Source organism: Pipistrellus hanaki (genome assembly GCF_964339955.1).
Source record: "Pipistrellus hanaki genome assembly, chromosome: 1".
Lineage (NCBI taxonomy): Eukaryota > Metazoa > Chordata > Mammalia > Chiroptera > Vespertilionidae > Pipistrellus > Pipistrellus hanaki.
The window spans coordinates 194,202,489-194,274,577 of NC_140503.1; positions in this window are offsets into that span (position 1 = coordinate 194,202,489).

Below are 72,089 nucleotides of genomic sequence, written 5' to 3' on the forward strand. Positions count from 1 at the left end.
TATTCTATGGATATGCCAGGTGTTGTTTGTCATTCATTAGTTGGTGCACTTTGACTTGTTTCCATTTTGGGGACATTACAACCAATGTTGCTGTGAACATTTGTGTACTCGTTTTTTGACATAATTTTTAAAAACTTACTTGGACATATCCTAAAGGAGAAACCTATGGATTGTATGGTGTCTCTTGACTTAACTTTTTGAGGAAGTATCTACCTGTTTTTACAAAGTGACTTTAACATTTTACATTTCCCCCAGCAGTGTATAAGGGCTTCAGTTTCTCCACATGCTTGCCAACCTTTGTTACTATAGCCATCATAGTAGGCATGGAGTGGTATTTCAATATGAATTGCTTTAGTATTTACAAACTATGTGACATGTGGGTAGATGTGAAAGTACATTTCTGAAGACATCATTAGATAAATGATAGACGGAAAGAAGATATATATAAAAGCTTCCAAATAAATTACACACAACAAAAATGACTAACATACTCATGGATTCAGATTCTCTTTTGTAAGACTAGTGACTCCTTCAAAGTCATAGGCATTGACTGGCTTTTGAAGGATGAATACTATATCAGAGATGAAAAAGAGAGAAAAAAATATTTCAGACAGAATCTTTAATATTCTGGAAGTAAAATAGACCAAGATGTCATTGTAAACCATTGAGTAGATCAATTTTACTTGAGCAGATAGTTTAAAAAGAGATCAGACCCTTGCTGGTTTGGCTCAGTGGATAGAGCATCAGCCTGAAGACTAAAAGTGCCATTCCAGTCAAGGGCACATGCTCAGATTGTGGATGCAATCCCCAGTAGGGGGTGTGTAGGAGGTAGCCAATCAAGGATTCTCTCTCATCATTGATGTTTCAAGCTCTCTTTCCTACTTCCTTCCTCTCTAAAGTAATAAAAACATATATTTTTAAAAAAGAGATCAGACTGAGAAAACATATAACCATTGCAACTGAAATAGAGCAACAGAAATAAATGGAGTGATTACACCCAATACTTTGAAACAATGCAAGATAATTATAGGTTTAATGCCATATTGAATGATACATAATAATTAATGTGCTGCGCACTGAAACATTCATGAAAAGTGTTAGAAGGATATGGGTGTTTGATGGGACAAGGTCATATGTCATTTTGGCCCAATATCAGAGGAATAACTTGGAATTCAGAAATTGGGTGGGAAAACCTCTACCTGCTGTTTGGCTCTTTCCACAGGCCTTGTGCTCTATTATATTATGCGCTAGGGCCTTGGTTGCCTTTGGTTTATTTGTTTTTCTCTTCTTTTGAACCTATGTAGGCTCCCAGCTACACGATGCTTATATTTTAAAAAGCATTTCACATGAAGGTATTAGTTCTATCATAATCAGAAGCAAATATTATTTATTGAATGAAACGAGAAAATTGGGAAATTGGTGACACTGGAATTTCCATAGTCCTTAAGGTGATAATTGCCTGCTCTCACGGTAGGAGCACCGCATTCTCCCCTACCTTCCTTGAACACCTTTTGAGAAAGAAAATTGACCTGTTGAAACTGAGGATTCAGGAAAGTTCATCTGCCAAGGATAATGCTCTCTGTACACATGAGTACACATAATGCCCTCAGTACACATGGAAGTAGAAATCAGGAGAATGAGTAATGATGTTAGAAAGTGGCCAGTGCCAGACAAAATACTAAAAAGGGGATGAATACAAATTCATAGCAGAATGTGTGAAGCAGAAGAGAGGGTTAAACCCACTTGAACCTGGTCACTTAGGAAGCCAAGATCAGAAAAGAAAAGTTGGGAGGTGAATATTTCAGTTACCAACAGTAGGAGCTCATTCAGAAGGAATTCATGAATTAGGCTTGAAAGGTAAGGGGCATCCTCCAAGCCCCCTTAAGTGATGTGAGAAGATAAGAGCAGTGACTCTTCACAGTAATAAGGACAGCTCCTCGGTTCAGTGTCAGAAGCCACTATCTGGTGGCTGTTGAATGTGCAAGAAGGTGAGGTCTGGGACTTCCATTCTCAAAGTCTCCCAATGTACTGATTCCCCAAGCAATTGCTTATGCTTCTTGAGCAACCAAAGAGAAGAAGAGGAGAGAAGGGCACCAATATGCTTTAATATTATTCTAAAAGTACAAGGTAACACTTTTATGTTTGACTGACTACAATTTAATCATCAACTCTAGCTACAAATCATACTGGGAAATATTCCTAAAAAATATAAGTATTTCTCTACTCAGAGAGAGAACCACGGGCACAGGGTGATAGATAAGTGACAGTCTCTCACCTCCTTTGATGAAGAATAAGTGTAACTACTCTTCTAAACCTGTAGTTTTATGACTCAATTCTTTGGTTTTGTTTTCAGAATATTTTACTTGCATTTGAACTATAAGTAGGTCTACGAGACTGTTTTTCCAATTACAGTTGACCTTCAATCTTATATTATTTTCATTTATACAGCATACTGAATAGACACTTATATAACTTATGAAGTGATCCACCCAATAAGTGGATTCAACACTTTGTCTCACAGAGAAGAAACATGAGTTTCAGAAGGACTAACATGTTTGTCCCTGCCTGCCCATGCCCCACATCTCTTGCTCTCAATAAGTCAGCTCCTCCTGTAGATGAGAAAATATTTCTCAGATGCCCAAAGCAAAGCTGGTCTATTGTGAGGGGTGAGATGTGTTCTAGTGAAACCTCCAGCTCAGTCCTAGACACTGAAGGCCCTCAGGATGCTCTGTGTTGTCATAAATACTTCTGTTTTCTTTATGATAGTGTGCTTAGAGTGTGGGACATGTAGCTATGTTTGGATTTTAAATGTATTTAAATGATGCTATTTGTTGAGTAAATATTTGTTGAACTTAATGTATGTCAAGGATTGTGTAATTCCTGATAATTCAAGTAAGCAAAAGTATAGGTAAAATTAGGACATGTTTGAAACCTCTAGTTTCTCATAGTACAATGAGTAGATGACAAGTATATCAGCAACTGGTAAATATTTTCACTACACACACACACACACACACACACACACACACACACTCGCCCATATGCTATGCTATGCTACACTATGCTATGCTATGCTTTGCTATGTTATGCTGTACTATGCTATGTTGTGTGTTAGGATAGAAATAAGTAATATATTCTTCCCATTACCAGTAGAAAAATCCTTAGAAACTTGCATTATAAAGGAAAAATAGAGGAAGAACTACCTCCTTCTGTTTTGGGAAATCGACAAGATGTAAACTATTGAATCAATAAAATGTCGGTGCTGTGGATAGTTCCCCTTTGAAGCATTCCTCAGTAAGTGAACTATGTGCTTGTAGAATCATGCTGGACTTCTTTGATCGCTCACTGTTGTCCATAAAGATAATGCTGGATGGAGATGAATATTTTTCACTGGAAATGCCACTGGCTAGAATGATGGGTTTAAAATGAATGCCTAACCCTGTAATTAAGGATATTTCATTTTCCCTTTTCTGTATGACCCACTGAAGTGAAGGTTATTACATGCAGTGTGCTTACCCAGGTAAACAGGGCAGTGTGCCCATAGTATTGTATAAGTGAATCGCTGAAGGTGACACTGGGCACAGAACTCTATGGGCTGTGACATGCTAAGTTAATTATTATTTTCCATCTTAAAATGTGTACCCAAAAATGATAATATAAACTACTGGTTTCAAAACATAATATATGTCCTTAGATTTTTAGTTTAAATAAGTAAATATTTTGGAAAAACTATGCAGTGTTATAGTCTGTTAAATGACCTGGTGCTGTAGGGGAACAGAATATATATTTGACACATTTCAATACATTATATTAGTACAAAGAGGGGATTTTTAAGGTGATAAACTTCACAATTCCAAAATTTAATATTCACCTGTAAATAGCATATCTGCTTTCAAGTTTGGAAACTGCCTAAAGCTTTTGTCAGTGCAACACAATTGTGATTTCCCACTTAATGTGTTTCATCATTTTCATTTCTCATATATCTCTAATTCCATCAATTTTTCCTATTAGACTTTTCTGATTTAAAGAGGGATATAAAATTACATTTTATTGAATTACAAATGTGAATACAATCACTATTAATATTTCTTCAGGTCTGATGTCCATGTGCCAGAGTGAGATTTTATCAAATTCAATATGTTTCCATGTCTATTGCTCTCTTGACTTTGTACATTCTCTATCTTCAGTGTTATTCATAAGGTTTCTTCAGATTTTTTGCTACCACTGTCATTGTGCAAGATACTTTTTGCAATAATACATGCATTTAGTATTTTAAAATGAAATGACATGGTATATCAGATTATTATGTTTCTAACAATTTTTACTCTTCTTTAACAAGCAAAGGAAATATAATTCTGTATTTTCTAAATGTTATAGCTAACACAAATAATTTTGATATAGGAGGAACTTTGGTTTGCAATGAAACTGGCAACATAAAAATATACAATATTTTATGTTATATTTTAAAATATTCATTATTTTTGAGTAAAAGCACTTTTTTATAAACATAGTTTTGTTTAATTTTTATTACATTCTGGAGAGAGACCTATACCACATTCACATAACTTTTATTATAGCTTTTAAAATTTTTCTATTTTATTATTCATTGTTATTAATATCTTACTATGCCTAATTTATAAATTAAACCATCACAGATATATATGTATAGGAAAAGACATAGTTTATAGAGTATTGGGTCTTATGTCTTGTTTCAGGCATCCACTCTGGGGTTCCTGGACCATGTCTCCTATAGATAAGGAGGAACTAGTATAATCAATTTAAAAGAAAAATGTTTGATTTTATAGAAACAGTTGTAGAATCCTTGTAAAAGTTTTTAAAGCAACATTTCTAAATTTGAAGTGAAATGTTGACATTTTGCCATCTAGCATATTATGTCTTATCCATATATTAAGTAATTGTTGGCTGGCCTTTTATTTTCTATACATATATGTCCAGATGGTATAAATTTCTTCCATAAAGTAAGTCCACAATTCCAGGGGCATTATAGTTATATTCTTCATTTTAAGTTCTATAACTTCTTTGACCCTTATGATTTTAATAGCATTTTTGTGCTGTTTTTAGAGGATAGAGTAAACAAAAAAATATTACTTACATAATTATAAGTCATATACTGCCTTCCTTTTAATGATTTATTGAATGTAGTAAGTAAACTAATCTATTAACACTTTCACTTTTTCTTTTTTTTCTAGTCATTTCCACCATTGAATTCCCTCATTTTTAACAGAATAAGCAAAATTTCAATCAGTGACTTGTTCTTAGAAATTGGAAAATATGTTTTCTCACACTACCAGGACTTCAGTTCTTCTACATAGTCTGCCATGCTCATGCAGTCATTGAGCTGGCATCTTTTGGGAAGATTGTAATTAATTACCTAATACCTATTAATGATTGGATTAGAATGAGACGAGATAACATGGAACAGGCTTAACTATAAGAAAGACATTTATTGAATAGATATTTTTAGTCTGATAGAAGGTTTTAATTATCCTTACCTGAGACCAAAGGACACTGGTGCCAATTCTGCTACTAAGGTGATTTGGGCCTGGGTAGGTCTCTTAACTTAATGGGGCATCTGTTTTATCATTAATGAAAAGCAAGACCGAATTAGCTAACCTGTAAAGTCCTTCCAGTTCTAATGTTCTATGTTTCTATGAATATTTATAACAGCCATAAAAATCTATCAGCTTTGGTGGTGCATGTTGTCAAGAGCTAGTAATACAGACCACGATATTGATGATGAGGATGAGGATGGTTGTGGTAATGACTAATATTATTGTGTGTCATATGCCTGCAGTCATTAACTCCTTTGATTCTCTAATTGTTCTGTTAGGGGAAAGTTATTGCCTTCCATATTATAAATTAGAAAATTGAGGCCCAGATAATATAACTAATCTGCCCAATACTGTAAAGCCCTATGCCAAAATCAATTATTTAAATACTAGGCTGTATGGAAAGAATATTATCAATGCTCACCAGTATCTCATTTTTCTTGGTGCTGTGCACAATATGACTGCAGTTTTCATCTGCTTGAAAATCATTAGGGCCATGTGATTTGCTTTATTCAATGTCCATGAGCAGAATTTACATATATGATTTTTGGACCAAAGCATGGAAAAGCCAGCTATGACCCTTCAGGTGCTTCTTTCTCTGAAGCGCCCACCAAGAAGGCCGCATGCTCCAAATGCCATTGTTCCAAGATGCTAGTACTTCCCCATGTTCTGAATCACCGAGTTGCTGCTTATGGGTCAGTTCATTTTGTTTCTTATCTGGATACAGGCTTTGCTTGAATAAATTATAAATGTTGGTTGCTTAATCCACTAATATTTTGTTACCAAAAAAATAACATATCCTGTTATGACATAATCAAGAAAGTTTCCTCCTCTTCTATGCATGCCAGGGACTTATATCTTTCCATGTTTTTCATATTATCAGTTCTTTCAGTATTCTCTGACATTACCTGTCACCTGGGAGACAGCATTAGCTGTCTGTGCAGTGCATGATGGTGGCAGAGTAGGTGGATGTTACCCAACTTCTCCCATCCCCAAACTGAAAGTAATAACTAGAATATAGAGCAATCAACCTGCATAACCAACTGAAGACTCACTGAAGAGGAGTCTTACAGTGAAGAATTTATGGAAGAAGAAGACATATACAGACTGGTAAGAAGGGCAGAGACTCAAAAGGGCTGGCCCTCCATCACCAGTAGCACCTGAGCTTCCAGAGGGATATCTCAGCTGTGAGGGGATTCCCTGGATAAGCATGGGGTCTCAAGCCCAAGCCAGGCTCCCCAGCTATAGCACCAGACTAGAAGAGGTGTTCACATCTGGTATGAAAAGCAGAGAGGTTTCTGTCTGCCAGGGAGAGACAGAGAGTCTATGAGAAACTCAGACACCCTCTCAAAAGGCCAACACACAAAACCTCTTTTGCAGCTATTTCTCTGGTCTCTGGCAAAGGGAGGGTAGAGCAGACTGGAGTTGTGTGAGAAGAGACTGGGGTTTGTGGCTCTGGGGAGAGTTGTGGGGACAACTGTGAGGAGCCCTGGTGCTGAGTCACTCTACTGCAGCACAGACACCACCTTTCTTGGCTGGAACACACCCCTCTGGGAGGCATCAGACTGGGGGAAAGCAATGACCCACCCTCTGGTTTCCCTGTGGACTCACCCTGGGGGTAGCTTTGGCCCTCCTAAGGAGTCAGCCGCCTGGGCCGGAGTGAGGATGTGTGGACAGACTCAAGGCGTGTCAGTGACTGCGCTGTGTGGTTTAGGGGCGGAGACTGTTCCCCCCACTTTCTGTGATCCTGACTGGAGCCTGCCCCTCATGGTAGATCTTCTAGCTCCACTCTCCAAGCTCCCGGGGGCCCCAACCCCAGGCTCTATCCTGCTGAATTCTGGGAAGAATCCAAGGCAGACTGAGTGGTGTCTCTCTGGGGCAGGGGATATACCTACCAACTTTCCCCAAACCTGACCTGCTCCTCACATGTGTTTGTGTGTGTTGTGGGAAAAATATGTATATTTTGGGGGAGTTAACCCATTTAGCTGACACTAAAAAATGGGGCATAGACCCCATGTCACTTGGAGTTTTTACTAATTATAATTATGATATGCATAATAAAAGTGGTACAATAAATAAAAATAAAGTTATTTTTCAAAAAATTTTAATTCAATGTCCTAATAATACCAGATTTATTAAAAAAGAACTCAATCCTCAAATGTCAAACTCCTGTCGTACTTATTCATACCTCTCAGTTGATTAATGATTCTAAAATGAAAACACAAATAAAATGAATTTTTATATTATGTTTATATCATTAATGCAAATCTAATTAAGTGTCTACTAATTAGTGCAACACCTTCCAGGAAAGTTAATACATTGGAGAACATCCATGAAAGATGAGTCAATGAGCCTGAAATACATGCATATATGTTTTTGAACTGTGTGGCAAAATTCTTGGTACAAAAACTATAGCTGTTTCTTTTGTTTGAACATTATTACATTGATGACATCTGATGTGTCTTATACCATGTCACCCAGTGACCATCTATAGAATAATGCGTAGCTAGTTGTCTGCTAAAACTCAGTGATATAAAAAGCATTACCACACAGACCCTTGAGTTAAAAGTCCATTTTAAAAATTACTTACTATTATAATTCATTTAAATCTCTAATTTTAGTGGAACCTTTTGAGTGAAATTCAGAGAAGTTGGTTATTATGTGTTATGAAGTATATTAGGATGCTCTTTAGATTTCTACACGAGGAGTATTTTTTCCCTTCTCCTCATCTTTGGGTTTATAACTTACTTTTGTCTCCTGGGATAGCAGCAGATGTGATGCAAGCAGAGGCTTGAAATGTGCTGGGCTTTCTTTCTTGCATTCTGCCTCTACTCTGAAAACATGGTGAGTAGCCTGATGATTCCAGAAAAACAAAAGGCACTTAAAGCAGACCTCACCTGAGCCCACGGCGTGAAAAGAATGTAGCCAAGGCCAGGAGAGGTTGGCAGAGGTGGACCAGTAGATCAGAAGTTTAAAGCAATGACACCCCAGCTGGATGGATAAGCAAATGAATAGGAATAAATGCTTAGTCTGGTCAGCATCTCAATTGGGATGGTTTTCTAAAGAACAATAGCTGACAGACACAAAAGAATCTGTGACTTATAGTGATTCTAACCCCGGATCTATTTTTTAGATCTGTATTTTCAAGTATTTATTTACAATGTTGTAAATACATGTATCCTCTGTTCTAAGGAAACCATAAAGAGCAGTGGTATGGCTGTGGTTTGTCATCATTTAACTTTGATTTAAGAGCCAAGTGACAAAGGCAGAAACACAGTGAAGACATCAATGTATAAATGTGATAAGGTGAAGAATTCTATTCAGCAAAATTTATCCATAACAATTTCTTAAGGATTACAAAAGTGATAGACAACTTATTCTCCTCCAAGGGCTCTGTAAGTTCCCTTGTGTGGTTAGCCAGGTTACATAAACACAGAAGGCAGTGATGGAGTGGTTTTTTGATTAAAAAAAAAGTTATGTTTCTGTATTCAAAGGGTATTTATCTAGAGTTGTGCTTGTTTTTCATGTTGAGTTGACTACAAGAATTACAAATAGGCAATATGCATATAGAAGCCCAAGAGAGCAACCCATTCTCCTACAGTTAAAATTGTTAATAAGTCATTATTACCTGCTTAAACTAAAGCACACTACTAATTTTACATACATTTCATGTGTACAGCAATACCTTACACAATGTTGGTGCATCGTGCATGCACAATAGTGTCATGGGATTAAAAGAAGAATGAGCTAAAACCAGTTTGGCTCAGTGGATAGAGTGTCAGCCTGAGGACTGAAGGGTTCCTGGTTCGATTCCGGTCAAGGGCATGTACCTTGGTTGCGGGCACATCCCTAGTAGGAGGTGTGCAAGAGGCAGCTGATCGATGACTCTCTCTCATCGATGTTTCTAACTCTCTACCCTCTCTACCCCTATCTCTTCCTCTCTGTAAAAAAATCAATAAAATATATTTTAAAAATTTTATAAAAAAGAAGAATGAAACACATATATTGTGATTAAAAAGTGAAAAGTTCAGGGGTCTCCTCATCTGTCCTGACAGACAGTGACAGTGTTGCAGGAGGAATTAATGGGCCAGATTTCCCAGACTCGAGTGGGAATGAGGTTCTTGAGATATCTTCAGAAGATGCATTTTCTAAGATTCGCATGGAGGATGGATATGGAAGAAGATTGTATTGGTGTGCAGTTACATTTCTCAGTGTCCAATGTCCCATTTCCCCAAAACCAGTCCTGAAAGAGGGCAGCTGGGAGTTCAGCACAGCCAGAAGGAGGGCCAGTGTCCAGAGCTTCCATTCCATGTTGCAGAGGACCTGGCGCATGAGTGAGAGAGAAAAGGGGAGCTCATTTCTTTGTTTAGAAGTTTAAATATTCAGGTTTAGCATGCTTGTAATGGCCACACCCATTTGTTTCCAGGTCTAATCAGCAGACAGATAGGCACACAAGTAGACACCTTCCCATGTCACTCAGATCTTTCTGGGCATGCTTCTAAATTGCCTTTGTCCAGTCACTTCCTCCATCCATCAGCAGGTGACAGACTTGGAGAATGTTAAATGCAGCCTTTTGGAAAAGCTGATAAATGGCATGCTTATATTATTTTGTTTCCCCTTTCACTCCTTTCCTGTTACATAATAACTAGGTTATGACATTGGCCTGGATAACGCTAATAGTTAACACATTAGAATTTGCTGAGTCAATAACTTAATGGCAAATGTGTACTTCATTTCTACATGTTGAAATCACAGACCCACTTCTTGGGTTAGGATGATTTGCATGAACATGGAGAGAGTAAGTTAGAGTGAAGGGAAATAATTTGATCAATCTCAATAAATGTGAACTAATATTGTATTGGGTGAAATGTTATAAGATACTATCATCTATCTCCACAACCCAGAAAAATAGTGTACCAGGGGAAACTGTGTAAAAAAATAAAAAATTGAGTTCCAAGGTAGAAAACAGAAATTGCTGACCGTGCTTCTAGGAGATAAGACCATTGTCTGCAATTCTTTATTTCTGAGTATTAATCAAGGATCAGAGTAAAAATTTCCAGGAACCGTGTTTTTAGTGCAAATACAGTAGCTCAGATTCATTGTATCTCTGTTTTTATTGACTATAGGAAGTTGAAAAAAATCTTGTTTTGTTCAAGGGGAAATAGATCCTGTAACATATAAATGAATGTCCCTAATTGTCCTTAATTATGCTCCAATGTTAATCCCCTTAGGTGAAGCCAGGTGACTTTGTTTCCAGGTTACTAAGTGACAAAAAAAATCTTATTATTGCACTGACTGTGGTAAAGAATTATAAATAATTTATACTTTTATAGATTTCACAATATTAAAACTGACCAGAAAGTCCATCACATTAATTTATAACATGCTTAAGCCAGAATTTTCATCTGGGAATCAATTATTTCCTAAAAGGGGAATTAATTGATAGAAAATTTCCTTAACAGTCAACATCTTTTCCCTAGAATCCAAGTTTCAAGAGAGTATAGAGAGGAAACAAGGGAAAGGTGATGGGCCTTGATGAAAAAGAAATCTGGGATAAAGATTTTGAGTGAATCCCCATTGAACAGCATAATGTTGAGTTCTGGAGCTTTATATATATATATATATATATATATATATATATATATATATATATATATATATATATTATTGATTTTTTACAAAGAGGAAGGGAGAGAGATAGAGAGCTAGAAACGTCAATGAGAGAGAAACACCGACCAGCTGCCTCTTGCACACCCCCTACCGGGGATGTGCCCGCAACCAACGTACCGGAATCGAACCTGGGACCTTTCAGTCCACAGACCGACGCTCTACCACTGAGCCAACCCGGTTTCGGCGAGTTCTGGAGCTTTTTATAGAGTTTCTTCTTCTCTCTCTTTCCATGGGCAATCGTCATAGGGGGCCACATACACACACAAAAAGAAAAAACCCTCAAATGCCTCCATTCCCCATAATTTTATACCATTATGATTGTATATTTATCTAAATCCTTAGGTATCTTTGCTCTTGCTGAACAGTGCTTAAACTTAGCCTTCCTGGCTTTTGCCTCTTTTAGGGTTTTATCCACCTCATCAATGATATACTTACTTCTTTATATATATATATATATATATATATATATATATATATATATATATATATATATATATGGCTGAGGAATCTTAAGATATATAGATAGATAATGGATGATAGATGATAATAGATAGATGATAATAGATAGATAAATGATAGATAGATAGATAGATAGATAGATAGATAGATAATCTTTCTGGATGGTAGGAGATAGGAGAATAGAAGACTGATGTCACATGCATACTGGTCAATCATATAATGAGAACAGAAAAGGCAGAGAAGTAAATGCAAGTTAGGTTTGTATGTGCACACAATGGAAGTCAAGAATTTAGGGCTCATCCTAAGTATTGAAGTTTTGAAGGAAAAAAAAGGTGACAAAAGAGTCTTCAGAAACAAACTGCTATGTGTTTTAGTGCTTGAAGTTTAAAAAAGAATCCCTTATTCTAGGGAGAATGTCTCTCCTTCCACATACAACTACCTGCTTCATTGTTCATTTTAGCCCCTACCGTGATCAAGATCTTTCCTGAGACCAGCCCAAGTGAGAAAAAATGGCAAAAAGGTACAAAACATCCTGTAATATTTTGAGGTAATATTTGATGGAATCGTTTTAAGGCCTTCAAAGAAACACTCCATGATGATGTCCCTGCTATCTATCGTAGATGTAGATGGGCCCCATATAAAAAGGAGAAAATGAATCAGTACAAATGTACATTGTCAAAGTAAATAGTAGGTTACGTTTGATAATAACAACATTGAAGGGCTGGAATAGACAACTGTTTCTAATCCAAGCCTTTCATTTATCACTGTTATCCATTTATTAAGTCACTTAACATGCACTTACTGAAGTTCGCTATGTAAAAAACAGAGCGATGCGCTGAGAAGGCAGATATTAACAACAACAACAACAACAACAACAAAAACCACAAACAAATAAACATAAAAAACTAAGCCCTGTACTGACATAAGTGATATCTCAGGAAGAAAAACAGACAAGGAAGTGGTGAGTAGAGCACTGGTCCCTGAGAACGAGAGCAGAGGTGCCCAGTGTAATGTGGGGAAGGGGTAATATCAGCATGAAAGGTCAAGGGATGTCTCAGTGCAGATGAGAGTTCAGGCGGATTTTAAAGGCTGAGTTAGAGTTCAGCCAGAAGATGAGGCGAAGAGGAGCAGTGGTCAGCGGCGATGACAGCATGGATTTAAGCGGGAAGGGTTAAGCAACTCAGTATTCTCAATTATAACACAGCTATTTGGACCTCTCATGGAGTCCTAAGCCTTCTATCCTACAATTGCCTAGGGGCTGTAAACAGTGTGGGTGATTCAGGCAGATATTAAATGGATGATGAATGAATCTAGCACTATATTCATATAAATTTTTATTTCTCTCCCTGTGGTTGGGACACATAAAATATATTCTTTTGTACAATTCCTTTATTTAAATAAAAAAAATACATTTGACATACCATATTATATTAGTTCAGGTGTACAGAATAATGATTAGACATGTATGTAACTTGCTAAGTGATTATGCTGATAGATCTAGTACCTGGCACCATACATATGTTGTACATATAGTTATTATACTATAATTGACTCTATAGTGTAAATTCCCTATGCTGTATTTTATAAGCCCATAATAATTCTTTTTTTCTCTCTCTTCCTTAGACCTCCAATTCTGACAGAACCGAACCAGTTGTTTTTTTCATTGCCTTTGTGCCAGACCAGAGAGAAAGCAACATCTGACTCATCAGATATGGATAACTTAAGAGAACAAAGAAAGTATTTTTCCACACACATACACCAAAAAAACACACAAAACAAAACAGTGCATCAGATGGCACTTTGCCAGAACTGTGCATTGTTGTCTTGACCTAAAATCTGCAAAATGTACTTTTTCTTACTCATACTACGAAAATAAAGAAATGAATTATCATGTAACTAGATGACCGCTTAATTCTATCTAGATTTGAATCTAGAATTGCAACTTTTAAATGAGTACTTTGAATTAAATAACCTTATATGCTCTCACAGAAGCAGCTGTACAATTTGCTTCCTAAGGGATTCTTAATACTGTAAAGGGCACGAGCAAATCATTATCGATATACCCATAAGTTTTTTGTACATTTCCGAGATGTGTTGGCTGGTACAGGATTGGCCTTGATTATACTTGGAATGAAAGCACCAATACAGATATAGAAAGTGCTGACATGGTATCCCTGGCTTATATATCTATAACCAGTCTGTTTCCAATTTTGCAAGAAGGTCTAGCTGGCAGTGTTAGCATTTTTCAAAAGTTGAATGCAATAGGAAATAACCTTAGGTTTAATAGGCTTGTTTTGCTAACAATGAGATATTTTTCTATGAAAATTATTGATTCATTTTAAAATTTCACCCATAGATGGCCTTGTCAAAATTGTTTACTGTATGAAAATAGAATCAACACTCAACAACCGACATTAATGTAGAGGGGATATTTCTATAAGCCAAATATGCAGAGAGCTGGCATAGCTATTTACTTCCTGTTTGTAAATATACATTTTTTTTCTCTTACCTTACATATATTTTTAAACCAACCCCTTTTCAACAGCATGACCTAATTACAATAGGTCCTGACTATGTCAAAAGCTACTGCTTCTTTTTTTACACCAGTTTCAGAAGCTTTGGTCGCTAGAAATAGAAGTTCATTTGAGCTTCACCCCAATAAATTGAGGTTTGTGGGAAGTCTTCAGGGCACTAAATGGTAAGAAAACTTAGTTGGCTCTTCAAGATAAAGAACTTGACTCCAGAAAAGGATGAGCAAATGAGGCAGCTATTCTCTTGCTTTGTCTTTGGCAACAACATACCTGTCTTTCTCTATGCCTCCTCCTTTCTGCAAGCCTTGTCTGTCTAGCTCCAAGTTCATGTGGTCACAATTTCTCTTCTACCTTTTTTTTTTTTTGGGGGGGGGGGGTATCTGATTTTTCTTGTTTCCAAGATATTTTGAATTATTTACCGCAGTCTTTGCATACCCATATCTAAAAGTTTTAGCTAGAGAATAGGGATACTGGGGGATAGACATAGATACTTTTTTAGATGCTGTGCTTGGAGCAGACTGAAGGATACTGAATTGGATAATTTCCTGTGTGTGTGTGTGTGTGTGTATGTGTGTGTGTGTGTGTGTGTGTGTGTGTGTGTGTTTAATTTGACTCATAGTAACATTGTGAAAGGATTCATAATTGATTTTTAAACAAGAAAGCATTTCCCAAAGTTCAAAATAAGAGTTTACTAAAATGCTATGATTATCATGCAAGAAAAATAATATGATGTGAGAAAACGATTTAGTATGAGTAAAGCATCATATGTATTGTTCTGCCTATATAGTTTTGAACAAATATTGACTCAGATTGCTGAATTAATTTACCTTACCAATGTATAATACTAACAATTGGTATTATTGTAAAATTATTTTTACATTGTTAAGAATGATTGAAAAACTTGGGTTTTGCGTGTTGTTGTTTTTTAAGTAATAACCTTTTTAAATGCCAAACAATCACCAATATTCTGCAAATGAATCACTGAAAAATGTTTTATTGAATCTAAATATGGTAAAATTTAGATTAAGTTCCTTGATAAACTGAGAGCTCATTTTATGTTGTTATGCATAAATATATGCATATTTGTTATAAATATAGACAGATATGAGTGCATTTTCTCTGAGGGGGATTTTAATTCTTTCTAGATATTGAGCATTCTAGCATGAATTCATTCAGAATGAACAGAATGTGAGGGATCTTAGTTATCCATAAATGCTTTCTTAGATTAGATCCATCTCATATGTAATGCGAAAATTAGGATACAACTACTCCATTAGATATCACTTATGGCAATCATTTTGGGGACTCCTAGTAGGTTTGTATTTCTGAGAAACTAACACAGAAGCATAGTAATAGCAGTAATGCAGCTAATATCATAAAGGCACAGGAGAGCAACCAACATCCATTCTTGTGTATGTCTTTCACCAGCTGTATTTATCATGTTTAGCCAGAGCCAAAGTTAGTGGCTCCCTGACATAAGCACAGAAGGTCTGAAACAAAGCAAATTCTTTTGATATAATACTTCAAAGGAGGAAATTTTATACTATGCAAAGTAGCTCAGGGTGATGTCCTGAACTGTATAATTAGTCAATGAATGTTTATTTTGATAGAATAATGACTGTATCAATTTCCTGGAAAACGTGAAAGCAGTGCTCAGTGAGAAAGCTGTTGAATTATGTTGCCACGTGCACTCCATTGTCCTTGATAATGATATCTGGATTAAAACCTAGTGAGAAAGTCAGTGTGAGTGTTTTTTTGTTTTGTTTTGTTTTTTTGTTTTGTTTTTTTGTTTTTTTTAAGCCTAAGCTTCCCTTGAATTGCAAATTATTACTTTTCTCAACAAAACTATGATGGTTGCTTTTAATTTCTACTGTGAAACAGCAGTTCCCAATGCCAAATTGACAATGAAGAGCATCGTAGGAACCTTCTACAGGTCTTGTAGAAAAATAGTATAGATTTGTTCAGAAGTGATTTATAGAGATACTAGTGGCCTGGTGCATGAAATTCATGCATGGGGGGTTGGGGGGAAGGGGTGTCCCTCAGCCTGGCCTGCACCCTCTCTAATCTGAGACACCTCAGGGATGTTGGACATCCTTCTCGCAATCTGGGACCTCTGGCTCCTAACCATTCACCTGCCTGTCTGCTTGATCACCCCTAACCACTCTGCCTGCCAGCCTGCTCTCCCCAAACTGCTCATTGGGCTGGCCTTTATGCCCCCAACTGCCCTCCTCTCCTGGCCTGATTGTCCCTAACTGCCTCTGCCTCAGCCCCGCCATCATGGCTTTTGTCTGAAAGGATGTCTGGAAGGTCTTCTGGTCTAATTAGCATATTACCTTTTTATTAGTATAGATTATAAAGATCCCCTTAGAACATTCAAGACTCCTGGCAAATCTCCCTGATATGAGTTTTGACCCATTACTCTCTTGAATGGCAGGAATGCTGTCCCAATCATCTTTTTCTTTTCCTTTCTATTCTAGAAACTGGGATTGTGCAAGCATATTTGCTAGAATCAGAATAACTTGCCCTTCCATTGATAAATGCCTACACACCAACCATATCTACACTTGAATGCAATACTAATGACTAAAATTTTTCCCAAACAATTTTAATATTTTCTTTCATCCCAGTATGAAGGGATTTTGCCCCTGCCATCCTGTTTGACTTTGCACAGTTTAACCAAAGTCAGAAATTTTAATGTAGTAAACAAGTAAATTTCAAATTTTTTCCCAAGTATTTCCAGTCAAATGACTTATCCTTTCAACCAAAACCAAATAGGATTTGCTCTGAAAAATACCACCTAATCCTTAGTGAATTAAAATAACCACTGTTCTAGGGGTTAGAAACCTGGGCACAGGGAAGATGGGGGAACAGCTTTCCATTGTTTTATCTAGAGAGGCTAGAGTCCCTCAGCTTGGCCTGTGCCCTCTTGCAATCCAGAACCCCTTGGTTAGAGTCCCTAGGCCTGGCCAGCAATCAGAGCCTATCAGGGCTTTGCTTACCTTGGCAGCCAGCAGCTGTCCCAGCTCCCCATCCCCTCACTGCGACTGCTTGCCATCTGTGAGGCACTGCTCCCCACTCCCCCGCCACGGGTCACCTCTATCTGCAGGCAGCAGGCAGGGTGCAAATGCTTGGCTGGCCTGGGCCTCCCTCTACAGGGTGATCGCTGGCCGGCCCCACACATCTGCCACTGCATCACTAGCCAGTAGCCTGGGTCTCCCTCTTTGGAGTGATTGCAGAGCCTCCTCCCTCCCAACCCCCTGATCGATTGCCCCACCAGCCAGTGGCCAGGGCCTCTCTCTGCGAGGCGATTGTGGGGCAATGGTGAGGCCTCCTGATCGATAGCATCACATCCGCCTTGGCTGGCCTGGCACCAGTGCGTGTCATAGCATGGTTGTCTGGAAGGTCATCTGGACGGTCCTTCTGCTGTTTGGTCAATTTGTATATTACACTTTTATTATTAGAGATTTTTGTTGGGCTGGTGTACTGGGTGTTGGCTGGTCTAGCTTGGCCATTTCTGCTTGAAGAATACTCTCACCCACCAGCATGCTTACTCTAGTGTGTCCCCTTGGAATCTCCTTGGGTGTCCAAGATACTGAGCAGGAGCATCTCCATCCTTCTGAGTCCGAGGATGCAGCGCAACATTACTTCCTGCAAATTTAACTGCCTGAAGCACGTCAGAAGGGCAAGCCAGACCGAAGTAAAGGAGAAACAGATGATCTCATGACAGGAGGAACTTCAGAGCCACATTCTGAATGATGCTGATGTAGGGAAGAACAAAGAATTTGCACCATTCTTGTGATTTACCATGATTCTCATATCTCCAAAGGATCTTTTCAGTATAGAAAGTAGCAAAACACTCAAACTCAAAAGGGAAGTAGAAAAGCAATTTTAAAGAACAGCTTCTCAGAGGGTTAGCTCAGCATAACAACATAGAACCCCATGTGAAATCTCCCCAAATGACTATTATTAGGATGATGACTCTTTGAGTTGTGCTGGGCAACTTTGGCCAACTCACAACCTCTCAAAGATTTTGTTTTCTTCTTAACCATATTGGAAATTGGTACTTGATCCAATATGAATCTGAGCAATTTCTAGGCAAGTGAGACTATATACATGAATAATCCTATATAATAAAACCCTAATATGCAATCTACCGAAGGGAAGAATGACCAGTGGAAAGACTGGTCACTATGACACAAAATGACTGTGGGGCAGATGCTCAACACAGGGATGCAACCTGCAGTGGCAATTAGGGGTGGGGTTGGCCTGTGAGTAGCACCAGGCCACCAGACAAGGCAGGTGCCAGCAGGGGCCCAATTGCCCTTCCTGCCAGTTGCCCCACAGATTGGTCCTGATCACCGGCCAAGCCTAGAGACCCTACCCTATCTGTCGGGAACAGTCTTTTAGATTTAAAAATAAAAACTGAAAAAACATGATGATGCAGGGATGACATGTATGGACTCTGGCTTGCACATGTGGTCAGCCCTGATTCTGACACTTATAACTGGGTGACAAAGTCAATTACTTATCTTCCCTTTGCTTCACTGTTTCCACCCATAAGATAGGGAAAATGGTGCTACTGCCTCAGAAGGATCATGTAAAATACTACTTTTTTATATTCAGGGCAAAAAAAATGTAGCTGCCCACAAAATAGCAAGATGCCTTTCACCTGTATTAAAAATGTATGGTCATTGGTGCATGCAGTGTCCTGGATTGCAAGAGGGATGTCCGACTACCAGTTTAGGCCCAACATTCCTTGAGGGGTCCCGGATTGTGAGATGATGTAGGCCAAGCTGAGGGACCCCCTCCCGCCCCTATGCATGAATTTTGTGCACTGGGCCTCTAGTAGTGGTCCAGGGCAAGGACCCATTTAGTCTACATGATGAAATACAGGACGTAAAACAGAACATAAATGATTAGTGATAAATAATGCCTGATATAGAAAAGTCCTGCAAACAGCAGACGTGGAAAAATCTGCCTTTTACAAGTGAGGACCAGATTCTGAGATTTCTTGTCCTGCTGTGTTCCAATTGTGAGTGCCCTGTTTCTCACCTATCAGGCCTCATTTAGATAGTGACTAGAAAGAAGTCCATACATTCCCAGTTTGCTACCAGGAATAACTGTGACAGTGTAGAAATATTTAGTTAGTGATTTAACACTCATTCCATGGAAAAGATGATGCTGTGAAACTTAAACTTGGTTTTTGCAGGAGAGCAATATTTTACCCTTTATGATATTTTCTTAACAAGCACAATTTTTTTTTTTAAAAAAAAGTGGGACATAGCATTGGTAACACAAGTCACGATCTGAAGCTAGGGGAGTTACTCTCTAATACAATGCATACTTTCAAATGTAACTTATGCTTACACCAAACACTAATAATTGAAAAATGCATAAATACTTAGTCATACTTTTTTTTTTTACTGAGAAGGAAATAAAGATTCAGAAAAATCCCTGATTTAGAAGGATCCAGATGTTCTGAATTCCAGCACAGAGTGCCTCCTGCTATTCTATTCTGTATGATATTGTTGAATACATATAGAATTGTATGCTTTGCTCCAATTTTTTGGTGTGTGCCTGTGCTCTTTAGAGACAAAAATGGATTTATTTTTTGTTTTAATGCTCAACTAAAAACTAGTCAAAGGTTCTAAGTTCTCCACCTTAAGAAAATAAAAAAATTTGGAACATAATGATTAGTTGAAAATATCCATTGATGAAGTAAACTTATAACATAATATGAATTGTCACCAGGACCCGGAGGTGTATTAAACATCTTTATGATATTGCGTAATGCAGAGAGAAATGAAGATAAAGCTTTGTTTACTTTAAGTTACTAGGACTTTAAGGCAAGTGGGAGATGGGTCCTGGATAATCTTTAGTCTACCCTTTATTCATCTCCCTTTATTCATATAGACATCATTTCTGTGAAAAAAACTCATAATGGCACCATCTTCCATGTAATTTTTCATTTTAAAAAATATAGAATAATGTTTTTCAGCTACAAATTTCACCAGCTACACGCATTTTCCATTGTTGTCTAATACATTGATGAAAATAAATGCCCTGCGGTTCCAGCATCCATGGCTTTTTACCAAACAAGAATTTCCACTGAGAAAGTTACTTAAAAGAGATGTGTTACTTTATTTTCCCGACAATGGAAGGCCTCTACAGGTCCAAAGCCACATACAATTATATACTACAAAGACGAATAATAGAACAGTGCACTAGGATAAATTTTGTGCCCACTTAATTGAAACACTTGGCAAGAAGCTGGGCGAGAGCAATGTATTTCAATCACTCTAAACAATGGGCAAATGAGACACGTTCCTTCTAAAGGACACATTCTGGCTGTCTGGGAGCCTGTTCACAGGCAGTTGCGTACGGTAGCATAAGTTCACTGCTCTGTTTCTTATAATTGGTCCATTTCAAGCTGTGCTCTGAAGTTGTTTATTCCAAAGAGCCTTAATATTAAGAGAAGATAAAATGTTTTTTAGATGCAGCACTAAATGTTTTTAAATTTAGACCAATATTTCTTCCAATCCTTAAATATATGTATGTTTGTATGTGGGCCTTTTGCTCTATTTCCCCCTTTTTCTCTCTCTCTTTATATTTGTCTAACTATTTATCATCTAGCTAGCTAGCTATCATCATCTACCTATCTATATCTATCTATCTATCTATCTATCTATCTATCTATCTATCTATCTATATCTATCTATCTATCATCTAATGTGTCTATATTTTATTAATTTTGTACTTTAAGCCAAGTTGGTCTAAAATAAAAATTTTCATTGTAATCTTCAATTCAGTATTTATTTTGAATTTATTAAACTGACATATAATAATAGGTGTATTCCAATAATTCAAAGAACAATAAATATAATTTTTTTCAACAACAATATCTATATATATAAAATCTTAAGCGATCGGACAACCAAATGACCGGATGACTGGATGACCAGCCAGTAGCTATGACATGCACTGACCACCAGGGAGCAGATGATCAATGCAGGAGCTGCCCCCTAATGGTCAGTGTGCTCCCACAGCAGGAGGGCTGCTCAGCTGACAGATGGGGTCCAGACACCAGGCTCAAAGCTGGTGAGTGCATCTGGGGCTGCACCAGCCTCTCCCGTGGACACTCCCCCTGCGAACCTGAGTGGCGGCTGCAGGTACAGTGGAGCCAGGATGAGCAAGAGAGGTGCTGCGCCCAGCCTGGGCTTGGGTTCCACCCTGGCCACCTGGTATTTCCCACAATTTTGTGCTGTGTGGGATCTACGTGGCCAGCAGACTGGAGCCTGAGGGAGCTGGTGGGTAAGGCTGGGCTGTGATGGTGTAGATATCCACTGGTCCCTGCAGGCCAGGCTGAGGGACCCCACCAGTGCACAAATCTATGCACTGGGCCTCTAGTTCTTCAATAAATATATTTTCATACTTCTGGGGAAAAAAACTATTGAAAAAGAAATAAGAAAAAGATAATGCATTCCTAAAGAAAGCCAAAAGAAAATAAAATCAGACAGCACTTAGTTTGTGTTATAGGTAGAATGGCTATATAATTTATCACCTAAAACAAGATAATTTTGAGAATAAAGAGGAAGTTGTTAATAACTGAGCCAGAACCACAGACATATTCTTGAGTTCTCCCAGGTAAACTAGGCCTTCCTGGTATTCACCCTGGTTACTGGCAATCAATCTTACACACATTTTTTAAATGATATGTATTGTTCAATATTTCTTATTTTTTTCTTTTTTATTAATGCTCACTGAGGATATTTTCCCATTGATTTTTAGGGAAGTTGGAAGAGAGGGGGAAAGACAGAGAGAAACATGGATGTGGGAGAAACACATCTATTGGATGATTCCTGCACATGCCCCTTCCAGGGCCCAGACCTGGGAGGAGCCTGCAACCAAGGTACTTGTCCTTGACTGGGAACCCAGGGCTCTTACTCCTACAGTTCTTTTCCTTTTAAAGTGGGTTTTATTAAGCCAGAAAGTATCATCACATATATAGTCCTATTGAAATACAATGGTGATTGCAATAAAATACTCAGACCTCTAAGGTTCTTTTTTTATGAGTTCACGTTTTGAAAAATTAATGGCAAAAATGAAATTTTTCTTTATGTTTTTATACTCTTTCAAGAGATAAATCATAAGCCACATATTTGGTACAATGTGTGAATGAGCACAGTAATTTATCCATTCTGTTATTTTTTGGACTTCCCTTTGACGCAAAATAAATTAGTCCTGTCATTTTAGCTACATTTATTCATAATGGCCATATTTTTCTTCTTAAATGAGAAATCTAAATTGGAATTCCAGGAACTATGGAATTTAATGTATTGCCTAAACACGAGTTCTCTTCTAGAAATAGGAGATATAGTAGAAACACAAATATAAGTTCCTCAGGGAACGTGTAGTCTAGTGGGGAGAGACAAACAAACAAACAAAAAATACTTGCATATTGGGGAATGCTTATGCCATAGAGGAAATAAAAGGCCAGCTCAGGGAAATAAGGGGAATGGATGTTACTATAGTGTGCTACTTGGTATAGGAAGACTATGATTATGTAACACTGTGGACGAGACCCAAGGCAAGTGAGGGCTTATCTGGCCTAGAGCACTCCAGTCAAAGGAAGTAACCTAGTAAAGGCTCTGCAGTGGGAGTGTTGTTGGTGTGCAATGGGAGCGCCCTGGAGGTCAGTGCTCCCAGAGGACAGTGACAATGACAGAGTGGAAGAAAGTGCATAAGGTCAGACGAGTTGTTAGAATCCAGACCATGTCTGGTCCTTTTTAAAAAAAATTATATATATTTGATTTCAGAGAGGAAGGGAGAGGGAGAGAGAGAAACATCAATAATGAGAGAGAATCATTGGAATGATTCATCGGCTTCCCCCTACATGCCCCACACTGGGGAATGTGCCCTGACGTGGAATCAAACCATGACCTCCTAGTTCATAGATTGATTCTCAATCACTGAGCCACGCCAGTTGGGTTATGTCAAGTCTTTTTAAGGAGATTTTCTTTAATATTTCAGTGAGGTAGATGAATAATAGCCCCCTTCCATACACATACCCCTCGATCAAGATCCAAAACCCAGGAATCTATGCATGTTATCTTACATAACAAAAGAGACTTTACAGAGGTAAGTAAATGAAGGATGTTGACATGAGAGAGTATCTTGAATTATCCAGGTTGGCCCTAACTGTAACTTAAGAAAAGGGAAGCAGGAGGAATTTTGACACAGAAGAAGAAAGCAGAGTGACAATTGAAATGAGATGCTATGCTGCTGGATTTGATAAAAACAAAACAAAACAAAACAAAAAAAACAAACACACACACACACACACACACACACACACACACACACACACACAAGAAATGCAGCTCTATAAAGTGAAAAAGGCAAGATAAAGATACTAGAGCTTCCTATTAACACCTTGATATTAGCCCAATGAAAGTGATTCTGGCCGAAACCAGTTTGGCTCAATGGATAGAGCGTCGGCTTGGGGACTGAAAGGTCCCTGGTTCGATTCCGGTCAAGGGCATGTACCTTGGTTGCGGGCATATCCCCAGTAGGGGGTGTGCAAGAGGCAGCTGATCGATGACTCTCATCGATATTTCTGGCTCTCTATTTCTCTCCCTTCCTCTCTGTACAAAATCAATAGAATGTATTTAAAAAAAAAAAAAGAAAAGAAAAAGAAAATTGCTGTTTGTCTATCTATTTTTTTTCTTTATTGATTAAGGTATTATCTAACCTTATCCCCCCATTGACCCCTGACCACGCCCGCCCTATCTCCCATAATTCACAATGTATTTCTTTGCTTTAAATTTGCTGGCCATATAGTATTATTCCAAAATATATATTTAAGAAATATGTTTGTTTCATACTTTCATAAATATAGATCCATGAGAGAGAGAGAAAGAGAGAGAGAGACAGAGAGAGAGAGAGAGAGAGAGAGAGAGAGGGAGAGAGAGAAGAAGTTATTATTATAAAAATCGCCAAGCTGATTTCAAAATTGCAGGAAAATAACTTAAAATTGCCAAAATTATCAAGACAATAAAGACAATAGCTAGAGCACTCACACTAGCTGATTCTACAATTTGCTGTAAAATTACAGTTTATAAGATCATACATCATTGGCCTAATCACATGCAAATACTTCAGTGAAAGAGAATGGAGTGTCCAGAAATAGAATAACAGATATTAAAATTAAGGAAATAGAATGAAGGAAAGAAAATAGTTTTTTAACAAGTTATATTGGAAAAAACAGGTGATTCTAAAGAAAAGGTAAACCTCAATCTCTCACAGCACACATAAAATATAATTTGAGTTATTTTTAAACCTAAAGACAAAATCTTAATAAAACATCTGTAGTATGATTTACAGAATATGCAAAAAAGATTAATCACAAAAGAAAAAAGAAATTGGATTTCATCAAAATGGAAAATTCTGCTCATCAAAATCGCAATAAGAAAGTGAAAAGAAAGATACACATGGAAGGAAATATTTGTAAACATATACCTAAAATTACTTTTTTGATAAAAATACATAGAAATCTTACACTTGAAAAATAAAGATAAGCAACTTAATTGTAAAAAAATAAACAAAAGGCTTAAAGACAGAGTTTATTTAGGAAGATCATATAAATGTCAAGCAAGACAATTAATGGTGGTCAATATCTTTGTTTGTCAGGGGAATTAAAATTAAAACCACAATGTTTTAAATAATATTGTATTAGTTTCACACAATCCAAGCAACTAAAATACAACTGCAAAGGAATAGTTAATACCTCAATAGCCTGCCCAAAGACAAATATGAGGGCTTCTAAAAGAGTAAGAAAGTGTATCATAAATTTTATAAACCAATGAATTTTTTCTTTTCTTTTTTGAATTTTTTCTTTGGCATTTTTGAGGACTATAAAGAAAAAATATATAAACATTTCACCTAATGTTGTAACTATCCACTATTGTTATTTATAACTATACTGCATGTTAATTAATCATACAAATAATTATTAATCATTGACTACATGACTATGTGATACATATTGGTTTGAAAAGAAAAAAAAAACACATAAATTTTTCCTCAAGGTATTTACCATCTTATTCAGAAGATGTGTGAATAAACAGATAAATATATTAAAATATTACATGCTATTTTATAGCAATATACAGCAGGACCTTGAATAATGTTGTTTGGTTCATTATTGTTTTGTTGTAACATTGATGAAATCCCATAAGAACTTTTATTCTTGTTTATATAAATTAACCTATAATAAAATTTGTTTTATTCTATGTCTTTGGTTTAAAGTCATAGTACCTGTCAATACTGCTAAGTGAAAATTCACTGTATATGGTTTATTGTGTGTATGTGGGGCAGTGCCAGGAACATGCCATTGTTAGGGAAGCTTGCTTCATGATTACAGTATCAGCATGGGGCTCTTGATGATGAGAATATATCAGCTGATAGGATGGAGTATGTCTAGACTGAAATGATGGTGAGAATAGGGGTTCTACAGAGAAGGAACAATCTTGTCAAAATGGGTTGGCAAAAACAAGCATGAAACAGTAAGAACATGAAGTACTGTAAAAAGAGCATAAAAATAGTTGTCAGAGAATTGTTGGAAAAGCTGGTGGCAATTTGAGGATAAAAGAATCAGTTTAAGAGCTTTGGAGGGTCTTCAGGGGTCCTCAAACTTTTTAAAGTGGGGGCCAGATCACGGTCCCTCAGAGAGCTGGAGGGCCGGACTATATGAACTACTAATTCCTACTGTAACACCTTGGCTGCGCTCACTGCCCAAAAAACCTGGCGGGCAGGATCAGACTCCCCTGGGGGCTGCATGTGGCCCGCGGGCCGTAGTTTGAAGACCCCTGGCAAGCAGTGAACAGTTTGTGATACATGTCTACATGAAATTAGAACGTTAAAAACATTAAACTTTTTAATTAATGCAAAAAAAAACAGTAAAGAATAGATTATTTCCATAATAACATACTTGAAGGTATTTTTGAAATTCACAACTTCAGATTCTTGAAAGTGATATTTCTGTTGAAAGATGTATATTCTGTTATCTTTAACATATGAGTAGCCTAGTAAAATTCAAAACTGAGATTAGAGTATTAAAAAATGCCATGTTGAAGGCTTGAAATTGCCTAGTGGTTGATGGGAAAGCATTGGCAGGTTTTAAAATATTAAATACCATAATCACACTATTTTTTTTTTTTTTGATGACTCTAATGTCTGTGTGACAGATTGACATGCCTGGGGATAGACGGGCCAGTTTTATTTCTGTGATTTTCCAGCCTTGATATAATAAAACCTGAAGAATGGGAGAACCATCTGAAAAACACATTCATAGTAACTATATTTAGGGCACAGTGTTTAGATATTTTAAGGATGAAGAAGAGGAAGGCATGTATTAGAGTCTGAGTTTTGTAACTTGAATAACTTATTGGGTATTGGAGTCACTAACATTGTGTGGGATGGGAGTGGTGAAGCTGATAACTTCCACATTGCAAATGCTGTATTTAAAGTGTATATAGATACCTGCTGTTACTATGGATTTTGGAGTTATAAACGTATAGATTATTGCTAAAAACTTAGCAATAAATGAAAACACCCAGGGAGACTAAAAACACTGAAGAATTAAAAGAACAGTGAGAACACTTTTAAAAAAACCCTTTTGTAATAATATTAGGTAGGTGATTTGAAGAGTAAATATTCATAATGCTTTGAAAGATCTTTTTTATTTAATACTTATAATAGGCATGCGAGTTATGTAAAATAATTTATTATTATTACTATTATTATTACTTGGCAATATCTGTAAGCAATTAGAATTTTAAAATGGTTGTTACATGACAATGTCTAGGTCAGCGTTTTTCAACCGCTGTTCCGCGGCACACTAGTGTGCCGGGAGATGTTGCCTGGTGTGCCGTAGGTGCAGACAAGATAAGAATTTTATAATTTTTCACTATTTTGTTTACTTAATATTTCATAATAAAATAATTATAAAATACTTTCTTTGTGTTTATTTGATTCCTATTCAAGAGAATTACTTTATATATAGTCAATATAGGCACAGAGTTAAATTTTTTAACATTTTCTAATGGTGGTGTGTCTCGTGATTTTTTTCATGAAACAAGTGTGCCTTTGCCCAAAAAAGGTTGAAAACACTGGTCTAGGTCTCATTTCTACTCAGTTTAAAACTACTATTGTCTACCCTGTCCTGGAACTGCAAAAGAAAACACTAACATTCTTCACTTTATTTTATGTCTTACTTTTTAAAAATTTTTTTATACTGATACCCTTGTAATAACCTGGTTATTAATTAACAGGAAGGAACAAAGCGAAGGCCAGGTTTTATAGGCATGGCATTTGTGCAGCTTTGCCAGGAAGCTGAAATTTAACACCTCCCAGGAAGCCACTGCTGGGGGAAGGGAGTGGATAGGGAAGAACAGACACATCTGGATGATATAGGGAAGGCACCCCTGGGAACAGGTCATTGGCTAGTAGTAGGTGTTGCCACTGCAAGTGCAGGAAGATTGGAGATACTTAAGCTCCTAAACAAAGGAGTTCAATTGTTTCGTGCTCCTGGCTTGCCCACATGCCTCATGGCCAGGTGGACCCCCTACACAATGAACAAATGGACTGCAACTAGCCTGATGTTAAACTGGACCTTGTTCTACCATGAAATGGAAACTTGGACACTAGTTTTGCTCCTAGCTCTGCTGAATACCTAACTGCACATCTTCTAGGACCAGATTAAGATAAATGGGATTTTAAAACCTGAGGGATGTAATTCCACCTAAATCAAGATCACTCATATTCCCATGAGAATCTCAGAAAATTCTTTTTCTCCAGATATCTTAAGGACCTTACACCCAATAGAAAGGGAGAAAGACCATCCATGAATTTCTCTGATAACAATATAATGAGACAGAATATAAATACTGTATACATAAACTTTTGTTTTTAACAAGATATTTGGAAACCTATTTAATTAATCCCATCTGAGAATCTAGGTAAAAATGGAATGATTAATATTACAGTGAGGTTGAGGTAGATTCACAATTGGATGAATAAACAATCAAGCATGTCCATTCAACTATCAAGACTTGACCATAACATTTTTACTAGTCCCTATGTTTGTATAATTTTTGAATATAATCAAAGCACTCTTATCAAAATTTCAGCACACTAAATGGAAATGGATAGGAAGTAATTTGATTCCAGAATCAATATTTTATAAACTTACATTGACATTTGAAATTAGAGCAAATTGAGTAAGAAGAAGAAAAGCAATCAGAGGGAACTTCTGATCTCAGCTAGAGTAATTTATAAAATCAATGATAGGCAAATTATGTAGTTTTGTGTTCATAAGACCAAATGGTTTAAAATTGTCCCCAAAGCAAGGTTGAGTGGATAGAACAGTTTATAGACATTCAATCCAAAGTTTGTACTGAACTTATGATCCAACAATGTTCAGACAGCATGGGATATACCTGTCAAACTTGAGCCTGCACTCAGGTAGATACAGCTTGGATTTGGCTTTGCAACTTTTTGCTTTTGATAATTACTTATCCATTCTGTGTCTCAGTTTCTTCATAAGCAACATTCCAAAAAACAAACAACAAAAACAATAAAATCATCTTAAGCTAAAAGGAAGAAATTTGATCAATACTGTGAACTTTGCATGACAAAAGCTAAATAAAATCATCTGTTCTGAAGTATTATGTCTTCACTCAATGATGCATTTTAAGACTTTAAGACTTGCACTGAAAATAATTTTTATCCAGGTTTGCCTCAAAAGAGTGGTGAAGAGTTTAAAAATAATATGTTAATAGTTACAGTCATAGGGCAAGTACAGGAAGTACAGGGTGGGGCAAAAGTAGGTTTACAGTTGTGATTAGCAGGAACATAGTTTATTCTTGTATTTTTACTTTGTAATTATTATATTATTGTGTATGTGAAAATATAGACAATAATACAACTGTAAACCTACTTTTGCCACACTCTTCATATTAAAGAGGGTATTTAGATAAGAACTGGTAGCTAACCTTAAATATCTAAAGGATTTTCATGGTCAAATTAGAGTAGCACCATTGCACATGGTCAAATTTGGTAACCCCTAAAAGACACCAGAACCAAGGAGTTATAGGGAAGTTCATGGGAGGTTTCATCTATGGAAAAGAAATATGTACATGTATAATTTTTATAAATATAAGTGTATTAACTTTATATATTTTTATAATTGTACATGTAAATATATAAATTTAGCAATCAGATCTGTTCAAATGTATAGTGAGTTACCTTAGTTGATGGTGAAGACTCTGACATCAGTGTTTTAAGCTATGACTAGGGTTTCCTCTGAGGCCTCTCTCTTTGGCTTATAGATGACCATCTTCTTTCTTTGTCGACACATGTTTTTTTTTGTGTTTTTTTTTTTTTTTTTAATATATTTTTGATTGATTTTTTACAGAGAGAAAGGGCGGGGGGTGGGAGGAGAGAGTCAGAAACATCAATGAGAGAGAAACATGGATCAGCTGCCTCTTGCACACCCCCCACTGGGGATGTGCCCCCAACCAAGGTACATGCCCTTGACCGGAATCGAACCCGGGACCTGGGACCCTTCAGTCCGCAGGCCAATGCTCTATCCAATGAGCCAAACCGGTTTCAGCCACACATCGTTTTTAATCTGTGTTGCTTGTGGCCTAATTTCCTTTTATTGTAGTCATATTGGGTTAGGGTTTATCCATGAGACATCATGCTATCTTACTTATTCTTTTAAAGGCTCTGTCTCCAAATACAGTCCATTCATGGTTATTAGTGGTTAGGACTTCATATGGATTTCAAGTACACACAGTTCAGCTCATTAACACTAGAAGACCATTACTGCCCGACCTTGCTTCTTCTCACTCTCCAACCTGTGCTTGAGTGCTCTTATCTCATACTTCCTGATATGATAGCATATCCTGTCTCTTCTAATCCTAACAATGATGTCCTTCCCTATTTCACAAGCTGGTTGTATTTGGGCCTCATGTGAAAGAGTAGCTATTAATCAGCAAATAAAATCATTTCCACAAATTTTAGATGACTTAAAGTGGTAGTGTTATATTATAATATTCCTGCAAATTTTATTGACTTCAGCAGAAATCCAGCTCATTAGGTTTCTGTCTTTCAATTTTTTAAGATTATTTTTTTTAAAAGGAAATAAAAAATACTTTGAAAATAGACCAAATGTAGGATTACTACAAATATCTCCTTTTTGTAATGAATTATATATGTTGAGTATATAATGAAAAGCTACAGCTTGGATATTATTCTACTCTTGCTTTAACAATAACAGAAAATCAATAATTGTTAAATTGATTAGAAAAATTATTTTCATAAATCAGTCATAAGCATTGTCATTGTATTTTATTCTTCTAAACTTGAATTTTTTTAGTAAATTCATGTATTGAAGAGGAAGATAATTAGAAAAATAGAAAAATTTAATTAGAAAATATTGTATGAAGTTAAGAAAACACAAAATTATAAACATTGAAATGGGGGAAAGAAGAAATCCAGCCGTAAATGTTATTTGAGAACTAAAATCATTCTATTAGCATAGCAATTTTTATTCATCTACAAAGTTAAATAGTTACTTTTAGGAGCACAAAATGTGAAATGACTAAATGATTGTTTCTAAGTTAAATAAATCATTGTCTCATTAGCAGCAAATTTCCTGCGTACTGCTTACTAAAATTATTGTTCACTTATATCTTAACTTAATAGTTCCCAATAAAAGTAACATATTTGTATTAATAAATTCACAAATAATTTTGTGACTGCAGTGAACTCTTCATATATATATCTTAAGCTTCAATGATCATGTTATAGTTATTATTTTGGAGGGGAAATGTTTGAATAAAATTGCAGACAAAAAACAAATCAATGCCATGATTTTAAAACTTTACAAGTTCATCAATGAAAATGGCTTCTCAAATGTGTGACAATTACTATTCCTGTCTTTTCCTACATATTTAAATCATGGTTTCACATACAGTGAATCTGTCTACCTGTGAGTAGAGTATCTTGAACAACATGGGCTTGTACAATATCAGTCATATAGAAACCTAATGTTGCTTCTTCATTCAGTTAAATGATTTGGAATACCTTAGCTTAACTTCTTTTCATTGATTTTACTGGCGTGACCTTGATTAATAAAAGTACATAGGTTTCAGGTATGCAATCCTGCAACACATCATCTGTTTATTGTATTGTGTGTTTGTCATCCCAAGTCTTCTTCCATCACCATTTATCCCCCTTCCTTTACTTCCTCCCACCCCCTTCCCTATGGGAATTTCCATACTATTGTCTATGTCTATGAGTCTTTCTTCTCTCTTTTCTCTTTTTTTTCTTTGCTTAGCTACAATCTAAGCACAGTTTTTGCTGCAGCCACCGATTGGGCTCTTGAGAGCAAGTGCACTAGGGAACATTTTTAAAGACATAATTTTCTACATGTCATATAATTTTTATGTAATTTTAAAATGTGATGCTTGCCAGGAGCACATCAGGACCTATTTAGAGACATGACTAACTTAGAGGTCTGCAAATCGTGATATAACAAAAAGTTGGGCTCCTTTTACGTCTTTTATTTCCTAAACATCAGTATTTTTATGGTGATAGGAACATAAAAAAGTATGAAGACATTTAAAAAAGTATTACATTTGAGCGTTTATAGAACCATTGAGAAATATGACTCACTGATGCAGTTTAGATGGAACATTACCTGACTCCTAGGAAGTGGTTAAGAACATGCCTTAATAAATTCTTTGAAAAATATAAAAATGGGTTTATTTTCCTGAATGATGCTCTGAGATACTAAATATCCTTAGGTTATGAAATGGTGAGTCTAGACATTAGTAACAATATCCACTATGATATTTGATTCCCACCTGAGGCTGTTTTCCCACTGATTTTTTAGAGAGAGTAAGAGAGAGGGAAAGACAGCAAGAAATTCTGGTTTGAGAGAAACATATCAATTGGTTGCCTACCGTACAAACCCCAAACAGGGCCCAGGCAGGGGAGGAGTCTGCAACCAAGATACCTTCCCCTTGACTGGAATTGAATCCTGGACCCTAAAGTCTGCAGGCTGACACTATCCACTGAGCCAAACCCACTAGGGCTCCATTATGTTATTTAAAGATTATGATGTTAATATTACCATTAACAAAAAGTTGAAACTTGCAGAATCAGATTAATTGTGAAAAGTGGAACTTAAGAGGCTATAATATTAAATTAGGCCTAAGTTGACTGTATAATTTTTAATGAAAAAATTATATCCGTTTTATTTTTCAATATAGATCTAATACTAAGTTTTCACTCAGCATCATTTGGAAAATATATCAAAACACAAGGAATAAAACCCCTTTTAGCATTTTGATATGAAATTATCCAGATGTAAAAGCTTTTATGCACTCATGTGCATGAGTCTATTACATGATAAATTAAGCTATCATACTATGGCACATTTTACATGTTAACCTATTCCCTTAAGTATTTGCCTCTTTCAAGTGATGCACAGTGGGATCTTGGCTACATATCAGCAGCACTACACATATACCTGGGAAAGCTAATAGGCAGAGAAACCATACCATGGGCACAATCCCCCATGCTCCCAGCATACCCAAGGTTAGAATAGGCAGGGGGAATCTACAAGTGCATACTGCCAAATTGTCAGTTCTGTCTCTATATTGATGGTGTACAGAGGCCATCTATTTGACTGTATAATAATGGATGCAGCCCTGGCTGGTTTGGCTCTGTGGATAGAGCGTTGGTCTGCAGACTGAAGTGTTTTGGGTTCAATTCCAGTCAAGGGCACATGCCTGGGTTGCGGGCTCAGTCCCCAGTAGGGGGTGTGCAGGAGGCAACCAATCAATGATCCTCATTATTGATGTTTCTATCTTTCTATCCTTCTCCCCTCCTCTCTGAAACCAATAAAAATATATTTAAAAAAAACAATGGATGCATTGTGAATGAATAAATGTCTCTGTAAGAAAGGGGAGGTATGTGAAAACCAGTGGCAGAAATTATGTTTTGTTCTTGGACTCAGATCTGGTGAGCTAGTTCTTTGCTTTAGCTAAAGAAGAAACTATTTTTCTCCAGAGAAAACTTTTCTTTCACCACTGCATAAATAACAGTAACATCATAAGTATATATACTTAAATTTGCTGGGATATAAGATGAATTTTTCTCCATAATTTTGAATCCCATGAGCCTATATCACATGTGGAAGTTCTTGCAACATTGAACAGCTGCTGTGCCCCCTTTAATGCTACTCTGTCCTAGAAAGCTCAATGGCTGGACCACCTTCAGGGGCTTTCAGTGCAACAAGTCTGGCATCAATGATGGTAAATAGCTCCCGCACTAAGATGCCTTATGCCTTCATCAGCTTGGGCTGCTATCACAAAATACCTTTTATGGAGTACCATAAACAGAAGATTATTTCTCACAGTTCTGGAGGCTGGAAAGTCCAATTATAGAATGCTAACTTTTTATTGGGTCCTCACCTGGCAGAGAGAGGAAGCTGTGGTGTCCCTCTGTGTTCTTATGGGGCACTAATTCCATCATGGGGGCTCTCTCCTCACACCTCATCTAAATCTAATTACTTCCCAAAGTCCCAATTCCTAATATGACTATATTGAGGGGTAAGTGCTTCATCCAATGTATGAATTTGTGGAGGACTCAGACATTCAGACCACAACACCTAGGCCCAGGTGTTATGGAATATTGTGAAGGATTATAATATATCCAATGTAAGATGGGTAGTACTAGTGTTTATCTTTTTAATTAATTTATCCTGAAGTTATGATGCAAGCTCTATCAAGGTACTTTATGTGCTCAGACCTTTGTCATAGCATGGTATTTAATATACTGATAAATATGCATAAAATTTTTGATATTACTTTGAAGGTAAACATATTAGTGTATAAAAAAGGATCAGGTTGAGTAAAAAATTTGAGTCTATCTTTTTGAGGGCTCAAACTTATATGAAGAAGTTGAAACTGAGATCTGGATACCTTAAATCTTATACTGTATATAAATAAGGAGAAACTAAAAAAATAACAACAAACTGCCTAAAAGTAAATAGAAAACAGAAATATAATGAAAATATAACCAATAATAATAATACATGATACATAAAACTATAGTCAAGATATTTAATTAAAATATTGCTTTAGAAATGATGATATATATACTATGGTAGACTGTACCAAGAAAATGAATAAGTTATAGTAATAAGCAACTTTACAAAAATTAGGGGCATAAATAGAATTTTAGTAGGCTTTAAAAATAGCAAAACGATATCTGACAACTTAATGCTGACCTTTACAAACTTAGCTGTAAAGAACAAATAATTAGAAAGATATAGGCAAATCTTTTTTCAAAATATATAAAAACTGAATATTTAGATCTCTAAAAGATATAAATTACTGTTCAAAATATTCACAAACAGAAATGTAAGAACCAAATAGTGTCACATGTGAGTTCTACAGTATTTATTTATTTATTTATTTTTTTATTTTTTGAATTTTACAAAGCATTTTATTCACAATGTTCAAAGTAGATACAATTTTGGCATATCTGTAATACATTTCAATTCTATGGAAGCTCTTTCTATTCATCTTTGTTTACCTTTCATGAAATATTGAATAAATGAATTGAAGAAAAAACCTACTATATAAAGACATAGTAAAAAAAAAATTTCTCCCCTAAAAAGTACCTATTTCAAAGCTATTGAAAGTTTCTTGAAAAATACTGAAAGCAGGGTAAGAATTTCAAGTTTTCATACATCTTTCCCACCTATAACCTTGGGTTTCTGTCCTGCAGTCAGCTGCATTTGTCTACAACAACTCAGGTACTACGAGAACACTTTATTATATTTTTTTAAATATATATATATTTATTTATTTATTTATTTATTTATTTATTACATATTTTCTTGATTTTTTTTTTATTGCCCCCCTCCCTCCCTCCCACACATCCCCTCCCTCCCCATAGTTTTATGTCCATTGGTTGTACTTATATGCATTTATACAAGTCCTTCGGTTAATCTATTATCTCCCCCTGATATCCCTACCCTCCCCACTGTAATTTGACAGTCTGCCTGTTGCTTTACTTTCTCTATATCTGTCTCTTGGTTCATCAGTTTATAAAGATCTTTATCATCCACCGATGTGTGAGGTCATGTGGTGTTTCTCTTTCATTGATTGGCTTATTTCACTCAGCATGATGCTCTCCAATTCCATCCAGGTTGCTGCAAATGATGAGAATTCCTTCTTCTTTATGGCAGCATAGTATTCCATTGTGTAGATGTACCATAGTTTTTGGATCCAATCATCTGCTGACGGGCACCTAGGCTGTTTCCAAATTCTGGCTATTGTAGATTGTGCTGCTATGAACATAGGGGTGCATATATCCTTTCTGATTGGTGTTTCTAGTTTCTTGGGATATATTCCTAGAAGTAGGATTACTGGGTCAAATGGGAGTTCCATTTTCAGTTTTTTGAGGAAACTCCACACTGTTCTCCACAGTGGTTGCACCAGTCTGCATTCCCACCAGCAGTGCACGAGGGTTCCTTTTTCTCCGCAACCTCGCCAACACTTGTCGTTTGTTGATTTGTTGATGTTGGCCATTCTGACAGGTGTGAGATGGTACCACATTGTTGTTTTGATTTGCACCTCTCGGATAATTAGTGACTTTGAGCATGTTTTCATGTGCCTTTTGGCCTTCCTTCTGTCTTCTTTTGAAAATATTCTGTTTAGGTCCATTGCCCATTTTTTAATTGGATCATTCATCTTCCTTTTATTTAGTTGTATAAGCTGTCTGTAAATGTTGGAGATTAAACCTTTATCAGTGGTAATATTTGCAAATATGATCTCCCACACCGTGGGCTTTCTTGTTGTTTTATTGATGGTTTCTTTTGCTGTAAAAAAGCTTTTTATTTTGAAGTAGTCCCATTTGTTTATTTTCTCTTTAGCTTCCATTGCCCTAGGGGCAGTATCACTGAAGAAGTTATTTTGGCATACGTCTGAGATTTTGCTACCTGTGGATGCTTCTAGTATTTTTATGGTTTCCCGTTTGATGTTTAAGTCCTGTATCCATTTTGAGTTTATCCTTGTGAATGGTGTAAGTTGGTGATCTAGTTTCATTCTTTTGCATGTGTCTGTCCAATTTTCCCAACACCATTTATTGAAGAGACTGTCTTGACTCCATTGTATATTCGTGCCTCCTTTGTCAAATATTAATTGAGCATAGTGATTTGGGTTGATATCTGGGTTCTCAATTCTATTCCATTGATCTATTTGTCTGTTCTTGTGCCAGTACCAGGCTGTTTTGAGAACAGTGGCTTTGTAGTATAGTTTGAAGTCTGGTATTGAGATCCCTCCTACTTTACTCTTCTTTCTCAGAATTGCTGTGGCTATTCGGGGTCTTTTATTGTTCCAAATGAACTTTTGGAGAGTTCTTTCTAGGTCAGTGAAATATGTCGTTGGTATTTTAATGGGGAGTGCATTGAACCTATAGATTGCTTTAGGAAGTATGGACATTTTGATGATGTTGATTCTACCAATCCATGAACATGGTATGTTCTTCCATCTCCTTACATCTTCCTCTATCTCTTTTTTCAGTGTCGTGTAGTTTTCCGCAAATAGGTCCTTTATTTCTTTAGTTAAATTTATTCCTAGGTATCTTAATTTTTTTGGTGCGATGGTGAATGGAATTGCTTTTTTAGCCTCTGTTTCTGTAGTTTCACTGTTGGTGTATAGAAATGCCATGGATTTCTTGGCATTAATTTTATATCCTGCTACGTTGCCAAATTCATTTATTAAGTCAATTAGTTTTTTAATGGAGTCTTTTGGGTTTTTTATGTACAATATCATGTCATCTGCAAATAAGGATAACTTTACTTCTTCTTTTCCAATTTGGATGCCTTTTATTTCCTCCTCTTGTCTAATTGCAATGGCTAGTACTTCCAGAACTATGTCAAACAGGAGTGGCGAGAGTGGGCATCCCTGTCTTGTTCCTGTTCTTAGAGGGAATGGTTTTAGTTTTTGCCCATTGAGTATAATGTTGGCTGTGGGTTTATCATATATAGCTTTTATTATGTTGAGGTATGATCCTTGTACTCCCACCTTTTTAAGAGTTTTTAACAGGAAAGGGTGTTGGATTTTGTCAAATGCTTTTTCTGCGTCAATTGATATGACTATATGATTTTTATCTTTCAATTTGTTTATGTGATGTATCACGTTTATTGATTTGCGGATATTGTACCATCCTTGCATTCCTGGAATAAATCCTACTTGGTCATGGTGTATGATCTTTGTGATGTTCTTCTGGAGTCGATTTGCTAGAATTTTGTTGAGGATTTTGGCATCTATGTTCATGAGGGATATTGGCCTGTAATTCTCTTTCATTGAGTTGTCTTTATCTGGTTTTGGTATTAGGGTGATGCTGGCTTCATAGAAGGAGTTCGGAAGTGTTCCTTCCTCTTGGATTTTTTGGAATAGTCTGAGGAGGATAGGTTTTAGTTCTTCCTTGAATGTTTGGTAAAACTCTCCTGTGAAGCCATCTGGCCCTGGGCTTTTGTTTGCTGGAAGCTTTTTGATGACTGTTTCAATTTCTTCCCACGTCACTGGTCTATTGAGATTTTTAGATTCTTCCTGATTGAGTTTTGGCAGTTTGTATTTTTCTAGGAATATGTCCATTTCCTCCAGGTTGTTTAGTTTGTTGGAATAGAGTTGTTCGTAGTATTTTGTAACAATCTGTTGTATTTCGGTGGGGTCTGTTGTTATTTCACCTCTTTCATTTCTGATTTTGTTTATTTGGGTCCTCTCTCTTTGTTTCTTGGTTAGCCTGGCTAGAGGTCCATCAATCTTGTTTATCCTTTCGAAGAACCAGCTCTTGGTTTTGTTGATCATATGTATTGTTTCTTTGGTCTCTATGTCATTTATCTGTGCTCTGATTTTTGTTATTTCCTTCCTTCTGCTTACACTGGGCTTTTCTTGTTGCTCTTTCTCTAACTCTTTGAGTTGTAGAGTTAGTTCATCTGTTACCATTTTTTCTAGTTTTTTGCAATAGGCTTGTAAGGATATGAACTTCCCTCTCAAAACTGCTTTTGCTGTGTCCCATAGATTTTGGATTGTTGTGTTTTCATTGTCATTTGTTGCCAGGATGTTTTTAATTTCTTCCTTGATTTCTCTGGTAACCCAGTCCTTGTTTAATAGCATGTTGTTTAGTCTCCATGTATTTGATTTCTTTGGATTATTTTTATTGTAATTAATTTCCAGTTTTATGCCACTATGATCTGAGAAGATGCTTGATATGATTTCTATCTTCTTGAATTTGAAGAGACTTTGCCTATGTCCCAAAATGTGGTCTATCTTTGAGAATGTCCCATGTGCACTTGAGAAGAATGTATATTCTGTGGCTTTGGGGTGGAATGTTCTAAAGATGTCAATTAATTCCATCTGGTCTAGTGAGTCGTTTAGGATTGATATTTCTTTGCTGATTTTTTGTTTAGATGATTTGTCGAAGGGTGACAGTGGGGTATTAAAATCTCCTACTATGATTGTATTGCTATTAATCTCTCCCTTAATGTCCTCTAGCAGTTTTTTTTATGTATTTGGGTGCTCCTGTATTGGATGCATATATATTTACCAGGGTTATTTCTTCTTGTTGGATTGTACCCTTTAGTGTTATGAAGTGGCCTTCATTATCTCTTGTTATGTCCTTCACTCTGAGATCTAATTTGTCAGATATAAGTATTGCTACCCCAGCTTTTCTTTCCTTTCCATTTCCCTGGAAAACTTTTTTCCATCCCTTCACCCTCAGTCTGTGTGCATCTTTTTTTCTGAGGTGGGTTTCTTGTAGGCAACAGATGTAAGGGTCTTGTTTTCTTATCCAATCTGACACCCTATGTCTTTTGATTGGAGCATTTAATCCATTTACATTTAAGGTTATTATTGATAGGTACTCATTTGATGGCATTTTTATTCTATACCCATGTTCCTTCTTCAATTCCTATTTCTTTATTTTTACAGTAGACCCTTTAGCATTTCTTGCATTGCTGGTTTGGTGGAGATAAATTCCTTCAGTCTTTTTTTGTCTGTGAAGCTCCTGATTTCCTCTTCAATTTTGATTGATAGTCTTGCTGGGTACAGTATTCTTGGATTCAAACCCTTCCTTTGCATGACTTTGTATATTTCATCCCATTCCCTTCTGGCCTGATATGTTTCTGTTGAGAAATCAGTTGCTAGTCTGATGGGGGTTCCTTTGTAAGTAACTTTCTGTCTCTCTCTGGCTGCTTTTAAGATTCTTACTTTGTCGTTGTTGTTTGCCACTTTAATTATAATGTGCCTTGGCGTCTGTCTTCTGGGATTCATTTTGCTTGGGACTCTGCGAGCATCTTGGATTTGTGTGGGTTTTTTCTTCTCTATCTCAGGAAAGTTTTCTGTCATTATTTCTTGAAATACTTTTTCCACGTCTACCTCAGTTTCCTTTCCTTCTGGAACCCCTATTATTCGAATATTATTTTGTTTTGTAATGTCCCAAAGCTCCCGTAGGCTCTCCTCCTGCTTTTTAATCTTTTTTTCTAGAAGCTGCTCTAATTGGGTATTTTTTTCCATCTTGTCTTCTAGCTCACTGATGCGGTCCTCCGCTTCATCTAGTCTACTCTTGATGCTTTCTATTGAGTTCTTCATGGTAGCGATGTCATTTTTCATTTCTTCTTGGTTCTTCCTCAATTCCTGATGGTTCTTCCTCATTTCTTCTTGGTTATTGTCAAATTTCTCTTCCATTCTTTTTAGCCAACCTATAATCATTATTCTGAACTCTTGCTCTGGTAGGCTGCTTGCCTCTGGCTCGTTTACTTCCTTTTCTGGTGATGCCTGCTTTTCTTTCATTTGTGGGGTGTTTCTTTGTCTTCCCATGGTATCTCTTTTCAGGATGTCTGGTTATGTGGTGTTCTTTCTCTTGCGTTAATTTATAGGTGCAAAATACAACACTACCAGGTACAACACGAGAGGCACTTAACAGGAATGTATTTACAATATTAATAACCTCTAATAAAGGTAACCCCTAGCGATAGGCAAATTAGGGTATAGTAGAGAAGGAAGGAAGGAAGGTAAAAATAAAATAAAGAAAAATTAAAAAAAAAAAAGTCAAAGAAGAAATAAAGTAATGACAAAATGAAGTTAGAAAACAGGGAGAAAAAGAAGAGAGAGGGAGAGAGAGAGAGAGAGAGAGAGAGAGAGAGAGAGAGAGAGAGAGAGAAAAGAATCAAACTAAAAAAATGGGAAACAAACTATATATATGTGGAGAAAATTGCCATAGATCAACCACTGAGCCCAGCCAATGCCGGTAACAATACTTGGAGATTAATACAAACTACAATACAATATCCACTATTATTAAGTAAGGTTGTGATATACAGAAGTCAAAGAAACAAATAAAAACAGAGGATTTAAAAAAAAAATACAAAGCAATAATAACAACACAGGAATAAGCATAACAATTTCACTGAAAAGCACAAATATTCACAATAATCAACCTTCACTCAAACAATGAGAAAAGGATAGAAAGTAGAATCGTTTTTTTGTGTGTGTGTTTTTTTGTTTTTTTTTTTAACTAGTTAATATAGTGCAGAGAGTGATATTTATACACTTGTATCAGGGGTTGGAACTTAGGTCTTTGAGTATAGTGAGAGCTTTAGCAGGGGGTATACAGAAAGAATAGAGGAAAAACTAAAGCCAGAAAGGGATAGGATAAACTGGAGACTAAAAGGTTAAAGTTTAGTAAGAGAGTGATGGGGTAAAGGTCGAATTGAGATAGGGTTGAATGATGCTATAGTAGAGATTAAAATAGAATGAAGGTTACTCCCAATGTAAAATAAAGACGAAGTAAAATGGTACTGGAGAGGAAAAGAAAAAAAAAAAATTGCAAAATAGCAGTAGTAATAGTGATGATAGAGATTGAAAAATGTAATAATTGAAAAGGTAAAATCAAGTAAGGAAAAAAGAAAAAAAATCGTTTCTGAAGTAAAAGATGTAAAAAATGAAAATTAAAAAAAAAATGTAAAAAATGAAAATAAAATAAAGAATAGTATAATTAGCATAAAATTGTCCAGTAGAGTTCAATCACTTCCTCTGTTATTGTATTTGGTATGCCTGGTTCTTGGATCAGAGAGTCTTGCAGTTCCCAGCATTCCACTGCACCTCAGTTTTGTAAGGTAGTCCTTAATTTTAGGTAGGCTATATCTTAGTTATTTGTGTCCATTTATTTTTGATTAATTAAAAGAAAAAGAAAAAGAAAAAAGAAAAAAAAGAAAAAAAAAAAGGCAGTTTGTAGTTCAGCCCTTAGGTGTCAGTGTTACCAGTTTGACCTCCCAGACTTTGGTTGCTCTGGCCTTCTTTCTCTCTGGGGGCGGGCCCTCGCAGCTCTCCTGGGCTACAATATAGGCGGGGCCGCGGCGTTCCAGGCCGCACTGGGGGCGGGGCCTCGCGGCGCTCTGGTGCTACAATATATCAATAGGTGGGACCGTGGCGCTCAGGGCCGCACTGGGGGCGGGGCCTCGCGGGAGCAATGGAGCTACCGCAGCCTGAACTCTCAGCCTAGCCACTCAAACTCTGACCTTTCTGTGGGTGGTTGAAGAGCTTCCTTGAATCCACGCGCTTGGTCCGATCGGGGCGCCACAGGTGCTCGATGGACTCCTCGGCTGTGGGTTTTCCAGGCCTCAGAGAAGTTGCTCCCTTCCTGGTAGGGTGGCGCCGCCTTTTCGCCGAGCCCGGAGCTCCGGGAGAAGTGGGGAGTGCTGGCCGCTTGGTCAGGAAAACCTGTCCAGCGGACACTTCCTTACCTTCCTAGAGTGATCCGCTGCCCCTTAGCTGCTAATCAACATTCCCTGAGCGACTCAGATGTTGCTTCTATCTGTTTTGGGACCGGGGTCAGAACAAGTCCATCTGTTCGGTCGCCATCTTCAAGCTCCGCCCTGAGTTCTACAGTATTTAATTAACAGAAAATTTAAGTAATATTTTAAACAAATTGTCCAGAGAAGAAAAAAATAGATATATGACTTGTCTCATTCTATGGGACCAAAAGAATCTTGATAACAAATCCAGACAGAAAGTTAGAGTCAATACTATTTATGAATGTGTATTAAAACTTCTGAAGAACATTTTGCAGATTAAAAACTATTAGTTCATTAAAAAGGAAGACAATATATTGTGACTACATTAAGCCCATGTGAGAAGTGCAAGATGGTTTAATATTATATTAATAAGACATTGATAAAGTAATCGATAAAAGTCATTTTGCACAAACTTTCAGAAATTAATGTTATTATTGTAATAAATAAGGCAAATATATTATAAATTTCTATACATATTTATTACTATAAAATGAAATTTAAGTAATAAAAGCAAGGGGTAAATATTTTAATCTGATTAAGAATGTCTTCCCAAACAAGTGGCCAACATTATTCCTACTGTCAATCATTAAGCATTATCTTCATGAATGAAATGAAACATGGAACCCATAATAGCATATTCTATGCCAAAGGAATTTCCTAGTCCATGCAAAAAAGACATGAATGTGAGGAGAGAACCTCTGACTGACATAAAGAAAACTGTAAAAATATCCATTGATCGGATATTAGTAATTTTGCATTTCCATACTCCAGAAGCAAATTTTAAAATAATTTTGAAAAATTAATGATTTTAACAAAAGCAGAACATAAATCAAAAATATACATCGTACTCATGAAAAAATTTAAAACACACCTAAAATATTAATTATATCACTACTTTAAGGGTATTATTTCTTTGATAATTGATTGATTGCTTTAATAGAATTTTAATTAAACTTCCAGCAAAATATTTAAAGAAATTGAAATAAAATATTTCTAAATTTCTAATAGAGGCAAAAGGACTAAGTGTAACAAAGACACTCCTTACATAAGTGATTTCCTCCAGCTATTCGGGCATTTATGAAACTATATTAATTAAACTCATGTGGCAGTAAGCCAGAGATAAGCATGCTAACCAATGAGATAGAATGTGAGTGTAGAAAAAACCATGTACAGAACTTGATTTTTAATTGTAACATCATTTTTAATTGAGAAAGAAGTGATCTATAAAATAAAGGTGGTAGGACAATGGTGATGGGTTTTCAACTGAGGTGTTAATCTGAGATTTCATTTTTTTTTTTTTAACCATACCCAGTAGACATAGATAGAAATGATAAATACCAATTTCAGATGGATTAAAGATTTAAACCAGTATGAAGTTTCTCAAAACACTAAAAATGAAACTCCTGCCGAAGCCAGTTTGGCTCAGTGGTAGAGCGTCAGTCTGCGAACTAAAAGGTCCCAGGTTCAATTCCAGTAAAGGGCATGTACATTGGTTACGGGCACATCCCCGGTATGGGGTGTGCAAGAGGCAGCTGGCCGATGTTTCTCTCTCATCGACGTTTCTATTGTAGCTCTCTATATCTCTCTCTTCCTCTCTGTTAAAAATCAATTAAATATATTTAAAAAAATAAAAATGGAAATCCTATTTGATTCAGAAATCCCATTTCTAGGAATATATCCCAAGAAACTAGAAACACCAATAAGAAAGGATATATGCACCCCTATGTTCATAGCAACACAATTACCAATGGCTAAAATTTGGAAACAGCCTAAGTGCCCATCAGCTGATGAGTGGGTTAAAAACTGTGGTACATCTACACAATGGAATTCTACACTGCAGTAAAAAAGAAGGAATTCTTGCCATTTGCAACAGCATGGATAGAATTGGAGAGCATTATGCTAAGCGAAATAAGCCAGTCAGAGAAAGATAAATATCACATGATCTCACTCATTTGTGTAATAAAATGAACAGCATAAAATGATGAACAAAAACAGATTCAGAGACAGAAAAGCATGGATCAGACCTTCAAACCTCAGAGGGAAGGTAGGGGAGGGTGGGAGTAAAGGGGAGAGATCAACCAAAAGGCTCGTATGCATGCATATATGCCTAACCAATGGACACAGACACTAGGGGTGTGAGGGCACAAGTGGGGAGTTGCAGGAGGGGAAATGAGAGACACATATATAATACCTTACTTAATAAAAAAATTTAAATAAATAAACTTAAAAGCAAATTTGAATGCAGTATTAACTGCATAAATGACTGTGTTCTCATAAAGTATACTATCCAAAGCCGAAAAGGGATTGCATGAATAAACTAAAATACCAAAAGCTGCTTATTGAAATGAATTATAAAAAAATAAGACAATCCACAAACCAGAGGAAGATATTTGAAAAATATTTGTAATCACTTTTAAAAATAGTTTACCCAGTAGAAAAAAAAAAAGGAAAAATAAAATACAAAAATAGGCAAAAGACAAGTATAGACATTTTAAAGAAACAAAAGACAGATTTCTCTACAAAGAACTAAAGCCATAATTTTTGTTGATATAATGGAAGTGCATACCCATCACAATATGATACAATTTTATATTTACTAGATAAGCAAAAAGTAAGAAAGCTAACAATACCAAATTTTGGCAAGGATGTGGATCAACAGAGGCTTTTATACATTCTAGTGAGATAGAAAATTGCTAAAAGTCACTCTGGGGAAAATTTGTCTTTATCTTTTAAAATATGTGAAACCAAAATTTAGAAATTTTATTTCCAAGCATGCACATTTGTGCCAGGAAACATGGTAAAAATGTCCAAAGCAAGAATCATTTATGATAGCTAACTAGAAACAACAGAAGTGTCTCTAGACTGGAGGACAGATTAATAAATCTGGCTATATTCATGTAATGCGGGGACTGGCAAACTATGGCCCATGGGCCAAAGTGGGCAGGCCTCCTGTTTTAGTAAATCATATTTTAAAGAAACAGCCATGCTCATTTGTTTATATATTGTGTATGGCAGCTTCTCCTATATCACAGTAGAGTTTGATATGCCCTACAAAGCCAAGTAAATTTCCTATATATTTACTTACAGAAAACGATTGCTAAACCTTGGCCTAATGGAGCATTACACAAAAGTGAAAATGAAAGAACCACGAAACAGCATGAATGAATTGAAGAAACATAATGGTAACTAGAGAATGATACTATATTTTAATGAAGCTCTAATGAGGCAATATATTTTTATGAATACCGACATATCCTATCTAATAAAAGGGTAAAATGCAAATTAACCGTCACTCCGCTACACCTACAGATCATGCCCACCAACCACACCCATCAGCCAATCAGGAGTGAATATGCAAATAAACCCAACCAAGATGGCTATAGCCACAGAGAGAGCAGGAGGGAGGCTTGAGTTTCCCCAGCAATGGAGGAAGCCAAGCTTTCCACACACCCTGGCAGCCCAGGCCTTTGCTCCAGGCTACAAAGTTTCAATTATAGAAGATACATAAATTCCAACAGAAATGTCTGCTGCCATGGAGCAAGTAGAAAGTTTGGCTCCACTCCAAGATGCAAAGTTTCAATTGTAGAAGATAAATATTGATAAATTCCAGATACCAGGGACTTTGCTTGGATCACTGGGGGGTGTAGCTGGCCTTCAAACCACTACAGGCCCCTCACCCACACCACCCGACGCCCCAAGGGAACCCTCACCATCATCCAGAACATCCTTCAGAACAAACCAGCTGGTCCCCACTCATGCACCAGGACTCTAGCCTATCTAGTAAAAGAGTAATATGCAGATTAACCATCACTCCCACACATAAGATAACTGCCCCATGTGGTCAAAGATCCTGCCCCCATGTGGACACATAATGGCCACCACAAATTGGCCAGCAGGGGAGGGCAGTTAGGAGAGACCAAGCCTGCAAGGAAAGAAGTTAGGGGTGACCAGGCTGGCAGAGGAGGGACGTTGGGTCAAACAGGCTGGCTGGCAGGGGAGCACATAGACATCAATCAGGCTAGCAGGGGAGTGGTTAGGAGGTGATCAGGTTGGCAGGCAGAAGTGGTTAGGGGCAATCAGGAAGGTAGGCAGGCCTGTGGTTGGGAGCCAGCAGTCCTGGATTGTGAGAGTGATGTCTGACTGACTGTTTTGATCCAGCCTAAAGGCCTAAACAGGGAGTCGAATATCCCTCAAGGGGTCCCAGATTAGAGAGGGTGCAGGCTGGGCTGAGGGACAACCCTTCCCCATGCACAAATTTCGTGCACTGGGCCTCTAGTATTTATTATAAAATACAAAAATATTCAAATCTAGTGAATAACAATTCTAATTATTGGTTCTCTGTCTTATGGTGGCAAGCAGGTGGACAGATTAGAGAATTTGCAATATTATAATTCCTGTTGGGTGACAAGTTTAAAAGTATTTATTTTATTGTTTACATTTATATTTTACATATTCAGTACAGCTTTATATCAGTTATCCTATTACTTTAATTCTAATATAAAGTAGCCTTATTCAGAGTAGGGAAATATGGGAAGAGAAAGTAGAAAATCTCTTAGTAAATGAAAGAGAAAGATATACTCAAAGAAGAGTAATCTGTGTGTGTGTGTGTGTGTGTGTGTGTGTGTGTGTGTGTGTTCACATGTGTTTTGTTATTATCTTCATCCTAAATAGAGTATTATATTTGAATAGCAACATATAATAGTGGTTTGAAGGGAGATTTGGAAACAGACTATGTGGATTTCAATTATAATACAACCACTTCCTAGCTATTTAAACTTCAATTTAACCCATCCACAGAGATTCTACACTCTCAAATGGTAGAATAGTACTTCGTAGAGGAACTTCAAAATGGTGTCTGTTTTGTTTTATTTTTAATATATTATTGAGAAATGTTATTCTTGCAACTAGAATAACCTTTAGTTTAGAGAAATATTTAGAAAATTGGAAGGCAAACTCCAAAGTGCATAATATAAAGTAATAGCTTCCTGGTTTAAACATATTTGAGAAAAAGGAAAAATAATTCTGATCAGACGGGCTTGCCCATGTGTGTCACTCTTCTGATTTTTGTTTTAGTTATGCATGCATTAAAACAAAACAAAACAAAGAAACCTTAACATTTTGGAGTTGGGAGGAGCAAAATAATATTCTGAATCTGTTTGTACTTCAGGCATTACAAAGTATTTTCCTCCATGTAGTGAGGATGTCCTTGTTTAATTCTTTCTCTCATGTTTAATCCTTGTAACTCTTTTCAATTTGGATAGATCTCCTAGAGATCTTTTAAAGACTGGCTCTGTTGGGTTATACCCGTCTCAGATCCAAGTTCATGAACTCAGCAGCATAAGTCAAACTACCCAATTTAAATAGCTAATTAAGATATATTTCACTACTTGCGATGCCATAAGCTTCTACGCTGAAATGATATGATTTCAAAAGAAAATCTATTTTACAGTTAAGTTAGGATCTTTTTACCTTTTTCTTTATTTTTATTTTTTTAATTTTTCAAATGTAGCTGACATTCAATATTATATTCAGGTGTACTACATGATGATAGATTTTCATATAACTTACAAAGTGATCCTCCCAGGACTCTAATACCTACCTGTCATTATAACCTTTGAAAAACTCTATTGGTTTTAAGGACAAGCTTGGAAAATTAGACTCCAGTATATACTTCTCCTTTTATAGATAAATAAACTGATCCTAGACAGGTTAAGCAATTTGTCTACAATGAGACATCATAATTGTTGCAGGTATGTTGATTTATTTCTCCCATCAATCTCATGCATAATGTGGATAAGTTCATAATTATTTACTCACATCTTATGCTTTACTAAAATGATACCTATATTGGATAATGATGTGCCTGTTTTAATCCGCATTTTCCAGAGAAACCAAACCAATAGGAAATATCTAAGAGGATATTTATTATAAGAGTTGGGCCATGCAATTACAGATGACAAGAGGTCCCAACATCTGCCATATGCAATTTGAAGGACCAGGGGAACTGGTGATCTAATTCAGTCTGAATCCAACGACCTGAGAACCAACAGTAGTCCATGGTGTAAGTATGATTCTACAGGCTCTAAAATTTGGGGGCTGGTGGCATATGTCTTGGTCTGAAAGCCCGAGACCCAGAAATGCTGATGTCCCATAGCAGAAGATGAATGCCTCTGCTCAAGCAAAGAGAACACATTCACCCTTTTCTATTTGAACCCTCAAAAGATCGGATGATGCCTTCCTACATTGGTGAAAGCAATTTATTTACTCGACTGATTAAAATGCTAATCTTTTCCAGAAAACTCTTACAGACATATCCAAAGTGTGTTTTTATCAGCAATCTTGTAATTCTTTAGACCAGTCACGTTGACACATAAAAATTAACCATCACAGTGCCCAAGACCACCCACTGAGCTTGAAGTGATCTGTGACTGAAAACCATGTTTTTAGAATGGTGTTTTTATGATGTTTTCACCTTAACATTTTACCACAGTACAGGCAGATTGACAGGGTGAGAGAGAGAGGGATATTCTTATTTATTCCAACATTTGAGCTTAGTATGTCATACTTGTTACTTTTCCCTAATCAAAAGTTTTAAATGAATAGAACAGCCCTAGGCATCATTTGTTTTGCATTGACTATTACTTCTGCAACATGTGATATGAGATCCCTTCGCCCTGTAGAAAAATGTCAAGAATTCCTAAGCATTTTCAGGTTCTTGACACCTTTGTTATCCAGCAACTGAGGCATTGTCATCATGTCAGCAACGCTGATCCTTTTCTTTCCTAACAACACTGCAATTGTCACTTTCCTGAAAGACATCTTAGAAAATTCACATCCTTGCCAACTGTTAGATGGAGCAACCTTGAAACCCGAGTGTTGCTAAGGAGCACCATTCTAAATTACAGGAGTGGGCGAAATGCTCCTTTCGCACCTTAATAATCACTGTTCAGAGAGTTGTGTGTCTTGAGAAAACTGTTGAGGCTGGCAGAAGCTGGAGTCTAAATTGCTGAAAGCAGACTAGCTCCTTTCCATCAGGAAGGCTCTGCTGATGTTGCTTCAACAGAACAGTCAGGCATGCACTTCAAATCCAGACCCAGAGGTATATGACCTAGATTATTCCAACTAATGCTTATGTGATGACTCATACGCTTACCTGTCTCCACACATATACCATTCAATCCATCCAACAACCACATGTTGCTGGGATTTTATTTGCCCTCCACATAAATATGGGTCCAGCAGAAAATTTCATAGTCAAAGGGGAAAATGAATAACTTGCTCAGGTAGAAACTAGATTTATAAGAAAAAGCCCACAAGAGAGAGTGAAGGAACCCAGGTCATTGTCACTAGATCTGTAAGTGACAGAATGGTTACCAGCAATCAGCAAGGCTTGTGGCTGTAGGAAAGAACATCCTAGAAAATATCTAGCATTGTCAATCTTCAGCCCGGCACAGAGAAGATCAAGGGCATAAGGATCGAACTTCTATTATTACCCTTTGCTGGTACCTGCTTCACTAAAGCCAAGTGAATGTCAGAAGGCCAAGATTTTTGGTTGGTTCATTCCATAATAATCAACCTCTCGAGGCATACAGCAGGTAGAGAGAGATAGAGCATAGATAGCACAGGCAAATTGAGAACGCCCCACACATTCACATTTAACAAAGGAGGTACATGAGCTTCCAGAGGTTATATAACTCGTCTTAGATGAAAAAGCATGTAGTTGGTGAGATGGAATTTAATTCATAATCTTCCAACACAGTGTTCCGTGTTTTTGTTCCTATATGACCATTACAGCACTTCTCATTAAAAATGAATTTATTCATTCTACTTTCCCTTTTCTGCAGGATAGACTTTTATTTTAGTTGAAGTCAAAGGAGTATAAAAACACATCTCAGAGTAATAAATGCATGTGCATATTGTAGCAGCACAACCTGAAGTTATTATTTATCTCTTTCAACCAACCAGGCATTTATCAGAGAACCTCAAATACACATACACATTCATACATTCATACTTAGTGTACCTATAAAATATGTAAATTATGATAAATCCTAATATTTAAAAAAAATACACTCTGAGCCCAGCTGATGTGGCTCAGTGTTTGAGCATGACCTCTGTACCAGGAGGTTGCAGTTCAATTCCTGGTCAGGGCACATGCCTGGGTTGTGGGCTCCATCCCAGTGTGGGGAGTGCAGGAGGCAGTCAGTCAAAGATCTCTCTCCCTTCCTCTCTGAAATCAATAAAAATATTTTAAAAAATACATTGTTGCCGGGACCGGTTTGGATCAGTGGATAGAGGGTCAGCCTGCGGACTGAAAGGTCCCAGGTTCTATTCTGGGCAAGGGCATGTACCTTGGTTGCGGGCACATCCCCAGTGGGGGGTGGGCAAGAGGCAGCTGATCGATGATTCTCTCTCATCGATGTTTCTAACTCTCTATCCCTCTCTCTTCCTCTCTGTGAAAAATCAATAAAATATATTTTAAAAAAAATACATTGTTATACTTTTCAAAAAATTAGAGTATCTATAATAATAAAAACACAATATGCTAATTAGACCAGATGTAGTTCTGAATGTCTGTCTAGATGAAGCCAGGACTGTGAGGGCCAAAGCCCTTGACAAATTTCATGCATCAGGCCTCTAGTTTTATAATAAAATTAGTTTCTACTTAAATATACTCCCAAAAGGTATTTATTAATTGTGTATGCTAATATTCAGCCATCTATTTCTATTTGCAATCAATAATCACAGAAACTTTTATTCATGAGGAATGTTATTCAATACTGTGAAACAAAAATTTAAGACATTTTTCTTATTCAAAGAGAATCTTGATGTGTTGGTATAGTTCTAAATAGTGAATTGTATGTTACTTTTTAACAGGATAGTTTCACAGCAATGTATTTGATTAAAGAAGCCAATAGTACCTTTCAGGAAGATACATTTTTGACATGCCTTTCCAAACCCATAATATGAAAGCACTGTGTCTCTTGTCTGCACAAGGCTTGAAGATAAGGAGTCACGTGAAAATGATGCTGACTTCTTAGGAAGTGAATCCTCAAGATTTTGAAGAAATGCAGAGCAGCAGCCTCCTGGCATGTAGATTGCCAAGAATTCAGTAGACTACAATAAAAATTTCAAAACATGACATTAAAAAGGTGACTTTTGATTGTTGTAGTTGCCAAGAAACATATTTCCAAATATGGACATTTTATAACAAATTCTAGTTACAGTGGTGCCTCACACAACGAACTTAATTCGTTCTAGGAGCAAGCTTGTTATGCAGAAAGTTCGTTATGTGAAACGCGTTTTCCCATAACAATACATGTTAAAAAAAATAATTCGTTCTGTAGCATAAAATATGCTAAGATGACATAAAAAGAAATATGCTAAGATGACATATTTTTATTTAGATACATCTAAAAACATAATTTTTTTTTAAAAAAACACACACTTTTTTAATTTTAAGACAGACTAAGTAGAGTCTACCGAATCTTGCACATCTTCATCCATTTTCTGCTTTTTGGCCGATGGTTTCATGAAAAACCTGTCCAAAGTTCGCTGTGCGAGGCGTTCGTTATGCGAGGCACCACTGTAAGTCTACTTTTATAGGATTTCAAGCAAAGCCCTTTTAATAAACATAGCTTTTCCTTAATTCAAATAATAAAGGCCAAACTTTTATGAATGTTATGTTTTGAAAGAGAATTAATTTTATTCAAAAATATTTTAAATAATTTAAAATTGCCACCTTTAATCATGACCTTAAAGTTGTTTTTAACAGTTAGTCCAAAGTGACTTGGGAATTTACTATTCCAGAATAAAATAAGACATTAATGAAATTAAAGACCATCAAAGGAATTAATAAGTATCCAGTAAGAGAGTATTTATAGAAGTAAAAAAGGAAAAAAAATATATTGAGCATATGAGGTTAATCAGAACTGAAATTTTTAAAAAAACAATTAACAAGACTAGATTATTAATAACTCACTGTGGGAAGACCATGGTATTTAAAAACAAGATAACATGTGCTCACTGTTGCAGAATCTTATTTAATTATTAAGAATTATACATATACTTACATGAATATATATATATATATATATATATATATATATATATATATATATATATATATAGATTCTCCCCTTTGTAACAGAGTTCTCTGCAAAAAGACTTCAAAAAATTGCAATTCATAACAATTTAAGTTAATTAAGCATTATTTTAACTAAATAAACTTTATAGTATATACTAAGCAAAAACTAAAACAGAGCTGCCTGTTTTGTGTTGTTGCTGTTTTGGGAAATCAATATTGTTCCATGGATTTAATTTTGCTCTTCAGGTATTTTACTTGGAAGAGACTGTACTCAGCATTATGTCATGTTGATACTTGCACTTGAGTAAACTCTTCATGCTGACTTAGATTTTATCAGCAATATAGTGAATAGACTTGTAGTTCATCAGTTACAGTATACTTTGGCTCATTGATAAAATGTAATGTTTTGCACACACACACACACACACACACACAAAATAAAAAAATGGAATGCATGCAATGAGTAGTATATGAAAGACATAAAAAGCATTGCTCAGTGTATAAAATAAACATGCCAAGTTATGTTAATCTTTATAGAGCCTGATGGAACTTGGATGAATATATAGTAAAATAATACCTTGAACAGTTTTTGTTTTTTTGGTTTTTTTTGTGTGTGTGTTTGTAATGGAGAATATAAATCTTAGAATGTAAACTAACCAGGTTATAGTAGAAACTTTCATTGGCAATTGAATTTACCATCCACAAGTATATAGTAAACTAGATGCCCAGTGCACAAAATTGTACTAGGCCTTGCCTTTGATCAAAGCCATCTTCTGCACACTCATCAGTTCCCAGTTCCACCCCACCACCACCCCCTCCTCCCAGTTCGCCATGGTTTTTGGATCACAGCATGGCTCCAATTCCCCGGAGCCTGTGGGGTGAGGGGGGTAAGGAGAGGGGGAGAGAGGTCAGCTGTTCTGCCCACTTGCCAGTCTTGCCCCACCGCCACTCACCTCAGTTTGCCGTGGTTCCCCATTCATCATGCTGCAATCAGAGCCTGCAGGCTGGGTGGGAGAGGGACCAAAAGGTGGTCAATGCACCTCATAGCAACTGGTCGAGTGGTCATGATGGTCATTATGCTTATGGTTGCTAGCTTTTTATATAGGACTAGAAGTCCAGGTGCACAAATTCATGCACAGTGGTATCCCTTGGTCTGGTTTGTGGGATCAGGACAAAACTGGTTCTCCAACATCACCTGCGGAGTCCCAGATTGCAAGAGGGTACAGACCAGGCCAAGGGACCCTACCGGTGCACAATTGGGACCAGGGAGGGATGCAAGAGGTTGGCCAGCTAGGGAAAGACTGAGGGAGGGCCCAAAGGCATGTCCAGCCCATTTTGCTCAGTCTCAATCAGCCAAACCCCAGTAGCAAGCTAACCTACTGGTAAGAATGTCTGCTCCCTGGAGTTCAGTGCCTGTCATAGTGAGCAGTTGAGTGGGCTAATATCATTAGCATGTTATGCTTTGATTGGTTAAACAGATGACTGGACACTTAGCATATTAGGCTTTTATTATATAGGATAGGTTCTTATAAAGCATCTGCTTTATTTTTTCTGAAGCCACAAAGTCATGAAGGAATAGCTTTATAAATTATTTTCAAAGGAGTCTTAATATACAGTCTACATAAATAGATAAAAAAATGATGAATATTGGATGTCTAATTTTTTTAGTTTTAATAATTAATGATTATATGTATGAATGAGTTATATTTTTAAAGATACTAAATAGGTATGAATGAAGAACTTTATTGAAGCTATCTAAAACTAATCCAGGAGGAAGGGTAAGAAGTATGCAAGAATATAGACAAAAAAAAGTTAGTACAGAAGTGAAATGATTAAAGCTGTCCAATGGATTCATGGAGTCCTGTTGTAGTATTATTTTTATACATGTTGAACATTTTTCATAATGTCAATGTTTCCACAAGAAAGACAAATATTACTTTATATATACCTATACAAATACTTGTACATGAATGTTCATAGCAGCATTATTTATCCTCAAAAAAAAAAAAATAGAAATAACTCAAATGTCCCTGAAAAGAATAAACAAAAATGTACCATATTCATATAACTAAATACTACTTAGAAATAAAAACAACAAGAACAACAACAAAAATTCCCTTCACTTCTGATACACACAGCAGAATAAATAAATATTTTTAAAATCATGTTAAATGAGAGGAATCTGAATTATAGTTTACTTTTTTGTATTGTTTTATTTATATGATTTTTTAGAAAATTAAGAACTATAGAAATCAGATCTATTTTTTTTTCAAGGTGGAGTGATGGGAATTGAATTAATTGCAAAATAGAATGAGAGAACTTTATAAAATTATGAAGGTATTATAATACTATGCTATCAATATTGCATGATTATAAAATTTGTAAGAATTAGGAAATGATGTACACTTAGAGTAGGTAAATATTATGTTATATAAAATACTTGAGACCTGGTGCACAAAATTTGTGTCTGAGGGGTGTTCCTCAGCCCAGCCTACATCCTCTGCAATCTGGGATCCTGTGGAATTGAGTCTAAACCAGCAGTTGGACATCCCTCTCACAATCCAGGGCTACTGGTTCCTAACCACTCACCTGCCTGCCTGTCTGAATGCCCCCTACAGCTCCCCTGCCAGCCTGATTGATGCCTAACTTCTCCCCTGTTAGCCTGGTCCCCCCCAACTGCCCTCCCCTGCCGGTTTGGTCCCCCCTAACTGCCCTCCCCTGCTAGCCATCTTGTGATGGCCATCTTGTTGTGGCCTTCTTGTGGCAGCCATCTTGTGACAATTGGGGGGGGGGGGACATCTTGTGATGACATGAGGGCTTTACGTGAGGATTTGAGGGCCACCTAGGCTTTTATTTTATAGATAACATAAACTGTTTTTAAAGAAAAATTAAAAAGAAATTTCCCAAAAGAAATTTCCTAAATTAAACAGTTTATATGTGTTAATTACCAATTTAGAGATGAAAATTAGCAAAAAGTATGTAAGGTTATCCATAATACTTTTGATGTTTCATGTTACTGGTACAGAAGTATATGTTTCACACAAGAAAACTTATGGATGTAGAAGAAGTATTTACTGTCACATTTTGCAGCCATCTGTGGATAATGTTTACTGAGCAAAATATGTAGGAGAACTATGGCATTAGACATTTTCCATGTATTATTTAATCTAATATGAGGTTATCAGTATCAATTTTTTTTTTTTTTTTTTTTTTTTTTTTTTTACAGATGAAGAGCTGGAGTTAGAGAGATTAAATAACCTGTTCTAAGTCAACCAACTGGGAAATGGAAGAGATGAGATTCCTACTCTGACCCATCTAGTTCCAGATCAATATTATACACTATAGAATCCCTTTGATGCCCTAAGAGTGTAGGGGCTTAACAAAAATGTTACACCTAATTAGTGGAATTCCAACTGTTAGACCTAGTCACATCTCTGCAGGAGCTTACAATGTGCATGGAAAGAAGGACCTGTGTGTTAAGTTTCACTCCTAATAAACTGAACAGAATGAATTTCCTTTCCTCCCTAGAAGATTGATAATTACCTCAAGTCTGTCACTTTTTCTAAGTGTGGAATGGCAGGACAGACTCTCAGTTAAAATACCATATTTATTCTCAAGGTGTTCACTCTTTGAGGAATGCTATGATATGCAAAACAGGCCTAGTCTAAAACTCCTCAGAAGTAATCATTCCACAGGCTTAAGGATAACATTCCTCCCTATTGTCTCTACCAAATTGTGTTGTTGTTTTTTAAATGCTAAATTCTTCTCTGAAGCATTTGTAAATCTTTGATATATTCTTTGATATAATAGAGCAAACTAATAACTTAAGTAGTCCCCTCCCCCCCCCCTCCCTACCCCCAATAAAACATAGTGAGGAAGGTTACAGAAAGTTTTCTAATCTGGTTTGCTGATCTCAGTCATGGTCAAGAGCTTAATACCAAAGTGAAATTAGGTAGAATGGCTAGAGAGAAGAGATTCCTAGTCCAGAATATTTTTGTTTGTTTGTTTGTTTGTTTTGTTTTTAGAGACAAAAATCATTCAAAGGAAACACAGAATCGAGTGATTGCCATCTGGTTGAGAGAAAAGTGCAACTTTGATATGTTTCCCACACTCTCATGGGTATTTCATGGTGTCTGTATCTAAAGATAGTGTGCACAATACTTTTCATTTGCCACTTCAGATCCTCTCTCTGCTTTTTCATTTTGCTCTGATCCCAGGAGATTGTCCTGTAATAAATGTGTCAGTGGTCCCATCTCACTGTAGCTTCTGGCAGTATTCAACAAATTAGAAGCACCTTTGGAGAGGACAGTTAGGTGGCTAAAGGTTGACTGTGTCCCTTGGAGACCATAGCTTATTTCTCACATAGTCAACCTGTTTATACTTTAGTCCTTACAACTGTCAGAAGCCAATTCCAGCATATCATAATTACAAGAGTTTTATCAAAAGGTTGATGAAACTTGGGGGCTAAACAAGGGCTGAGTCACATATGTAATTACCTATTGAAGTGGCTAGAGGGTATTTGCCCAAAACCTGAATAGGATGATTGTCTACTGCCAGACAGCTCAGGGCTTCTTCATCTACATGTTATTGCCTCCTGTTGGCCAAACAACTGAACAGCTGTAGGCTATTCCCCAATCTGACAATGTTTCTGTAAATCCTACTTTTTAAAGTGTAAGTCTCCACCTTGCATTAGGACAATTTTTGTTATTAAAAAGCACGGGTCCTGAGACAGGAAGTACTAAAAATGAAGAACTTGGAACTTTTAACTCCTTTAGCTAAAGCTCCTCTAACTCCCAATACCTTTCAAAATTATCTTTCATCTTTGGACTCTTATTAATCTATGCACAGCCTTTCTCAAGATTGCTGAATGCTTCTTAATGCTGGGTTAAGAGCACAGGCAAACAACCCTCAGAACTTTCATGCCTAGATGTGGTAATTACCACATCTCCCACTGTGACTGGCTGCTAGGGCCTGCATTATTACTTACTGGCTTCTTTTTTCCTTCTTAAAAAAGTTTAACATGTTTTTATTGATTTCAGAGAGGAAGGCTGAAGGAGAGAGAGATAGAAATATCAATGATGAGAGAGAATCATTGATTGGCTGCCTCCTGCACACCCTATACTGCGGATCAAGCCCACAACCCGGGCATGTGTCCTTACTAGGAATAGAACTGTGACTTCTGGTTCATAGGTCACTGAGCCATGCCAGTTAGGACTTATTGGTTTCTTTGCATTGTTTACACACATTTATATAGTGTTCTCTTATCACTTTCCTTAAAATTTCTGGGTTAAATATGCCACTTCCTTTTGAAGACATCTTGAATGATACTACTAATCTAAAAAGCCAACCCAATTTCCTATTTAGTAATATTTTACAAAACAGTGCTCCTGCTTTTAATTCTTCACGTGTCCCAATATTGGTGAATATTGTTGCCAGTTCGATTAACAACTTTGCCACTTTCCTGTTAAACAAGATCCACCAGTATTTTTGTTTGTTTGATTAGTTGCTGGTTTATGTTTAAACTTACATATTCTGGCTTATGACAATATTTGGTGAGTCTTTTTGCCTCTAGGATAAAATACCAAAGTACTTAAGCATTCAGCTTTCTTCAATTCCAGTTTTCTTTTACATTCTTATCTAGTTTCTGTCCTCTATTCTACCCAGAGTGGGTAGTAATCTTCTAAAATATGTCTAATTTCATTCAACTCCATTGAAGCCAATTCAGCACAATTTAAGTAAAGCCACATTTCTTAAGCCCTGCTAATTTCCAAAAGTATCTTCTAGCTCCTAAGCTCTGGATGAAAATGGGCTTAGATGGACGTTGAAAAGATTAGAGCAGATACAATATAACGTAAAACCCAGCCCCACAAAAGGTGTCACTGACCACTCTGTAAACCCCAGTAGAATACATTGATGCATTTAAAAAGAAAAGCCTAAATTTATTTGATAAACTGAATCCCTGATCATGAGGAATAAATCATGAAATTTTTTTCGGGGGGACATAAAAGAAAATATGTACAAATGTTCAGTTTGAATGCATTTCTTACGGGTGTATTGGTTTCATGCTCTCTGAATACATTGCTATACATTTTTCATCTTCACCTTGTCTCTGGCTAAGAGGGAAAAAAATAGATCCACCTGTAGAGAGCACCTGGGAAGGCACATGGGCATTTTTTTAATTGTTGTCAGCTGAATCCAGTGGCGTTGGCAGAGCCACATCCTGGAAACACGCCTTGCCAGAGGCAGGAGTGTTGTCAGCTTGACCTTCAGCCCAGGTGGTAGGTTTCATTATCTAAATCCAGCCAAGCACCAGGAATGAATATGACTCAGGGCCACTTAAGAATGTACAGAATCTCCTTTATCTTGACTTTTAGTAAAATGTCCTGGTTTTTGCTGTATAAAATAAACACTCTGTATTGGCTCTGGGTCCCTGTCACTCCATCAGAGGACAGTGGTCCCACCCAGCCCCAGCTTTTTCCTTCCATCACTGTGTCTGCCTCTTTCTTTCATTTTCTCAATCCCCAGCAGCCCCTACTCAGGAACTGGACCCCTCACTAGCAGCGCTGGATACCAAAAAGAGAGAAATACTTACACCCACCATTCATTAGTATCATCCATTCATCTACTCATGTAATCCATCCCTCTACTATCCAGTCATTACAAGAGTCATTAGCCAACACTAGCACTAGTTCCATAAGCTTCTTCAAGGTGTGAAATAATAAAATATGTCCAGATAAACTTAATTCAGTAGCTATCAATCTGATGTTTGTAAACTGATACTCTCTAACCACCATAAAAAAAATCTATAAACTTAAAAAAAAAAAAAAAAGAATCTAGAAACTTATACTTGGTTAGGGGTGGGGAACTCTACACTCAACTAATGTTTCAATCTTGATGATAAGCTACAACAATTAACTGGACTGTATTCTGAATTGCCTGGCTTACTGCTATATTAATAGCTATTGCTGTGTAATAAAGAATAATGACATCATAACTCTGTGGCATTCAAAATTAAACATGTATTTCTTACCTGTCGACGGGTCAGCTAGAGCAGCTTTGTTCCACTTGTGTTCACTCTGGGTCCCAAGGTGAAAGGACATCTGCTGATGAATGTGATATGGAATTTCTGGACTGGAACTTGGATTCTTTGTCGGCCAGAATGGAAGAAAGAATTCACAAACAGAAAGTGATATAGCAAAGTTGGAGATTTATTGAAGAACAACTACAGACTCCCACATGGGAAGAGGGAAAGAGTCCCACAAAATAAACTCCCAAGTAAGGAGGGGCAAAGGGTTGCACTGAGTTCCTCTTCCCAATGGCTTATAAAGGCTGCAGATCCTGGTGCCTTGGTATCCCTTCTAGTTGGTCACTATTCCCTTAGACTGGTTACTATAGTAACTCCTGGGCTCAAAGGTTGAATCTCATATGAGACATGTGAGGTTTTCCCTCCCCACACCTCACCCACCACTCCTTCCCTATTGTTTTTCTATTCCCTTTGGGTTTTCTTCCTCCTTCTGGATGAAGGGCTTCTTTCCCTTTATTTTGTAAATATAGACCTTTTGCTGTTTCCAGTTCTCCCATTCTATGGAAATATACCTTCTGCTGCTCTGCAGCCCTGTGCTTCCTCCATGGTCCCCTTAATTTTCAAAATTTCCTAAATCTGTCCTATTTCACCCCCAAATTTTCTGTTTCAAATGCAAGGCAGAAGCATAGCAGGGCAAGTCCAATATTAAAAGCCCCCTTGAAGATTTTACTTATATCATCTTCACTAACCTCCCTTTATCCAAAGCTTGTTAGATGTCCAAATTCAAAGCCAGGAGTCATGGATGTGCACGCAGCCTCTGTGAGAGTGACTGAGAATTTATAAGGCATAGGATCTGGTGGGGAAATAATTACTACTGCCAATTAGTCTCTCACAGCACAATGGTGGTGATGCAAACATTTGAATTTGTTTTGGTAAGTGATTGTGTTCCAGCAAATTGACAAGGTCATAGTATAAAAGGTTTTGTACATTAAGTGGTAAGAGAAGTATGATTCATGATTCATCAGATAGCATACTCTGTCCTATCAGACATAGGTGAGTTCAATATCACCGGTCTAAAATGATCCCACCTTTGCAATTTCCTACTCATAGCAATCAATACTGCAAAACTGACCAATAATAAATCTGTAGTGAAAAATCATTAGTTATTTTTTAGGATCCCGTATTAATTAGAATGAGTAGGCCTTAAATGCAATGAAGGTATGAACAACAGTATAAAGGTAAATATTTGTCAAATAAAACACAAGAGAATTATAGGGTTATCCAAGGAAAACCTCACTAAAATTGCCATTTTTAGCATACTACAATGGTACTTGTTATAAAGATTGGGTCTGATTATCCTACCAAAGTATTTATTAATTTACCAATGTATTTTTAACATTTATTTAAACTATTGTTCTTTGCTTGAGTGTCATTGGGACCAAAACCTATAAACAGACAAATATGAAGCCAGACTTAAGTTTAAATCTCTCTCTTAAGCATGACATTGATGATTGACTTCCAATATCATATCTTTACAAATTATATTCATTAGGTAAAGTGTCAATGTTCCAAGTTTTTGCCAGTGTAAATGATCAATTATTTCACCAGTAGATAACATATGTTGTCACTTTTTGGCCTCCATGATTCCTTCATCTCCTTGAAACCATTGAGTTAAGGTTGTATTTATATTGCAACACCCCAGGTCTAGAGATCAACTTCTGTGTCTGTTACAGATTGTCATTAAAATGTCACAAAATTATCCATCCCCAAGTCAGGTTGAATGGAACAATATTCACTATGAGGATTGTGATGCTCCAGATCTGTGCTTTAGATGAGAGTTACTTGTGATTTGAGCTTGGTAGGCTTGCTCTCACTTGGTTACAGGTTGCTAAGAGTTCAAACACTGGTAGGTAATCTTCTCTTCTGGCTGCAGCAACTTCGTCCAGCTCCATGCTTCTCTGTATTAATCAAACAGGTTAGAACAGGTTCTTTCCAAAAGGCAGAGATACAAGAGCAACCAAGTGGAAATACATGAGTCACTGAGGCCTGTATTCAGAACTATCACACTTTACTTTTGTCATATTCTACCGCTGAACAAGTCACACAGCAAAGAGTGTAGGTAGGAGTGGGCTTAAAACTCTGGGAAGGACCATTTATGCAGTCTTACTCAATTTGTATTTTGTCAGTTTTAAAATTTTATGAGTTCTATTGAGAAGGCAAACCTCTGTTTTGTAAAAACTGCTGTTTGGAATTTTCTTCTGTTTTACTTAGACGGCCTATTATTCTAAAAAAATAACTTTGCTTTCTAGCCTGCATTAGCCTGCATGAATAATGAGGACGATAAACTTAGCTGTCTGACCTTATAGACCAAAGACTATATGCCCATCAATTTAGCTGTCTGACCTTGTAGGTCAAGACTAGGTATGCCCATAATTTTTAGAACTGTATTTGTTTTCAAAGACACCAGTGAGATAACCACTAATTGCACAGAGGACTGGCTCCTTAATAAAAAGGGAAGCTCTGCTTGTAGCTTTGCTTAGAATTTGAATTTATTTTCTCTAAGCCCATTGCGGTGAATAAAGTGTATCTCCAAACTCTCTTGCATTGTTTGATTATTCCGGTTCTCTGTAACACTATAAGCATAAGGAGCTTCTCACTTGTTTTTTTATTTACATAATTTTGGAGCATTGAGTAGAAATGAATCAATCAAATATCCATTGATCTTCAGGGATATCTTTGTCCTTTTATTTATTTTTAACTCAAAAAAAAGTTCACATAATACTCATGTTTGAGAATCTCTGCTTTTAGATTAGAAATTGCTTTAAGAATAGAGAGGGTGGTACAGGGCAAATGTAAGTTCAAACCATAAATCTGTGACACTGTCCTGGATAGCAAAACATATTGAAACAAATTTGGGGGGCTGAAAAAGTCAGGTTTTAGAAAATTTTAAAAGTTTTAGAAACTAAGAGGACCCTGGAAGAAGCACAGGGCTACAGAGCAGCAGAAGGTATATTTCCATAGAACAGGGAGGATGAAAAGCTGCAACAGGTACATTGCATAGAACAAGAGAGCTGGGAACAGCAAAGGGTCTATAATATTTACAAAATGAAGAGAAAGAAGCCCTTCATCCAAAAGAAGAAGACAGTCCAAAGGAAATAGGAAAACAATAAGGAAGGATTGGGGAGAACCTCACATGTGAGGTTCAACCTTTGAGCCCAGAAGTTACTATAGTAACCAATCTAAGGGAATAGTGACCAATCAGAGGGGCTATCAAGGCACCAGGATGTGCGGCCTTTATAAGCCATTGGGAAAAGGAATCCAATGGGACCCTTTCCCCTCCCCATTTGGGAGTCCATTCTGTGGGACTCTCCCCATCTCCCCCTGTGGGGGTCTGTACTTGTTCTTTAATAAATTTCCACCTTTGCTATGCCACTTTCTGTCCGTGGATTCATTCTTTGGAGGACAAAGAATCCAGGTTCTAGTCCAGGGGAACACCATGTAGTTCCAGACCAAAAATTCCGCTTCAAAATCAATGAGTTAATAGGAAATCTGATGAAGAGGGTTGAAAGAGGAGTGGCTGAGGGCACGGTTGCAAGATCCAACCAGCCTGACTTCACTCTCCTTAGCTCTGTGACCCTGAGCAAGTCAGGTGATTTCAGTTTCCTCACTAATAAGTTGATAGGGATAAAAATGAGACCTACTTTAAATGGCTTTTGAGATAATTAAATGAACACACACACACACAGAGTCATGGTGAGCACATACTAAGAACATTTAAGGGTAGAGTATAGTCATTATGATAGACTCTTATGATGACTTTGGTGTTTTTTGCTTTTGCTTTTTGTTTTTTGTTTTGCTTTTACTATTGATAAAAATCAGTAATATATCTCTCTGTATATCTTACTTTGTAAACCCTCATGAGATAGGCTGAAAAAAATTTTAGGCATGTCTGAAAAATTGCACAGCTTACCTAAAAATTTAGTGGTTATGAACTGGGGCTCATTAGTTGAGAGTAGAGTTACAGAGCATGGAGATATGAGTGCAATTTCCAACTCTCCTTGTCTCATAATAAATCAAATTATTCTTCCTTTTGTTGATAATGTAATTTCCCAAAATCATTTTTATTAATAAAGAAATGCATGTCTTGCTTATACATCTTTTCTTGCAAATTACATGTATTTTCCCAGCCTAAATGTGTAAGTTTTGGGTTAATAGGCTCTGAACATACATGAAAGTCACTCTGTGAAAATTATCCTGCAAAAGAAGCAAAAATAAATAAAATAAATGACCCAATAGATAAAAAGTATTAAAGTACAGTTTAATCACTCCCTGATTACTGAGACTCATCATCTATTAAAATACTTAGACATCTATTGAACATTATGCTTTCCCTTCTGTATGTTTTACTTGGAAATACTTTGCATTTTTGTATTTGTTGCTATTTCTCTCTCTCTCTCTCTCTTTCTATTTCTCTCTCTCTCTCTCTCTCTCTCTCTCTCTCTCTTTCAATAGGGTGTGGTCAGTTGCTAGGCTACATTTTCAGGAAAAGAAAACTTGCTTATTGCAGGAGGATTTTTAATTTCTCTTTATCTTCGTATCTCCAAAGCCTATAACAGTAAAGTAAGATAAGCAATAATACATATTGTACAAGTTACAACTACAGCATTTAGTATTATGCCAGCTTGCATAATGTTTTAATAAGGTTTTGTTCTAATCACTTATGCATAATGACATCTTAATTTCAATGTACATGATTAAAGCAGTATCCTAAAGACTCTTTAGTGTATTGCAAAACTTTTGTGATGCTGTTGTGAGCTGTTTTGTAAACTTTATTACTTCAGTATTTTTTAGGTTATTACTCATCATTTTTTTTTCTTTTTTAAAATGTTCATATGGCTCTAGCTGGTTTGGCTTAGTGGATAGTGGATAGAGCATCGGCCTGTAGACTGAAGGGTCCCAGATTCGATTCCTGTCAAGGGCACATGCCCAGGGTTGTGGGCTCGGTCCCCAATTGGGGCTGTGCAGGAGGCAATAGATTAATGATTCTCTCTCATCATTGATGTTTCTTTCTCTCCCTCTTCCTTCTTCTCTAAAATCAATAAAAATATATTTAAAATAAAATAAAATGTTAATATGGTTATGAGGTTTTGCTTTTCCCATAATTTTCACCAAGGTCTGATCTTAAAATAAGAAGAAAAATTATAAAAACAATTTTGTGGCATGAAAAGATTGCAATTTCTAATTTATAGATATTAACCCAGTTGTTTTCATGTGTACATATTGAGTTACTTTTATAATTTCATAATCCTATATAATATAGAGCTAATAGGCTCAATCGTCAGGATGCCTTCACACTGTAATGACCTTTCAGCAAGAGGCTGCGTGAGCAGCAGGGTGGAGTCTTCTTATTGCTCCTGGAGACAGAGTGGAAGCGGGAAGGAGCCTGGAGTAGGTGAGCCCATCCTGTGGCAGGAAGGGCAGGGTTGAGAGCCCCTAAGCACCCCCCTCACCAGTCTTTTCCAACCCACCACTTACACTCAGCATGCCTGCCTCCCACCTGCGCCGGGGAAGGAGCGCAGCATGCACACCGCCAGGAAGCAATGCTCAAAAGTCCCTCAGCAGGCAGAAGGCTGCCACACACTCCTCTGGTGCCATGACAGGGCAGAGCTGCCACATTGCTCTGAAGATAGTCTGGAGTGGGGAGGCACCCAGAGGAGGCAGGAGCGGTGATTGAGGGACAGATGGCAGGGTTTGAAGCAGCCAAAGAAGCCCGGAGGGGTTGGGGGCCCGGCCAGGTGTGCTCAAGCTCTGTGGGGAGAGGTTAGGAGGTCAAAGTGGTGCTGCAGGCAGATGAGCAGGGCTGCTCACTTTTGCATGCCAGGTCACTAGTATTACTATACATGATCATTATGACCATTATAATATAACCAATGTATATTGTCGATTATATTATTTGTCAATATATAGTCAATTTGTCAATTGACTATATATTGTCAATGTATATTAGACATTAAATGTCTAATATACTAGCATGGCTAAAATTTAAAGGACAATCAATATCAAATGTTGGCAAATTTGAGAAAATACCTGATTCTCTCATAGTTTGTGAGAATATCAAATGGTACAAGTACTTTGGAAAAATATTTAGCCAAAACTATAAAAGTAAATATTGTCAATCCCCATGACCCAGCAATTCCATTCCTGGGTATGTATCTACCCAACAGAAATGTCTCATGCGTCCATTGAAAACTGAGATTTTAGTTTAGAGCTTTAGCCACAACAGTCCAAAACTTGAATCAAACTATATTTATTTTGTATTGCTGTGTAATGTCACCACAACCTTAACAGCTCAAAACAGCAGATGTTTATTATCTCAGAAATTCTTTACCTCACAAATAGAGCACAACTTAACTGGGTACTCTGCTTACATTATGAAAAAGCAGCAATTGGAATGTTAGCCAGACTGAGTTTTCATCTAAGACTCAGGGTTCTCACTGATATTCAATTGGTTGTTGACATCATTCAATTCCTTGAGATTGTAAGAGAATTTGAGGATTTTTTTTTCTTCTAAGTTCCTGATACCACTCACTATTCCTGAAGGCTGCCTCAAGTTCTTCACCAGTTGGTCTATGTAATACGGTGACTTCATTTATCCAGAAAGGAGAATAGCCTAGCAAGATGAAATTATATAATGTAACAACCACAGGAGTGATATTCAGTCATCTTAGACATGTGTTGTTAGTTAAAAGTAAATTAGAAAAAACTGACACTTGTGGCATTATGTAATGCTCCTCTTAATCCCTGATAACTTTCTTTGCTCTGAAGTCTGCTTTATCTGAAGTTAATATAGATATTCCAGCTTTCTTTTGATTAGTGTTATTATGGTATGTCTTCATCTCTCTTTATTTTTAATCAACTGTGTTTTTATATTTAAAGTGAGTTTCTTGTACACAATATATGGTTGATTCTTGCTTCTAGGTCTACTCTGATAGTCTTGGTTGTTTAATTCATGAATATAGACCACTCATGTTTAAAATGATTTTTGATATAGCAAAAACAAAGAATACATACTATACAATGCTATTTGTATGAAACTCAACATGAACAAACTAATCAATATGTCATTAAACTCAGGAAAATGGCCATGCATGTACCAGTGTACTAAAAAGAAAGAAGGTATAAAGGAACTTTTGGGTAAATGTTCAATGTCTTTGTTTTGATGGTAGTTATATGGATGCATACACACGTAAAAGTGTTTTGCCCTGTATATTTAAAAGATGTGTATTGCCCTGGCCATTTTGGCTTAGTGGGTAGAGCATCAGCTTGTAGATTGAAGGGTCCCAGGTTCAATTCCAGGTAAGGGCACATACCCGGATTGTAGGCTCAATCCCCAGTGGGAGCACGCAGGAGGCAGCCAATCAATGATTTTCTCTCATCATTGATGTTTCTATCTCTCTCTCCTTCTCCATTCCTTTCTGAAATCAATAAAAATATATTAAAAGGTGTGTATTTATTGCTTTGTATATGCATGTTTTTATTGTAGCTCTATAAAATTAATAACTAAGAAATAACAGTAAAAAAGCAATTACTTAAAAAAAAAAAGTATACCATAACATGAGACTTTGTACAAATGAGAATGAACTCAACTGTTGGTGAAGAGCATAGAATTTGGTGCCAGGTCCCTGAGTTCAAACACTGGATTTGCAACATGTTAACCTTAAGCAAGAACTTTAGTCTGTACCTCAGTGTCTTCTTTAACATGTTGAAAATCATAGTATCTGTCTATTAGTATATTAATATTGATGTGAGGACGTATGTGAATATACATAATACACACACACACACACACATATATATTCACAATATTTGAAAGTTAGTCCTCTTCAGGATGTGTGTGTGTGTGGGGAGGGAGGAGGAGGATATCCATTGCATAGATAACCAATGTAACCTTTTATGCAGCATGACTTGAGTGCTCCTTTGTCTAAAATAGTTTCCTTCTGGTTTTCCAGATTCATACTTCTTATCTATTAATCATTATTGACATTAGGTAACATAGATGGAGCTTTTATTTTCCTACATAAGAACATTTTTAAATTAGTACTGTTAAAAAATTACATTATTTTTGAAATTAGTACTTATTAAATGTCTAATATACAAATCAATAGTCAACAGGTATTAGATTATGGGGGTAGAGAGAAGGTTAGAAAAGGAATTTCATTAAGACAAATAATGGCTTTCTGAATCTCCATTTTCTATCTGGTAAAATTCTCAAACATTTTAATAATCATATATCTTACTGACAACTTCACTGATGACAAAAATTCAACATATTGATTTTCATTAGGAAAAGTTGAAAAATAAATAGTAGAATACCTTCTAGAGGGAAAGGACAAGCATTGGGGTTTACTAGTGTGCACTTAATCACTAATTGACAACGCTGTCCCTGCTGACCACCTATGCTATAATCTCACCATTACTTGGCTTTTGAGACTTTTAAATGACCTTGACTTACTCACCTATGTAATTTCATTACACCTAATGAAATATTTATTAGAAAAATCTTAAGACAAATACTTAAATAACCTAAAATTACAAATAAGGCTAGATAGGGTTTATTCAATATTTGGAAGGCCTGCTGCCCTTATAAAACTGATACTCCATCCGAAACCGGTTTGGCTCAGTGGTAGAGCATCGGTCTGGGAACTGAAAGGTCCCAGGTTCGATTCCGGTCAAGGGCATGTACATTGGTTGCGGGCACATCCCTGGTAGGGGGTGTGCAAGAGGCAGCTGGTTGATGTTTCTCTCTCATTGACGTTTCTAGCTCTCTATCCCTCTCCCTTCCTCTCTGTGGAAAATCAATAAAATATATTTAAAAACAAAAAACAAAAACAAATAAACAACCTGATACTCCTGCAAAATATATCACTGAAAGATACTTCCCAGATACCAGAGAAACAAACATATGCACATGTTTATTAGAATAGTAAACAGTTATATTTAGGTTATCAGGCATGTAACAAAAATATACTTTCAACAGTTAGCACTCTCTCAAAAGTGTTTCTTAGTATTTTCTCTACTGTAAATTATATTTATAGTTTTAGATTATGAATTAAGATACAGAATAAAGAGTACCCATTGATAAATATCAGTTTAACTCAGTTATACCCTCTGGGAGAGTTCATGCACACAAATGGATACTTTTTCTTATATTTAAGACGTATTTAGTATGTTAATGTATCTTATACACTCTGTGTTTTTGTGTCAAATACTAGTACATCCAGCCCATTCTAATTCTCCAGAGATAAAGCTAAACTAAGAAGTAGGAGCCAACTCAAATTTCTAACTCAAACAATATTTTTAATATTTTATTAACAAGTAAACAATTTTTGCTCAGCAATATCAAGGTGCCATGTCATATAACTTGTTCAAGTTCATTCAAATCCACTTATTTTCCAAATGTCAGCAATAATATAAACTGTTCCACATCAAAGGCTGCTGACAGTTTGTATATAAGATAATAAACAGAATTATATCCACTCTGGGCATTGAAATTCAAACTTTTTTTTTCTGTGGGCCCAGTTATCACATAATTTAGACATTACTTTGTCACTGTGGTTTTTAATTCATCATTCATAGAGTTTAGGTAATTGAACTGGTGATCCTACTCACAGGTATCAACAGAAATGTTAACTATCTGTATACAGACTTATATGTATAAGTAAAATGCCAGTGCATTTTACTATTTCAGAATAAAATGTATAGAATAAAAAATATGTGTTATCTACCAATCTTTCAGTTACCACTTTTGTGTGTGTGATGTGATTGTTTTTTAATAGATAGGCAAGCAGAGAAGCATTGATCAGACCATTAAACTTCAGAGGGAAGGTAGGGGAGGGTGGTGGTAAGGGAAAGAGATCAACCAAAGAACTTGTATGCATTTATATAAGCCAAACCAATGGACTCAGAAATCAGGAGGGTGAGGACATGAGGGTGGGAAAAGGGGGGCGGGCGGGCGTGGTCAGGGGTCAATGGGGGGATAAGGTTAGATAATACCTTAATCAATAAAGAAAAAAAATAGATAGACAAACAGCAATTTTCTTTTTCTTTTCTTTTTTTTTTTTTTTAAATACATTCTATTGATTTTGTACAGAGAGGAAGGGAGAGAAATAGAGAGCCAGAAATATCGATGAGAGTCATCGATCAGCTGCCTCTTGCACACCCCCTACTGGGGATATGCCCGCAACCAAGGTACATGCCCTTGACCTGAATCGAACCCGGGACCCTTCAGTCCCCAAGCCGACGCTCTATCCATTGAGCCAAACCGGTCTCGGCGCAAACAGCAATTTTCTTTCCCAATGGAATTTTGGCATTATAAGACATAACAACTTATCAAACTCTTGTAACTCTGGCTTTATGGATTCAGATACTATGAAGAGAAAAAATTCTAAAATGCTTTATTATCCTTTGCAAAAAACATTGACATGCAAATGAGGAGAAAGAAGCATAAAAGTAAATACTGAATTTCAATCACTAATTTTGAATCTTATCCCATTGTAATTTGTTCAAGAACCAAATGAAAGAAAAGTACAATTTTTCTGAGCTCTACAATAATTTTCCTTATGTATGTTTTCTCCCTCCATTTTTACCATGGTGGAGCTAGTTGCTTTAATTTCAGTCAGATAAACAAAATCATGTTATGGTGTTAAAAACCTTCTGAATTTCTTTCCCCAAAAACATTTTAAATATTCTAAAGGACTCAGAGTGAGGGCAGTAATAACTGCAAAGTGAAGAATCTTAATTTTGTTCTTTGATTTCCTTATTCTTATTCATTCTTCAATGTCCAGATCAGGTGTTAACTCCTTTAGTGAGCTCTGCTATTTTCCTCATCCAAACATTAGAAATACGATCCATTCTTATGACACCTCGGTCCCATTTATAATTCCATTATTGCATTTATTTCTTTCAGGAATCTTCTCATAAGTTAAACATTCTTTTTTTTTTTTTTTTTTACTTGAGACTCAATTGGGAGTGGGGGAGTAATTAAGCATCTTATGGAATAATTGCCAAATTACTTTGCTGTGAATGCTCATGTTTTGCAGAATATATCCTTGATAATAGATCACTTTCTTAGATTTTAATCCAAGGTTTTAAAGAAATAAATTTAGTCCCTTTCACAATTGATACATGATAGCTTTTACCATATATTATTGATTTCAGAGGGGAAAGGAGAAGGAAGAGAGAGAGAGCTAGAAACATCAATAATGAGAAAGAATTATTGATTGGCTGCCTCCTACATGCCACCCCCCCCTCCAAGAGACCGATCCTGCAACTGTGGTGTGTGCCCCGACCGGAAATTGAACATGGCTTCTTGGTTCATAGATTGATACTCAACTACTTAGCCACACAGGCTGAGCTTACATTATGTTTTTAATTTAGTATAGTATGTTAGAGATTAAGAGCCATTTCATACCAATACCTCATTTTATGGATGATGAAAGTAGTCCACTCTAAAGTTAAACATCTCTGAGCCCCAGTTCCATCTTCTACAAAAATTGGAATCATTCTTAGCAAGAGATTATTTTAACAATTAAACATGTACTTAGCACATGGCACGTAGTAAGCATACAAGAAAGGGTAGATGCTTGGATCATTTTTTTGTGACAATTTGTCATTAGCCTTAGAAAATCTCAAATTTACTGTTTTCTTATTAAATAAGTTCAGCATGTTTTTCAAACAAATAAAACCTTGTATTTCCACTATCAACTATACTTATATGTCAATTCAATAATATCCAACCAACCTGCTTTTTATGCAAATGACTCTCCCCATTCTTCAGATCCTGCTGTGTTCTATAGGACCTTCCTGGTGACATGTGCCCCATCCTCAGCCTTCTCATTCCTGCATGATGGCTATACAGTCTCAAGTTTGAGTCACTGTAAAAGTCATTGGTAGAACTCCTATAATAACTTATTTGTGATTCCTTTCATATCTTGTTTTCACACTTTCACTTAAACTCTCTTTCTATACTTTTTTTTTTTCTGTTGCCATTGAAGTTATGGTTACTTTAAAATAGAGAATAGATATTATTAACTAGAGGCCTGATGCATAAAATTCATGCTTGGGAGAAAGGGGGTAGGGTCCTCTCAATCTAGCCTGCACCCACTCCAACCCAGGACCCCTCAGGGGATTGGGCCTAAACCGGCAGTTGGACATCCCTCTCACAAGCCTGGGCCACTGGCTCCTAACCGCTCACCTGCCTGCTTGCTTGTTCATCCCTAACTGCCCCCCATGCCAGCCTGATCACCCCCAACTGTCCCCCCACTGCTGGCCTGGTTGCCCCATGCAGCCTGCTATTCAGTTGTTTGGTCACCCATCACTAACCCCCTTGCCAGCCTGTTGCCCCATGCAGCCTGTTCGGTAGTCCGTTTGGTTGCAATGGTCACTTAGGCTTTTGTATGGATAGATATGTATTCTGTGTGGTATCTGCTTAAATTTTATACTTTCATTATATTTTTCACTTTTCCCATTTATAATATATATACTATTTTCTGGAAATGTCTCTCCCCATTAGGTTGTAATCTGTAGGAGAGCATGCGTTGAGCATATATGGTTTCTTCTAGCTCATCATATGGTTGAATATGCTTGGGCCTAGGAAACACAGGCCTATATGGTGAGTGAACCTCCCACCCCACAACACACATTATTTGTACTCATTAGTTCACTTCAACTTGCAGTATGTAAATGACTAATAAAATCATATGCATTTCTTTTATTTCAAACCAGCCATTAGTTGATTTAGTCATCT